General features: G+C 33.8%; 1 protein-coding gene across 2 annotated transcripts; it reads right to left on the reverse strand.

Moving 5' to 3' along the window:
* Nucleotides 1–505: 505 nt before the first annotated feature.
* LOC143044991 (NADPH oxidase 5-like) lies at nucleotides 506–20,318 on the reverse strand. Of its 2 annotated transcripts, none has more exons than XM_076217271.1 (14): nucleotides 20,153–20,318; nucleotides 14,510–14,615; nucleotides 13,984–14,134; nucleotides 12,838–13,048; nucleotides 11,136–11,524; nucleotides 9,584–9,756; nucleotides 8,556–8,747; nucleotides 7,809–7,941; nucleotides 6,743–6,916; nucleotides 6,158–6,219; nucleotides 5,303–5,359; nucleotides 2,418–2,627; nucleotides 1,572–1,841; nucleotides 506–1,027 (listed from the first exon to the last, which is right to left on the reverse strand). In XM_076217271.1, exons 1-14 carry the CDS (start codon nucleotides 20,242–20,244, stop codon nucleotides 896–898), a joined length of 2,352 nt encoding a protein of 783 aa, XP_076073386.1. In that variant the 5' UTR covers nucleotides 20,245–20,318; the 3' UTR covers nucleotides 506–895. The 2 variants fall into 2 exon arrangements, with proteins under 2 accessions (XP_076073386.1, XP_076073385.1); XM_076217270.1 differs by lacking the exon at nucleotides 20,153–20,318 and adding an exon at nucleotides 16,431–16,587.
* Nucleotides 20,319–72,089: the final 51,771 nt, after the last annotated feature.

Consider the following 72,089-nt stretch of genomic DNA (forward strand, 5'->3'; position numbering starts at 1 on the left):
AAACTCATAAATCTAAAACAAACTGACAAAGCCATGGCTAAATATGTAAAAGACAAACAAACAACAGCACACACGACACAACATAGAAAACTAAAGAATAAACAACACTTACAAACCAATTACTATTTAACTTGTAAACTTGTAAACTTACAAACCCATTACTATTTAACTTGTAAACTGTGATTTTTATTTAAATAAAACTCACAGTAGTACAAGTTACCGGATTTGTTATCACATTAACAACACGACGAGTGCCATATGTGGAGCAGGATCTGCTTACCCTTCCGGAGCACCTGAGATCACTTCTAGTTTTTGGTGGGGTTCGTTTTGTGTATTCTTTAGTTTTCTATGTTGTGTCATGTGTACTATTGTTTTTCTGTTTTTCTTTTTCATTTTTAGCCTTGGCGTTGTCAGTTTATTTTAGATTTATGAGTTTGACTGTCCCTTTGGTATCTTTCGTCCCTCTTTTAATGTGCAAAAGGAGTCCATAGATATATAAGATAAATAAATAAGAAAATATTTTATCATAATACAGTACATGCATACAATTAACATGCATGTAAAACAATGCAATACAGTCACAAAACATATACATAACGACTAATGTCAGTTATCTCCCTAAATCTTGTTGTCCATGCTTTCACCCAGTGGGACTCCCGTAAACAGTATGCAAAGCTATACACGAGTACCAAACCGATTGGTTAATCATTGTAAGTTGTTTTACACAATAGCCTTTTACACCTACATTGTAAATAAAATTACAATTTACAGTATTCCATTCTTAGATATAATCCAACTTTTTGTTCAACTACTTAGAAATTATAATGTCTGTTTGCTCTACATATTTCCCTTTCGTAGGAACACCGCTGTGAGTTATCGTTATACATGTATTTCATCAGAAATTTTCTTTTGCAAAAGCAAATGAATATTTTTCACAAACTTTCTTAAGAGTATCTGACATTAATTTTGGTCCACAGAAGAAAACCTTTTTCTTTCCTTTATTTTGTCCAGAAAACTTTCCAAAAAGCTGCAATAGAATGAACAGTTCAGTTAAACTCATTTATAACTTGAAAGAATACATGAATTTGTCTTGTATGTTATGTTTTTTATCATTTTTGTCGTGATAATAAGATTAATGTACATTCATAGTTTCAATGATTTACAACAATTTCGTTTAAAGTTAACTGTGTGTGCCTTTTGCTTTCAGTGTTTCATTTATATTTTGACTTCTGGTACAGATTTATAACTTAACCAATTTGTATTGGGGTAGAGGCCTGCATAGGGTCGTTTTTTTTCTTCAAATAAAAAGTATGTTTAACTTCAATCAAAAACATCTATCTCTACATACACAGAATATATTTTTAAACAATTTATTATTATAATTAAACATTTCCTAAATCATTTAGCTATACTATCTGTGAGGATCCAGGATCGTTTGGCAGAGGATAGTCCGTAAAACAGTTAGGACTATCGGCAGTATAAATCAGTCAAACAAACAAAAATATTTTTATTCAGCCGTAAGGGGGTCTGAATAATCTTGATCTGTCTCATAATATACTTCAAGTACTTGCCTTGTCCCAGTCAGGTCGCCCTGCCTGAGTTTTTGTTTTTAATCCCGTGAAAAAATCTTTTCGCTCCTTTTTATGTACCAAATCCAACGCCAGTTGTAAACCAACGCCTTCCATATGCGTCTTTTTTACTGCAGATGTCATATAAAGATGTAGGTCAACAAATTTGTCTTCTTCCCAGCCTGCTAAAGACTGTTCCACTTCTAAGTTGTTTAAAACACGTACAAACCATTCAAAACAACGTTGATCTCTATTTATCCAAATAAAATCTACCTATAAATAAAGGCAACAATTATAAGTTTACCGCTGTTCAATAGCCATACATAGATTACGCGAACACAAATCCGGGTCACAAACCAAAACCGAGGGAAACGCCATATACAAGAGGAAAACAATGCAACAACATAAACACTGAGCTGGAAACAAACGCCAATATACATACCATACATATAACAAATATGATAGTACATAACAACATGTTAACCACAGAATAACAAAGGAACCTATAAGGAAAAAATAACATCCATCAGACTTTACTTTTGGAATAGCTTGAAAAGCTTGAAAGACTTGAAATGTTATCTTGCAGTTTTATTAAACAATGTTAAACGCCATTTCAAACATTTTATAAACCTTATCGAACTTAAAAAAACTATATCCAATGAATATCTAGATATTAAAGAAATTTGTAGGCAAGTGTTCCCCTCTATCATATTCTCTTAACTATCATATCATTTGGACACTTCAGTGGGCTGAATATCCCCGCTCAACATGAAATTGTGTTTGTGCTCCTTTGAAGGAGGAGTAGGATTTTATGAAACATATATCATACATGCGCAATCTGAAGTTTACCTTTTTCATCTTTAACATATTTTCTTGATTATCGTCATACCAACAATGTGTACATTTGGGACACTTCCGTTTGTTTCGTTTAATCTGATGAATAATGCTTTGTAAAATGGAAGCCATTGGTGTGACGCCAATTCCTGCACCAATCAAAATGGCGTGTTCTGTAGTCAAGGCTTCACGTGATGCTGTTCCGAATGGTCCATCTAGGAAACACTAGTAATATAAATTGTATTGATAACAAGAAGTAATTGTAACAGGATGCTGTTACGAAGTCTCCCAAACAAAGCTCCCATAACTCGCCATTTATATGGTCCCATGTTCATTTGATTTGATTTTTTGTCCAATACAAGAATATATATGGCTTACGGGTGGGGATCTCCACCATTTACAAGTATTCAAACAGGAGGGGGTGGTGGTAACCCCCAGAGACTTTACCTACATTTCATTTGATTTGTTTTATTGTCCCATACAAGAATATATGTGGTTTAGGGGTGGGGATGTTGACCGTTTACAAGTTTTCAAACAAGAGGGGGTGGGGTGACCCCCTCGGGACTTCCCTTTTATTTCATTTCATTTGTTTTATTGTCCCTTACAAGAATAAATATGGTTTAGGGGTGGGGATCTGGACCATTTACAAGATAATAGCACATTCTCAAATTGAACGGGGTGGGGGCTATTTTAGCTGTTTCCATGGTAACGGCAGCCATTTTGAAAATTCCAAAGTCAAACTGGAAATCAACACATGCCGGTTAACATTCCTGTGGAGTTTGTTCCAGTTTGGACCACTTTGATTTTTTTCGCATTTGTGCTGTTTCCATGAAAACGGCGGCCATCTTTTACCATTCCATAGCAAGGTGCACAACTTCAAATGATAGAATGGACAAAAAAGTGTGGAAGAATAAATATTATTATAATAATATGAAAAAAAGAAACGAACAATAACAATATGTCACCCCAACTCCGTTGAGGGTGCCATAATAAGAAAAAAAAGAAACGTAGAATAACAATATGTCACCCCAACTCCGTTGAGGGTGCCATAATAAGAACTGACCAAAAACAATAAGTCTCCAAACTTTGTTTGGGAGACTTAATAAGAACATTTAAGAAGAATAAAAAGATGAGTTTTGATTGGTGAAATTTTTTCGATTGTTTTTGAGAGTTGTGCTTTTTAAGCCACGGATTCCAATAACTCACAAATTCAGATAATAATTGTTTTTTTATTTAAAAAAGAGTATTATTGGTGTTGAAGGATCACATATTTATTTTCTATAGCATATGGTGTGCAAAGTTTTTGGTGAAAGTATTTTCCGATACAATTTTTTTTTAATTAGGTCTTTCCACCTTTCCGTGGAAAGACCTATTGGATTTCTTCTTCTGATTATTATTATTATTTTTTTTTTATTCTTCCGCCTAATTCTTTTCTTGCGTAGTATTGATGTTTCAAAAGATGTCGCTTAGATATTTGGAATATGATATCGTAAAGCGTATGCACTTTTAAAACTAACCACTGCGTAACCAAATACTTTACGTTGTAAGAGTTATCTCCCCAAACACTGTTTTTCTTGTGGCCACTACTCCTTCGCAACCATAAAAGATTACGACAAATTTATTTTACCAAATTGCTCGTTACATCCTCAGGATGTTCTGTTTTATTTTGACCGAAGCCGTATAGAGACTCCATATGAGATTTAGTTCCCCTTTTGTATTTGAAATTTTGAAATGTATTTTAAACTGGAAAACTATAAGTGATAGAGACCTAGGGTCTTTTGTTTTGAGATCATTGGTCCAAAAAAATGAAAATTAGGTAAAGGTCAAAGGTCAAGTTCATATTCTAAATTTTGATTTTGGCCTATTTTCACTAACTTTCATTAACCTTATAAGATACCGACAAATTATTTTTACTAAATTGTTAGTTGCGACATGTCGTAACTTATATATTTTGGTTAAAAGGGTGTGTAGACATAAAATGGGAGTTTTTGCCCCTCCTATATTAAGAATTATACGTAAAGTGATATAACTCATTAACTATACATATTACAGACCTAGGGTCTTTTTATTTGGGGTCCCTGGTTTATGACCTTGAAATATAGGTCAAGGTCATCAGTAAATTTGACGTTCTAGATTTTGACCTTTGCTCAAAATTCATATTTATACATCATTAAGCCATAGGAACTGACATTTTCAACTGAATTTTAATATTTTCATATCAAAATAGATCCTTATTGGTGGAAAGACCTTCAATTGTTCTCTGAACAATTGGTTTTTAATTTTGTTTGCATTCATTTTTACAAATGATTCATATATATATATTCATTGTTCATGAAATTAATAAAGTGTGTGGTTCTAAAAACACACTAATGGTGTTATAAAGAGTGGATTAAAAGAGTCCTATAATTCAAACCAATTGGATTTCAGACAAAGACAAACTACATTCGTAAAGGATAACATGGTTGCATCGATATCTTATTGTGTTAAATTATTGCAATAGGATTCCAGTTAACATGGTACAAATGTACAAGTCCAGTAATTACGAATGAAATCCTTTAATTCTGGTTTTAAAAAAGATATTGTACTGAAAAAAGCATTATGTAAAAGTGTTTTGTTTGAAGTAAATTCAATGTGGTTTATGCATCTAACATACAATATGGAAGGGGGTTATCAATGTGAGAAAGCAATGATAAATATGTGACTGTCAAATAATGGGAATTAAAAGCCGTTCAATTGTATTTATATTACAATGTAATAGATGAACAGTAGTACAATATCCATATGCATATTTAATCAGTTTATCTAAAACTTCAGCAGAAAGAAAGAATAATGTCCTTTATAGTCAAGCGAACCTATTTAAAACAATGATATCCATTGATAGTCATACGTTATATACTTACTCTTATTTTGACGGATTTTATTTTCATTTTAATTCTCTTTAGCCTTGCTATTTCTTCCTACAAAATACTTCCAGATTGAATAAATGCTTCAAAAATGTAAATATGACAGAGAATTGCTGCGGGTATGGGTTTACTCATTGTTAAAGGCCTTACGGTGACCTATAATAGTTGATAATGTCTTTGTCATATGGTCTCTGTAGAGAGTTGTCTCATTGGCAATCATACCACATCTTCTTATTTTCACGTCGAATTGTTTTACATTTTGTCTTGTCGATTTCTTTTACAGCTTGCTATACAGTATGGGCTTTCGAAGTTGAAGATCGTACGATGACCTATAGTAACTAATACCTTTGCGTTTTGTCGCTAGTGAATGTATGGTTGTCTCCCCGACAATAATTGTATCGCTCACCTGGTAGCTAAGTACACACCTCATAGATTGTATGCTGTTAGACACATATAATTCATTTTGCATGATTTATTTCAAACCTTGTAGGTAGGGTAACTGAAAGCATCCATCTAAGCTTGTAAATAATAAATAAAATAACTTTAAAAAAATCTCTTCAAATCCATATGTTCCATTGGCGGAGATTACCATGTTAATATTGTTTTAATCGGTATTTATAAACGCATATATAGAGCAATATGTTTACATGCATATCCAAATGTTCGATTTTTAACGTTGTCTTTCCGTGAAATCTATCTTCTATGTAGTAAAAGTCAACGCTAAATCAAAAAAAAAAAAAAAAAATATCTTTAACGAAACACTTCAGTCGACCGCTATCTAGACGAAGTGCTAGTCTATAGTACACAATTTTAATCCTAGGACATATACCTACACTGAGTTTATATACGTACCCCGTCTAAACTCCCGATTGTTCCTCTTCTTCGTATGTTTGTCATTAGACCATTTAATCTATCTGAAACAGATAAAGGTTTGAAGGTCAAATGACGTTATTAAATATAATTCATGGGTAAGAACAAAATATAAGATATGATATGGAGCAACCATTTAACTTCAAATGGGGTGATGTATGTTTTTTTTTCCTTCGTCAGAACTTATTTATTTATAAGAAAAGAAGACGTGGTATGATTGCAAATGCGATAACTCTCCACAAGAGACCAAAATGACACAGATATTAACAACTATAGGTTACCGTGCGGCCTTCAACAATGAGCATAGCCCACACCGCATAGTCAGCTATAAATTCATCAAATTGCCTATACGAATATATTTTTTCAGCCCACGTGAACAATACATTTTGTACATTTATGTACATTATTTTGTGACGAAGCTGCCAAATTCTTGTAAAAAAACGATACAACAAAACAGTCCTTTGTAACAGCACACATTTATAATAAATCCCAGTATCTCATCAAAAACGATATATTTAAGAAATCTCTTTTTTCAAATTTTAATATAGACACATGTTTAATGCAGACCTATAATCGACTTTCGTCTATTAGGCTGCTGTTCTTTTCGTTTCATTTGCAATGTCGTCATCATAGGCGTCTCAGCCTCAACCTCACATTCCTCTCCTGGATCGTACCTAGATAGGTATTGGTACAGATCTTTCGTCCAATTTCCTGTTGTACGCACGTGTAACCATAGTCTGTCTGGAAATTTAAGAAAGACTCATTAATAAGCATGTTAGAATATTGTTATTTTCTGGTTTATTGTTTCTAAAGTCAAATACTGCCTCAGTGTAGATGTGTGTCATATTCTAAATAATTTAATGTTGAATGTGACGCGTCTTTTGGTTGCCTGAAAGTTTTTTTTGTCTATCAGCCCATAGATAAAATTGTGTCATGTGACCGTGTGACTTCGTTAACGTTTTATGATTTTTTTCTTCTGTTGCCATTAGTTCAGAATTAAATTATAAGGTTTGACTTTAATATTTGTTCTCTCTATTTTAAATAACCGCAATAATGTGGTTCACGCTTTTGGATAACACGCTACGAGGGTTATTCAGTATGCACCGCATATTTCTGTTATTTCTTCATATACACAGTCATTTCTTAAATGTCTTTTCTTACTTGAGGAATTGGTTGCAGTGAATTTTTCAAATTGTTAAATTATACAAAATTGCAATTTAGAGAGTACTTTATCTTACAGCGTGTAGAGAGTATTTTATAATAATTGAAACTGCAGAGTTTCAACTATTAAGTAATATTTCATATTAAGTCATGCGTTTGTCGTAAATGTTAATAAGATACGTGACAACCAGAAAAAGGCAATGCATTTTTTTAATAGTGTTCGTGTTTCCATCTTTCAAGAATAACAATGTTCAAAATTATCAATTATAACCATTAGAAAAAAAATATATTTCAATTCTCAGTCAACACTCAAAACTTTCAAATACAAATTTTTTGTTAAGATTTTTTTTAAATTCAATGAGACAAATCTAGTGTAGCCAAAGTGTTGAATACCTCACTAAGGATGGTCGCTCGTCCTTGTTTTTGACAGATATTTGGACTATTATTGATTCAAATTGAATTAAGGAAATACCTTTCATTTCTGGCGCACTGCTGATGGTGAAGGGGTGGAACTCATACGGTGAAATGTCAGGGATCTGTAAATACATGTAGTCACCAGGCTGGAAGTCGAATGTCTTAGGTCTCGATATCTCAAGATGTGTTACCTATAAAATATTTGCAATACGGTAATGGTTTAAAATACGTTCAGAGTAAGATACATATATAAAAAAAATAAAATCTGCATTTTTTGTCATATTAAAAAGTGATTTTAGATACATATGTAAGAATCTACTTATTAAGCGATAAAAGCATCAAAGTATCTAACAAAAACATACCGGACGTAGCAGAGAATTTATACATCCCACACGATAAATATTTTCGTTTCCCGGTTTGTTGTTAATATACCTCTTGAAAACTACCATAGTTATCAGAGCAGTGTTAAATGTAACTTTAAACCATTTCCACGACATCCGTTTAAGATGAGGTTACATCTACACTTTAAATTGCTGTAGCCATTGTTAGCTCCATCAATCAGCAATAAATTATTTGTTCGCATCTACATCTCCAGACAAACACGCATTTACTTTAACTTTCCTACCTAGGTAGTAACCCAAGTTTTTGAAATTTCCACCACGAAGCACTTTGCATTACTTTGTGATCTTACAATAAAAGGCAGTTACCAGGTTACGTTACCAAGGTTACTTTGTAAACATTATAATCAACACAAGGCAATAACTGTGTGTCTTAACTACACTTACAAGACATTTTATACACTTACCCCACAAGGCAGTAACGTAACTTTCTCTATATATGTTACACCGTAACGAAGCTGTTTTATCCACTTGACTCTATAGATCTGTTCTATTAGGAATATAGTACCTGGTACCAATATCCACATCCAAAAATGCTTACAGTGGATTATCAACAGAATCCAAAATGGTATACACAGAAAATGGAGGTAGAAAAATACCTGAAATATGATATATACAGTCTGTATTCTAGGAAAAGAAGTTTAATTATATGACCTTCAGCAACCGTAAACAAGCGTCTTTCCATCGGCAATATTTTACGTAAGAATGTATAGTTCGGAATATGTCAGTTTGAATTAGTTCTGATATGTATTACAAAAACTACGATTAACATACATCTGTACTTGAACATTAATGCTACAATGCGCGTATGTATGTTGTTCATTAACGTGCTCTAGATCTCTCCACCGACTTGTGTTCGCCTCGTCATGTGACACTCCTAAACTCGTCCTCCTTTTAAAAAATACCGAAAAATTCACTTTTTTTTTTAAATTGATGTGGAACATAATTTGCCCTCGAATTCAACTTTTTTAAGTAAAATAATCTGTCAGCTATATAATTTAATGTAGTACTCAATTGAGTTGCAAAGTTTTACTTTTATTTACGCAGATATTAATCATCATAATTTTTTCAACGTTTATTCAAAGTTGTTCATTCTTTGCACAATCAGCTAGATAATTGGATTTTAAATTGAGTGTTATATATTACAGGTTGTTCAAAAGAAGAAAGACAACTCATATTTCCTAACGTATACATTATATCTTTAGCAGTTAAACGTCTTATGCAGTACAATGGATAGAGTCATTCTGATTTTAACGAATACAATGTATATCGAAATGTCGCACGAGTATGTGTAATGTCTTTTATATTATAACGACAAAATCTGCAATACAGTTTTATTATATTTTTTTAAGAATGTATATATTCGCAACAAAGTGCACCTTTGAAGGAGTGATTTCCTAATACAGATAGATACATGTATATAATGGCGACTCACTTGATAAATCCTAGACCTGACAGATGGGTACGACAAAACACACATGATAAGGAGGATAACCAATAATATCCACCCAGTAATGAAGGCTGTTCCATTTATCAACCCAAACGTTGTGATATCTGTCAAAAGTATCCTCCATGCTAACAAGGCAACACCATCGTTTGATAATAAGACTACAAAAGGGACAACATCATTGACATTTTTCGATTACAGGGTACTTTCGTCATTTATATTATTTATAATAAATAAGAAGACAAGTCATTGTGACCGTAAATAACAATTATACAACTATCTACAGAGCACCATCTATTGAAAACTTTATTATTTTAGAGGTTATAGGTGGTCGAGTGGTCTAGAGCTTCGGACATAGTGCAAGGCGATTCGAGGCCACGATATCTCAGTAGCATGAGTTTGAATCCCGACCATGGAAGAACAAAAACATAACTTCCTCAAATTGACATATCTAACATTGTTGGACTGATATTATATAGACGAATTATATATACAGAATGTGTTTTCAGACTTGTATCACCATCACTGGTGATCGGATGGATAACATCTGTCGTAGAGTTGTCACTGGATCAGACGTACTTAAACATCGAATGACAAAAATATGGAACGTATATTATTTTCTGACGTCAGACACGCGATTCAATGAATGTGTTTGTAGATAAATTTTGTGTTCTGTTAAATTGTTCCTTTTAAAATTGTTAAACGATGATGACTGATGTACCCATATTTTGACTTTATTATTTATTATGTCTGTTTAGTTCACACATCATTGTAAAGATAACGGAATTTGATGAAACTGTCAACAAAGTTAGAGGTTTAGCGCTATAAAACCAGGTTTAATCCATCATTTTCTACATTTGAAAATGCCTGTACCAAGTCAGGAATATGACAGTTCTTGTCCATTCGTTTTTGATGTGTTTTGTCATTGGATTTTTAAATTACCATGAGATTATGGACTTCCCAATTGAATTTTCCTCCGAGTTCAGTATTTTTGTAGTTTTACTTTTTATATATACATATAGCTTAGGGTAGTTTTATTCCATTAATGGGAAAAGTTTTAAATTTTATCTATCTTGTTTTCCAATTTCGTATAAATAAAACTTCTCGTTTTTAAGCATTCGGTGACTTAAAAAATGGTAAATGGTTTGAATTATGACAGTTGTTTACTAGTCGTTTGACGTGTTTGAGCTTTTGATGTTGACATTTGATAAGGTACTTTCCGATTTGAACAATCTTTTTTAATTGAATTTTCTGTAGAGTTCGGTATTTTTTGTAGTTGTTTTACATGTACCTCTTCGGGTATCACTCAAATACTTGTGTTTCAATTTGCGAGATTTAGTAATGTTCCGAGAATTTAACTCGATCAGTAATCCTACATACAGGACCGTCGACTATTCTGGTTAAAGTTTTTCTCGTGAAGTGTCTAAGTTTTATTTTGTATTACTTTTCAGATAGTTTCATTGTAACTTAATGTTATTTGTTTGTTTGTTTGTTTGTTTTTTTAGTGGTTTGGAGGGATAGAGTGTTACACTTTACTCACTTGCATTCCCAATATGTCCTATTGTATGAAAAACTGCATACACACCAATCATAGCTCCCACGAACTGGTGAAATACTGAATGTTCATCTAATGGAAGATAACGTCCAATTCTCGTTGATCTCACGAGATTTATTGTCTGTCTCAACATTAGAACGAGAACAAGAGTACAGTTAAAATTTAAATTCATTCCACAGACTCTCGCTGTAATTAAAAACCCGTTTGATTTATTGTGATTCCAGCCAGCAAAAGCACCAAGTCCTAAATTTGCAATTACGTAGAGTATAATGAACACTATTTTCGAAGTATTGTGTTCCCAATAAACTTTAGAACAATACCGAGCACCTTGGGAACATGTGTTACTCTTTCGAATGTCGAACCAATGTGTAGCACTATATTAAAAGAAAAAATCAAAGTGAATGTTATAACATCGTTAAACTTTAACAAACAATTATCTTTATTATGAAAATGATATTAATTTAATCAAACTCGATTCATTAAATTAAAGAAGACTTGTTTTAAATTATTGTCCGCCATTTTTTTCATTTTTCGTTTAATGTCTAAGCAAAAATAAGGCCGGTGGTTTTATCTTTTAAATTGTTTCATATCTTGTTATGCAATGGCTAAAGGGTTTTCTCATTATTGACGGTGATACGTTACCCTATTGTTGTTTTTTTGTCTGTTTCCTTTCATATCTAACTTATGTCTAACATGAAATTTGAAATGTTTGTTTCAGTGTATATTTTCATTGCGAACATGACTTTGTATAGTTGAATAATGCATAAAAAGGAATATAAGATTATTTAAGGTGGTATGGGCGTATAAATTAAAATAATACAGTTTTTTCATACTTTACCAAAACGTGTTATTTATTGTGATATGTCAAAAATATAATAATTTTTTCAAGCTACAGGTTTTGACAAAATGACACATGTTCAATGTATGGATTATCCAGGAAAAAACATCACTATGTGATTAAAAGCTGAGCTAAATGATAGAATTGTAAAAAAAAAAAAAAAAAGAACGCGGTGAGTTAGCTTTTAGAATTTTGCTATGAAAATATCAAAAGAAAAAAGAGGGTCACCGAGCGTTTTTTCATCGAAAATGCACTATTTCAGAGTAACCTCCCCTTAAAATGCCAATTTAAAACATTAGAAAGCAAACAAAGATGATCTCAGCTTGTAGAAATATTAATATTTATCAGTTAAAATCTTACAAATGTGTTCTTTTAAATGAAAATTCACATAAGTTATCTGCATTCCTCATCAATTTGTGCTAAGTTGATTTAAAATCTAGACCTTAATATGTCTGTATTTTATTAATTGTGGCTACATATAACTGTAATATTTATTTATGTTTTGTTGTATAAATGAAGTTGAGAATGTTACTTATTTTGAAAAAAATATTGTTTTGCTCAGCAAAAGACACCATGTTTGCTATAATACAGTGTCTTGTTAATTCGCCGTTGAAGAATTTAAAGCATTCTGGGTAATATTCCCTAAAGCGTACACCAAAAACGTTGTGATTGGTTTAAAACGTAATACACAATAGAAATTCAACCAATGACGAGCATTTGTAATTTTATTTTCATTTTGGTGTAAGAACAATGAGATTAGTACCAATAATCCTTTAGATTCTGAAAAGGCGAATTGTAAGAATGCATATCGCAAGTCCAATCTATTTTCGACCTCAATTAATCATTTACCTCAACGTCATATCATCAATCAAACCCGGATGTTTTTCAAGGGACGATTGAAATTCATCAAAAGTTATTTCACCGCTGTTATCAACATCCGCGTCTTCAAACAAGACCGAGGTCAACTCATCTATATCTTCGTTGCACAAAGTCAAAGAGCTTTCTTCCGTACATGATTTCAAAACCATCCGCATTTCGTACTTGTCCACTGTACCACTTCCTAAATGTTTAAAATAATTGGTGACTATCGAAAAAAACAACAACAAACACAACGCAATTTATAACATGCATTTCGGATAAAGGAACGACAATTTTACTTCAAAGCGGAGGTTATGGTTAATTCCTAAACTATTCTGATCCCTAAATCATCATATACAAAGAATGAAGGATTAGTCTTCTATATCCTCTGAAATATTAAGCGTTTAAGAAGTAAACCGGATTGCTAAACTTGTGTCAGGCTTTCTGCGACAGAAGTCGCATGCTTGACAAAAATGACTGGATCCGCCCCTTAAAAGACAGATCATCTTCTCGCGTCCATTCAGCCACACACATGCACGTTACATCGTTCAAATACAATGTACTAGTACATCAACTTCAACCAGAAGCGTATTTTATCGATGAGAAGATAGCAACCCGCTATGAAATATTACCAAATAAAACATTTATATGAATCCAGATTTTCCCCATATCTTAAAGTGTAAAAAAATTAATTTGATTTATTATGTCAAAATTCTAAAAAGAAAAGAAGAAGAATCTGATGGAAGGGAAAGACAAAGCCACAGTGAATATGACAGACATGCTATATGCTACTTTAACAGGTGGCAGGTGCGATCAAGTCTGCAGTAAATCTGCACAGTTACCGTCTATTTCATTACAATAAAAAAAATGTGTATATACTTTGTGATTTAAAATTGAATATGAGTTAGTAATGAACGACTTGGTAAAGGTACGAGTAGGTTAAAGCGCGAGTTTGCATTTACAGGTACGAAATGACTTAGATTCAACCTTCGTCCTCGGGGTTATTTGCACATGTGACAAAATGAAATAAAAAGAAGTTTGGAATCATCAATAAAATGGTTTTATGTTGATTTTTTTTCTTCCCTAAAATATTTTCTTTAAATATATTTTAATTTTGCTTATTCAACAAATATTTACCGTCAGCGTCGAAAACATCAAAGAGAAATTTTAATTTTTGCGTGGGTGTTCCATTCTTGAGCATGCGTAGTCCGTTAATTAACTCTTCACACTCAATATCCCCGCTGCCATCAGTGTCAAACAGTGCAAAGAACCTCTCACCAAAAAATGACTACAGCAAAAAATACAAAAACATAAACACAAGTAATTAAACAAACACAAACAAATATAAAAACTAAAACAATTCAAACGAAACTATGATGGCAACAAAAAGAGACACAAGACACATTTTGCTATACATACTTTACACTGTATATTATATAGACGTGCTGTCATGCGAGTTATATATAAGGGTCTAGATGCTTTGGTCTTTTTTCTTTATACTCTTTATGGAGCAACAATTTAACTCCAAGGGGGAGGGGGTTATGGATTCTTGTCTGATTCTATTTTGTTTCGCGCACAGCGTTAACATAAATGTTTGGTTTTTTTTAGTTTTTCAACACCTTCAATCAAATACGATATAAAACAAATTGGTTCGTGCGTTTACCTTTTTAAGTCGTAATGCTTTCTTAAAATTTTCAGTACAGAGTCTTCCATTCTCTGCAAACTTTTGAAATTCCTTGTTGACCAATTTGACCCACCGTTCATCTTCGCTGAAAAATAAATTTTTTGGTTAATGTAAACAAAATATCTCCTCATTTACCAATTTGATAGAACAGCCGTCTTCGCTGAAATTTTGTTTTGATTGATTTTTTTTTTTCATTTTTAGTCTGTTAATTTTATTTTTTAAAGTACATTTATTCAGTCAAAAATAATATATAGATCATATATCATACATGTATCATGAAGCATATATAATCATATGGGACCCTATTGAGATACTCAATTTAATCAAAATATGCTCACACTTAACCGCTATTAGAGTACTGTAATTTTCTTGTAATGATCTGTATTGGATTTGTACTTCTACATGTATTGTGGGGTACATGTACATTTATACAAACTTGTATTGTGTGGTACAAACTTCTGTGTACCTGTCCAGTATATTTACGATGAAATTATTATAGTAAAACACAAAAGTGCTACATAATGTAGTGTTCCTTAATTCATATTACTAGCATACTTCGGAGGTACATGTTCTTTCAAGTTCTGTAAAATAATGGTACTGGAATAGTACAATAGTTTGTCAGAATATATATAAAAAACACCCAGAAACCTGTCCATCACCTCAAACGTGTCTGATGTCTCAATAAATAACGCGCCCATACATGGTCACTGAACTACAATACATAACCATGACTTGTCTAGTTGCTAAAGGGCGCTAAATCGTGTACTTTTAAAGAAAGCCCAAATATTTCCATTCCCCTGAACGTGTCAATATGAAGCCTAAACGTTTTTTGTATGAATGCTCAATATAGTCCTTATTTGTAAATGCCCATTTAATTAAGTTGAATTTAAGCCTTCAGATAAAAATTTATTGTCCACCAATATTGAGTGTGTAATGTATTGTTATTTAAAAACAAATTTGCTCTTTCGTTAACTCTTTCCCTTTTTACTGTTTCATTTATTGTCCTTCTCCAAAACATGAGAAAATAAATATGATCAAATAGAATGAAATTCAAAACAGTGTGACTGTGGCCATTGATTGACTCATTAAATTCATCCATTGACTGGGACAATTTACGTGAACGTTTGTCTGTAACGACCACTGTTAACGACGTACCTACGATAGACATTTAAACTGTGGGGTCACCAAAGGTTTCTTAACGCCTTTAATTATAAAATAATTCGAAAAATTAATCAGGAATAACCTTTATGTTTTGATTTATATAATTGATATAGATCAAAACATCGTGTTATTTCTGATTAATTTTTCGAATTACTTTATTAAGGTGTTGAGAACCTTTGGTGACCCCATAGTTTATGTGTCTTTTAAAAGTACATAGTGAGCAGTGATCGTTACATACAAACGTTCACCTAAATTGTCCCAGTCAATGGATGAATTTAATGTGTCAATCAATGGCCACAGCCACACTGTTTTGAATTTCATTCTAATAGGTCCTCAGTCCTCCGGTCGATTGTAAAAACCCTTTGCCAAATATAGCGTCTGTTTTGCTGTTCGTGATGTGAAAGTACGCAGCCTCGTCCGGTCAGAACTGGGATGTTAAATCCAAAAACTATTGTAAGATGACTGCCTTCAATATAGACCTACTTTATAATCTACTTTTACTACTGAATATGCATGAACTATTTGCCAATGGAAGTTAAGCACATATCAATCAATAAATATTTTTTGAAATGTCCATGAAAGACTTGCATTTACATCTTCGATTTTTCGCATGAGGTTTTGAGCATATTTAAACGGTACTTTAAGGCAATTAACGATTATAAATTTAAGGTTGGTTTTCCTAAAAATCTAATACTGGTTTCAGTTCGAACTTTGAATAACTGAAATTTAATTTGCCTACCTTTCATCAGAAGAATCATCGTTATCCTCATCTATGGGTTTATAATTAACGCTTTTCATTTTAGATATGAAATATTGGACACATAATTTCGGAACTTCTTTCATTTTTCTTTATGTAGATCGACTAAACGTGTCTCAAGTCTTTTCATACATGTACAGTACTGTATATACATTGTACCTTTAATTTATGTTTATATCGGATTTATTTTCTATCAATGTTTTCATTATTTTAAATTAAAAAAAATATATATATAAACGAATTTTGTTAATTAACTTTAACACCCGTTTGATTTAAAGTTTAAATCGTTTTACAGCTTTCAGTCTTTTATTTGTAATTGAAAATAAACATAATTATCATTAATACTACCGTTGATTTTTTTTTTATCGGACCGAGAGTATTACATGGTCAGAGAGACATTGAAGAGAGCAGAATTTATAACGACTTAAAAAGATACCTCACACTATACAGTGTCAGGAAGACACCGACCAGAACAGGTTTTATGACGACACAATAAAAATAAATACAAACTACAGAAGGTCTCTTAGACTACTTCTTCATATTCTTAGGCATGTTAAGTTGTCTTTTCTCTCTCCTTTTAACCTATTCTGTAAAGCCCATATATATACAGACCCTCATATAATGTACAAGTACAAAAGTCATATTTTATTTGAGACGTTTTTCTGTAATACGAGAGCCAATCAAATCTAAACATGGTTCCTCATTTAAATTAAACAAGAGAGTCTGGATGGAGTTTTACAGTTTTACAGAGTAGAGAATAATTATACACCAAAACTGCGGAATTGAGAAAATAATTAAACCGAGCTTTCAAACAGTGAAATGAAGGGACAATATAAACTGTTTTCCGAATATCATACTACTATTTCCCCCCAAGAAAATGCACCGATCGTACATGTAAGTTTGATTTTACACAATGATTAATTTTACTTGACCGATTTCTAGAATGTCCGTCCACACAGAAGGTAACGTGATGAAAAATTGTATACATGTACACCGTAGTCAAAACACGGTAAATCAAAAATATTCTGTAATAAACGTATTTTCTTTAAAAGGATCCCCGTTACAGCTAATTACAATTTACAATAATCTATCTATTATAGCGGATTACAATTTACATTAATTAAACCCTTTTGGCTAGTGAAATATGTTTGTAATTGGTTATTTGTACGCTGATTGGTGAAAAGGTGAACACATCTGGATAAATTGCCCTTTATTAGACTAATGAATCGAAGATTTGTAATGTTCAAATTGTTGCTGTAAAAACTTATGCTTGTCAAACAGAGTTATGAATGCATGCATTTTTGTGTATTTGGTTGATTGCTACTTGATTAATGTCCAGTTGCAAATACTTCATGCGCATTCATGACGAGAACAAATCCACAGAGCAGACAAACCGGGATAAGCGAGTTGGTCAAACTTATGTTATCGTTATGAAAATGTGTACTTTAAATTGATATTTTTTTTTAAAAAGTTGTATTTGTGAAATTCTTATCAAGCATTTTGTCCCCGACTTTCCAATATTCGGCTTCTGGTGTTCTTGATGTTAGTCATTCCAAAAATGCGTTTCAGATGCGTTATAAAGTGTTGTTTTAATTTTTTTTTTAGATAAAATGTCAATATCAGACAGACATATAAAAATAAGAAGATGTGGTTTGATTTTTTTTAATTAGACAACTCTCCACAAGAGAACAAACGACAAAATTCAACAACTATAATAGTTCACCGTATGGCCTTTAACAATGAATAAAACCAATTCTTCTATACTAGTTGTAGTTGTTTGTCTCATACAGTTCATTTTGCCTCCTACTTGTCAAAAAAATGATTCCTTAAATATTTGACATTCCACGGTTACCCTAAACATTTTTAATATAAGTTTATCATTTACTTTACAAATCATAGTTACATAGTTACAAGTATATATATTAAAATTAAAAGTTGATGATATATTTTGACCTCGTCACTGTTCAAAAGTCGAAGTTTTCAAAGTTAGCATTAACTCGAAAATTATATCGATTTGTGACTTTGGAACACCGGTATACTACTGTTGCCTTTATTTTTACATGCTGTAAAAGAATATACATTGAAGACAATGTAAAACAACTATTTCTACGTACATAAAAAAACAAGACGAAAAGCGAGACACCCGGCACTTTAAGGTTTAGTTGATGAAACTAAACTAGTTGTCTCTTGATTTAAAAACGTCACAACCTAAACGCGGACCACGAAGAGGACCTCACAATTAACCTTCACAGAAAAAGAGACATTCACATTACCGTTTGGTCAATATGGAAGCGGAGTAACATAAGACATTATTTGTACAATAGTTTTTTGAATGGAGGATACAATTCATATCAAACATTCTATAGTATATTCACATTTCAAACAACTATTTTTTTATCCAGAAATAAAATAGGTACACTGTACGTAAGACTTCATTATGAAAACAAGAAATTTTTGATTTTTATCAAACAAATTTATACTACTATATCAAGAAAACATGTTGCCTTTATATTCATATTTGCAACTGGACATTACGAAAGCAATAATCAATGCTTTTGCAATGATTATATTTTATTTTTTGTCTACTCTCATACTTTAAATGCTTAAAATAAAAAAAAAAAAAAAAAAAAAAAAAAAAAAAAAATGACTGATTATTGTCTTCGTAATGTCCAGTGGCAAATAACTAATGCACATTCAGGACCGAGAACAGACTAAGAATTTGTAACAGGAGAAAGGTAAATATCCAATGGCAAATGCATAATCAAAATCGAAGTAACAGAAGTAAACTACATGTATATAGTGGCAAATATTTCACGCATAATATAACTATGCGCTTTCTTTCAGATAAATAAAATTACTGCTTTCTAAATGTACAGTGGCAAATCTTTCATGCATTTTTAGGATCGAGAACAGATTGTCAACCAATAACATAATTCAGGTTTTTAGATTGAAACATTCATTAATATAATTGCTTTCTAAATGTTTAGTGGCAAATATTTCATGCATATTCATGACCAAGTCTTAGAACATATGAACAGTTAATTATCGTAACAGTATTACGTCGAGGTGTAAATATGTGGAATATGTATGTGTATACTTTAAGTGAAATAAAATCATAATTTTCTTAATGTCCAGTGGCAAATATGACATTCATTTTGTAGCATCAAAATAAAATTTCAATTGATTACAGAATAACGATATTTGAAAGTACATTACATAGAGGTACAAGTATCTCCAACATCTATATGTGTACTGCAAACTGAATAAAATCATTACTTTCTAAATGTCTAATGGCGAATTTTGCATACTTTACTTATCTAGGATCAAGAACATAAACATATAAACACTTAATTAGAATTAATAAAAAAAAAAAAAAAATAACCTAGAGTTATAAGTATCTCCAAACACTATGTGTGTACTTTAAGCGAAATCAAAATTAATTATATCTTTCTTAATGTCTAGTGGCAAATATGTCATGAATTTTAGCATCGAACACATATTTCAATTAAGTACAGAATTAAGACATTTAAAGGAAAACATTACATGCAGGCCGAAGAATCTCCAATCTCTATGTGTCAGTGCACTTTCAGTTTAATACAAATATTTATTTCTTATGTCCAGTAGCAAATATTTAATGCATATTCACGAACAATAGCAGATTAACAATTAATTACAAAAAGTAGATATTCAAATTTAAACATTACCTCGAAGTATGAGTATCGCCAATATCTATGCATGTACTTTCAGTTAATTCTGAGATCGTAAGCGGCCTAACACGTGTAATCCCGTTCATCATAATCTTACAAGATAATCTAATCACAAATGGAAGTTTTTAACGACCCTGACTGGCTATACAGCTCTTGCACGGTCGGAACTAATCTAATAACAAATGACCATACGTTTTTATATGAATGTTTATGCAAATGACTTCATTGTTATTAATATACATTGGAATTTTGACGTATATATTTGATGTAATTGATGCATATTTCGGTATCTATTTTGATTTTTCCACAACGAAATCATTACAACACGTAAGTGTCATATTTATACACCGAATGTGATTAATTGACCACATATACCAATACCCATAACCCGTCATATCATATATCTTTTCAAATTATCCGGGTCTTTGTGATAAATTATACCATTTAAATGGACAAATTGACGTTTGTTTCGCAATATTTACAGTATACTTTTAAAATTCATACCCACTCTACTGGTATGGATCCGCATTGGAACAATTTAACGGATAGCATGACGACACTCCTTGTATTCTATACTTTTTAATGTAAAAGAAGTCCGAATACAATCTTTTAAATTATATTACTGATACATGTACTCAAACCTTTTTTTATTTTCTATTTCGACTCAAAAAGAAAAATAGTATATAATTATTGCTTGAGAAAAACACATTTTTGTTGCTTTCTTTGCACCTCCGCACTAAAGAAACGGAATTAACACTTACATGTAACGATTGGGGATTACAAATTTATTGCATTTTAATATATTTCAAGTCCGGTACATGATTTTGTTTTTAGATAAATCAATAATACAAGTTATAGATAGCTCATATCTTTTGGATAGTTTTGTGATGTTTCGTAAATGATACCATAGTTTTTGTTGAAAACCTCACGAAACCCCGCAAAATTATCCAAAAATATGAAATATCTGTTTTGACCTATTGCATCTTTCGCTGTTAAAAATTGTGTATATCATATATTTTATTTTAATGCCTTAAAATTATTTCAATAAGAATCTGTAAAATAACACATTTTGGACCTTACAGTTAAAGTTCCGCCTACTTTTTTAAACTAGCACGGGCTTCAGAAACAGCGGGAAATCAATTTCAAAAGATTTTTTGACAGCGATGGATGCATATTGGTGAAAAAAAAATGTTGAAGGAATTAGATGTCCTGAATAAGGACAAAAGAAACATCTACTTCAAATTTCTGATATTTTGAAAGATTGCTGTAATCCCAGACTTACAGTTGAAATGCAAAGGGTATTTTTTTTTAATTTTTATTATTTGTTTTCAAAATGTTCGAAATGTTTTCAATTTTTGATTTTAATTTAAGATTTTGTGGACATTAGAGTTTTTATGAATTATTTCACGTTTTACTCTGAACCAGAAGCACATGGCATACATTAATTAAACAGGATTTCAAAATATTCACGATTAAATTCATATGTTGACGAAATAATTTATATAGCTCATTGATTTAGAACTTGGAACAATATATAACATATATGTTCCTGATAAGAGTAACCCGCCGCTATCCAATTTTAACGGTCAAACATAGAGTAGTCTCGTTAGTCTCGTTAAAGTCTAGATGTCAGCATTGTTTAATTAATCGGGTGTGGATCGAAGAATTTGAATGCGTGTTTGTGTATTTTCGGGTTTTTTTTTGCGGGGGGGAGGTGTAATGCAAGCCAACATTTGAAAACAATATGAAATAACTTATAACTTCTTTTAAAGGGGTGGACCACCACCTTAAAAACTAACCCGCCTTGGCAAATTTAAACCTAAACAGTTGGATTATTAACACATTTATATATATTTTTTTAAACTTAATTTGTTTGATCTTGGAGTGAATCTTGGTTCTTTTAAAATATAGGACAACGGAGATGGTGTATGTGGGTTCGATTCCCACTCTACACATTCATTTATATCAGCTGGTGCAAAGCGGGCATTTTAGCTTAGTCGCCCAACACTTTCGTTGTTGTTCCTATCAAAAAATTCAGACGGCCGCGACCAGGTCTTGATATTTTTTTTTCTATTGATCAATTTTATACAACAAAACCATGGTTTAATTGCGAAAATATACCTAGGATAGCTAGAGTATAATTTTCGATTATTGAGATTTATACTCGGGTTGTACTCCCATAGGTTCCATTTTACATCTATATGTTAATTTACGGTTATTGAGATTTACACTCTTGTTGTATTACCATAGGTTCCATTGTACAGCTAAAGGTTAAGACAGAATTACAATTTTTTTTTAAAGTAGACTTATTGGTAACGTATTATAAAAAAAAACCTCTATGGTGCACGAATGTTTACAATTTCAATAAAAGGGAATATCTTGTGCCCTCTCCCACATGTCCAAACCCAAGGATCTTCCTTTGCTTACTTTTGTATACAGACCAGTCTTATACCGCAGTCACACTAGGCCACGATCGCACTACGGTCTGTGAAAAAGATGCAAATTTTGACGATCGTAAAGGTCTTCAAGATCGTGATGAGCGTGGCCAACTTTGAATATGGTGCGGTCGTGGCGAAATCAGGTCGTAGTAGCGGGGTAGTGAGAGCGCACTAAGTCGTGGTAATATCGTAAAGGTCGCTGTACTATCGTAGCGAGAACGTAGCAAAAGCGGAATTCTATTCGGAGAGACTGTTATTGATACAAATCATAATAAAATAGTCATTACGATTTTTATTCATGATTGAAATATTTTGTTGAAAATTCCTAATGTGCGAAATACATTAAGCGGAAATCAACGTCCTACTAGATGAAATCACAAACCTGACAACTTTAAATTCATTTATTTTCGTGGATATTTGATTATAGATAATGTGTTTAACATCAAATTGGGGGTCAGATGAAACCACAAAATCAACTAAATTGGTATCCAACGAAAATGCTGAATTAAAAGGCTATAAAAAATGACGTTACAAGAAGAATGCATACAAATAAGTGCAAGTGCAGTTGAATTCAACAATAAAAAAATGTTGATCAAGAGATGACTGAAGAATCACAAATATGATGAATAAATGGTCCAACCAAAGAGAATAGGAAACAATAGGGGCTGATGTTATTATACAGAGTTTTTAAGCGTCTGACTCAGATAAAAAAAAATGTTATATAACCACTTTAATCATTAGAAAAATCCTTATAATAAAAATTAAAATTTAAGATATTTTAATGTTCAGTTGATATTTCTACAGTTCAGTGATTACTATGATTACACGTGAACTGATATTTACACACATTGCGCAATCGATTAATTAGCGTACACTTGTTACGTTTTAAAAATTAACAATGACTTAAGGATTGTCACAGTTAGCACCATTTATTTCATCTCATTTAATATTTTTTGTTCATACAAAATCTAAGAAATTGTTGAGCTAACTGAAAATAAAAAGGGTCAAGAATATCAAAAAAGCGATATGCAAATGAAAACAAAAAAGTTGGTTCTTCATACAGGTATATATTGCAAATTGTAAAATGTTTAAAGACCGGTGAAGTATGATATTTTCATTGCAATAATAAGCATAGATTTTCTTATTTAGTGTTGTACTCATACCTAATGAAGGTCAACTGAAGGGACGAGTACCAACCTTTCCCAGACAATGGTAGACAGTGGCGTCCACAGCCCTGAAGGAGTAGAACACATAAACTGTCATAGCCATTTTGAATCTGTGTTATATTGATATTTCTCATGTAGATGGGGAAACAGTAATATACAGAGCATTCCCTGGAGAGGAGTTAGGGTCATGTAAGGAGTAAGGATTGAGTGTCCTGCAGGCATGGGAAAATGCTGGGTGTAATATTGGTGTTAGGGATAGTTAGGGTTATGGCTTAGGTGGTAACGGGTAAGTATGGTTATGTGTAGGTATAGTAAGGGGTATATAGGTATAGGTATGCGAAGGGTTGAGAGGCTTAAGGTTATGATACTGAAGTAGGTTAAGGTCGGGTAGTATTCAGGGCGGGCCCAAAGTAAAGGGTTTGGCTAAAGTTAAAGGTTGGGCTAAAGTGAGAGTGTGTGTGAGGACAGAGAGTGTGTGAGAGGAGACAAAGAATGTATGAGAAGATACAGAGTGTGTGTGCAAAAGGAGAGAAGACTGTGAGAGGACAGAGTGTGTGGGAAGATGGAGGGAGTGTGTGTGAAAGGAGAACGTGGGTATGTGTGAGAGAAAAGAGAGGGTGTGAGAGGAGAGAGTGAGTATGTGTGAGAGGAAAGAGAGGGTGTGTGTAAGAGGAGACAGTGGGTATGTGTGAGAGGAAAGAGAGGGTGTGTGTGTGTGAGAGAGAAGAGTGTGTAAGAGGAGAGAGAGGGTATATGTGAGAGGTGAGAGTGGGTATGTGTGAGAGGAGAGGAGAGACAGTGTGTCAGAGGGGAGAGAGAGAGGGTGTTAGAGGGGAACAGAGTATGTGAGAGGAGACAGAGTGTGTGATGGAGAGATAGGATGAAAGGAGAGTGAGAGAGATAGTATGAGAGGGATGAGTGTGTATGAGTGGAGAGAGAGGGAGTGTATGAGAGAGAGATGCGGCCACTTTCGTCTAAAATTTAACTAAAATGCTAAAATTGTGAAGATTTCAGTAACTTACATGACTTAAGGATGCTTATACCCGATATATGTGCATTTTATTGTAAAAAAAAAAAAAAAAACAGCCCACATGTATGTAGCAGAAGTATTCTACCTTTCAATAAATAACTAAAAGCATTTTAACAATTTTGTATAACTGCCAAAAAGGGGGCCAAAAAGGGGTCTTACTGGACCTACTCCTTTACGAAAGTGAAGGACTGGTGTAAAAATGTAGCTTTGATGCAAAATAAGTACAAACATTGACATGGTTTAAGTTTATTCCCATTGATGTCAATGCATTTGTTATTATTCGACAGTTTACAAGTACTTCATTATTTGTTTTGGACAGCAATACATTTCTCAATATTTTAAATTAGTCAGTAGAAATGACTCCGTTTTTGTCTTTTTAACAATATAGCATTGTTACCCTCCCCCTCAAGAATTACCTATTGAAGTGGTTTTGTATTACGTACAAGGATATTTAAATATAATTTGAAAAAAATATTGTAAGAATTTCAATTAATTTTTTATGTTTTTAGCATAGAAAGTTGAAATCGCTTCTGAATCCTTGATTGTTTTTAGGACTGATAAGAGAACACGTAATTGTTTCAATCAAGAAATCACCGATTGTTGTGGGTTTTTTTCTGACAGCAATATATTTCTCAAGTTTCAGGAGTAGTAAGTAGAAATTTTAGCTTCCTTTATTTATTCAAAGGACCAATCAGAACGCGCCAGTATAATGTGCCAACGTAAGAATGTTTGAATATATATATACAATTTACTTTGAAAAAACACGTTGTACATATAGAATGTATAACTGACAGTTTTTTTTTTATGACAGTAATATATTTCTAAATGTTTTAAATAAGTATGTTGACATTATCGCTTCCTTCATTTATTTAAAGGACCAATAAGAGAACACCGATTGACGTGTTTTTAAATTACATAAGAATGTTTAAATAATCGTTGAAAAAAAACCACTTTATTAATATTATACATATAAGAATAACTGACAGTTTTTTTTATTACAGCTATAATACATTTATCAGGTATTTTTTACGGAGCTCCGCCAGGGACATGCAAAGAAAAAAAATATATTGTGCGCATAACTTAAATAAATTGTATGCACAAAATAATATAGTGTGCGCACAAAATAATATATTGTGCGCACAATTTAAATATATTGTGCGCACAACTTAAATATATTGTGCGCAAAACTTAATTATATTATGCGCACAATTAAATATATTGTGCGCACAACATAATATAATGTGCGTTAAATTCTTTGACCTTACATATGGTACGGGGCTTCAATGTCTCTTTTTTAAAGTGACAGAATGGAGAAATACATAAGGTTTTCTTTTGGAATGGGGCTAGATAACAAGGAAATACTCTAGCAAAAATTCATCAGTGCATTTGTATATACTGAATAAATTACGTTTATTTCGTCTGAAACTTGCTTTACCAACAGATGCGTCGGAAGCCTCCACTTTATATCAGATTTTATTGGAACGGGTTGAAACAGACTTGGCAATAGAGCGAGGACACTATCGAACCTATGTAGACTTTCTTGTAACAAATATACAACTACTATTTGCACTTTTGCATTATACTTCATTTCTGAAAATCTCAAGATTGACACAAGACTGACATGTTCCTCAATTCACGATTTTTGATTTTGTTTTGATTGACACAAGACTGACATTTTCCTCAATTCACGATTTTTGATTTTGTTATGCTCCGTCGACGATAGAGATGACCATTATATTTATAAATCTTTACGTCCGTTCATCCGTCCGTCTCTGTTTATGGTAAATGATTTGGTTATAGTTTATGATGAAGTTTTAGTGTCATCAACTTAAATGAATAATGTGGTTTCTCTAAATATATTGTAAAAGTGTAGAGTAAGTCAAATCCACTGAAAACTGAATACACGTACACAAGTTTTTTTTTATCACTAAAGATGACTATGTTTGTTCATGATTAAGTACGGTTTTGACCCAAAATATACTGTTCGTTATTAAAATGTGACGGTGTGTTCATTCAGTCTAAGAAATTCACCATGCAGTTGTGATCAAATAGAGATAAAACTGAGTACATATATAAATCAAAAGATGCAATATGAGTGCCAATGAGACAGCTCTCCACCCAAATCATAATTTATTAAAAGTTAACAATTATGTGTTATAGTACGGTCTTCATTACGGATCGTTCAACTTGGCTCACACCTAACAGCAAACTATAAAAGGCCCAAAATGACTGTAACAAAACGATAAACATATATGAACCACACCAATAAACGACTACCACTGAAAAACAAGACTTAGTTCAGTTAGAATTTTTTTAAGAGTTGTGTACAAATGTTTCAGGCAAAGTTATAGATTCATTCTGATTAAAAGAAGAGAGGGCAAGAGGTAACTGATAGTATCCATTTTTGATCGATTTCATTATACAATTTTACAGAATATTGTTCGTATTCATTATGAAACTGAAATGTTACGAAGCAATTTAGGAATAGTCAATGAAAAAGTATTCCTCAGTGGTATATTTTGAAAACAAACGAAACAATTATGAAACAATTTTTCCAAATTAATATGGTCCGTTTTGGGGCATCATTTATTCAAAAACTTGTGGCCCGATTACCAATGAGACAACATAATACATATACACCATAGCTCATACAAATACGGGTTATATTCTTCTCATATATTTTATGATGGTATGATACGAAACCCCTATTAACGGGAGGGATTTTGCTTGATATTCAAATAATTAAGACAGTCATAATCTTTCAATCAGTTTAATTGAGGTGTGGAGCTGGCATGTCAGTAAATGCAAGTAGTCCTTTGTTAATTTATGTATCATTGTCATTTTTTAAAGTTTCATTTGTTACCTATTCTGACATCGGACACGGACTTCTTTTAAACTGAGTTTTACTGTCGGTATTGCTGTTTTTTTTTTATCTACATTGGCTAGAGATACAAAAGGAGGGTTGAGATCTCACAAAACATGTTTAACTCCGCTGCATTTTTGTGTCCGTCCAAGGTCAGGAGCCTCTGGCCTTTGTGTTGGTCTTCTATGAATTTCAATTTTAGTTTCTTTTATATATTTTGGATAGATAAAGGAAGATGTGGTATGAGTGCCAATGAGACAACTCTCCACCCAAGTCACAATTTATAAAGTAAACCATTATAGGTCAAGGTACGGTCTTCAAAACGTAGCTTAGGCTCACAACAAACATCAAGCTATAAAGAGTCCCCAAAATTACTAGTGTAAACCCATTCAAACCGGAAAACCAACGGCCTAATCTATATAAAAAACGAGAAACGAGAAACACTTAAGAAGTTTAGTATGAAGTGCATTATCGCTGAACTAGTACATATTTTTGTTTATGGGCCAGCTGAAGCGCGCCTTTGGGAGATTTTCTTGCTGTATTGAAGAACCAAATGTATCTGAGAAACAAACCTTATAAAACATGCGCGCCTTATAATTATTTTGTACATTAAATACAGTTAACACATGACATGGGTAAAATCTCTTTGTTCTTGCTGTGCTATATAATCTGAATAATGCACAGCTAAGGTGTGCATTAAGTACCTCAAATATACTGCACAGTTCAAATCTATTTTTACCTTTAGGGGCGTTTCCTGGATTCTGAAAGGGGTGTGACATGTATTCTATAAAATTAAAAAATATCAACGATTGTAGCAAGACTTAAAACGTTTCGTTCTCCAATTCATGGATGAACAGCCTATTCGACCGCCACCCCCCCTCCCAAACCCGAAAAAACAACAAACAAACAAACAAACAAACGAATCCGCCATCTGACTTGAAGTTACAAAAAAGTTGATAAATTAAACACTTTGTACAAACATCGTAGTTCCATTAAGAAAAAAAATGATTGATTGATTGTTGATATTTTAACGTCGATTTTAAGCGCCACATTTCGGCTATTTCGTGGCGCCAAGTTTTTATTAGTAGAGGGAGAAAACCACACACATTTGACAGGAAAACTGACAGTCCTAATCAATTAATATTGGAGTCGAAAACCCCAGCAAGGGCGGAGTTTGCCCTGAAACCCTAGTGTTGACTGTCTAATGATTACTGTAGAAGAACTACTTAGACTTCTTGGCAAACGGGTCCCCTGATGAAAAAAGAAAGGTTTCTCCTTCCTTTTTTATTATCTAAACTTGGACATGGAATATTTTATTTTAATTTGTGTACACAGTGTAAACCTTAAATCAGTGTTTCAAAGTCAGAACCGATAATAACGATTTTTTGTGGTTTCTGCCAAAAAAGAAATCATGTACTTAAGAATATTCAAATAAATGAAATCTGATTTGAATTAATTTTAGACTCAATGAATTTCAATACGATTTTAGGCATATTTATTCCTATAAAGGGACTTTTTAGGTATCGAACTTAAATTTGGGGTCGGGGAAGGGGATTAAAGATTGGATAGCGAATCGTTGTTTCTGTTTATTTAACATTTTAAATTTATGTACTAAACTCTTCCTCGTTTCATCTTTCTCTAAGCATATCATTAAGGAAAGAAAAGCAATTTATCTTTACTCCATAACACCGATTTGAAAGTACAATATGTCAAAGTATAAATCGTCACTGATTGTAAGAATAAAAAAATACGAATAAATTTAACAGAAACGATAGAAAAAAATTACAATTAAATCGTAAATAATGTAAAAAAAACTCCTACGTCGTTCGAGTTAATCAGGGTCACCCAAGCTGTGCAGATGAAATCCAATATACCGACTTGCTTGGTCAAATACGTCGTTCGGGTTAATCAGGGTCACCCAAGCTGTGCAGATTAAATCCAATATACCGACTTGCTTGGTCAATAACTATAACTTAAACTATTATACCTTTATTATCGTATATAAAAAATAGACCAATTCTGAGATACTTAATATAAATAAATAAAGTCAAGGTCAAACAAATATATATATACATTACAATCATTCCATAAAACAAATAAAGTTCACTTATTCCTTATAGTATCTGAAAAAAAAAAAAAAAAAAACAGACCAAACAAGAATCAAATAACACGATCCATGAATAATAAATCAAGGTCAGATTAATATTGCTGCAAGATAGACAATTACACCATACAGACATTCCGTACATCAAATATAGCTAGCTAAATGCTTATAGTATCCGAGAAATACACCAAAACACAAAAAAAATACTTTGCCATACCACTTAACCCCGAAAATGAGGTCAAGGTCAGATGACACCTGTCAAGTTGACATTTAGACATTAAAATCGTTTCATACAACCAAATATAGAAGAACTATTGAACTATCTGAGATTTCGTCTAAACCACAAACATTTAACCTTGTTGAATGGTCAATAAAATGAGTTCATGGTCAAGTGAAAACTGTTTTCCTAATTTTGGGCGCATACCATATCATATTGTGCGCACAATATGTTTAAGTTGTGCGCACAATATATTTAAATTGTGCGGACAATATATTTAAATTGTGCGCGCAATATATTAATTCGTGCGCACAATATATTATTTTGTGCACACAATATAATTAAGTGGTGCGCACAATATATTTTTTTTCTTTGCATGTCCCTAGCGGGGCTCCGTAATTTTTGAAGTAGAAATTGTTGCTTTTTTTAACGATTGATGTGTTTTAAAATTACGTGAGAATGCTCAAGTTTTTATCAAAAGAAACTTTATAATCTTTTGTATAAAGAATATCTGACAGGTTTTTGTTTATGACATCAATATATTTCTCATGTTTGTAGATTAAAAAGTAGAAAATGCTTCCTTTTATTATTCAAAGAACCAATAAGAGGACGTTATATTGTTTCGACGAAAAAAAAAGAAAAAAACCGAATGGTAGTATGTTTTTAAATTACATAAGCTTATAAAGATATAATTGATAATAAATAGCACTTTATAAATACATCATTCCCTGATAAGGAATAAAGGACAGTTTTTATATATGACTGCAATACATTTTTCAAATGTTTCAGTGGCGGATCCAGGGGGGGGGGGTTCCGGGGGTGCGCACCCCCCTTTATTTTTGCCGATCAATGCATTTGTATCGGGACATATGTTTTGCACCCCCCCCCCCTTTGCCCTGGGTGCCCTGGGTTAGCACCCCCCTTTCGAAAATTCCTGCATCCGCCCCTGTGTTTAGAGTGGAAAGTAAAAATCGCTTCCTACATTTATTTGAAGGAATAATAAGAGAACATTGCTTTTTTTCTCTCATCAAACAATATATAACCGATTGATGTGTTTTTAAATTACGCAAGAATGTTTAAATATGTATACATTGAAAACACACTTTTAAATATAAATAATTGTTTATAAAGAAAAACTGACAGTCTTTTTTTTATTATGTACAGCAATAAATTTATCAGGTTTTGAAGTAGAAATGGTTGCTTTTTTTTTTTTTAAAGATTGCTGTTTTTTAATCACTTAAGAATGCTTAAATATACATCATTTTTTAAAAATAAATATCATGTATAAATAATAAGAAAGCTTTTCATCACAGCAATATATTTCCCAAGTTTTTAGAATAGAAAGTAGGAATCGCTTCCTTATATCATTCAAAGAACCAATAAGAGGACGTTATATGGTTTCAACGAAAAAATGAATATTAATAAAAAAAAAAAAAAAAAACACACACACTTTATAAGTCATACCCTGCTAAGAATAACGTACAGCTTTATTTATGACAGCAATACATTTATCAAATTTTTAGAGTAGAAAGTGAAAATCGCTTCCTTCATTTATTTAAAGGACCAATAAGAGTATAACGTTTCAACGAAAAAATAACCGTTTGATGTATTGTTTAAATAATGTAAGAATGTTTTAATATACATTGAAATGAATATTAGATAATAAAGACATGCGGTAAGAGTGTTATTAAGATACATATACTCCTGAGACCCAGCATGAGGTTGTTATCAAGTGGTTGTTATCACGTGTGTTTACTTTGCTATCAAACTGTAATTCATTGATTCTTCCTCATTCATGAAAAGTTTAGGTGCATAGTTTTTAAATTTTAAACAATATGATACATGTTTGATTCTTTTTTAGGGTCTTGATTTTGTTTTTTTTTCATTTCTGTACTCTTTTATTAGATATAAGAAGTTGTGGTATGAGTGCCTATTTGACAAATCTCCATCCAAGTCTCAAAACTTACCAGTATAAACAATGTATATGTTGAAACTAGATGGGAAAAATATCTGAAAGACGACGCAATCATAGACTCATTCATTTTCACATAATTTTGAATAATAAAACTCAAGAGTATTTAAGAGACTTATTGCCCGATTCAGTTGGAAGTAGGCATGATCATTTAATACAAGACAAAGAAATAATATTACACAAGTCAACACACTGACCCGTTTATATTTAGTCTCGATTACCCAGACTCATATTTAAATATAACGTCTGGTCCAAGGACACAGTTACCCAGACGCAGATTTACATATAGCGTCTGGTCCAAGGACACAGTTATCGTCCTGTTTTCGTTGTCTAGTCCCTATTGTAAACAGTGTATAACTTGCATGTTTTATTTAATACTTAATACTCTTTCCCAATTTATTTCTTGATATTAAATGCATGAAATATTAACTAGGGGGATGTTATTACATATTAAAAAAGTTTGGGTGATGAATCTTTATGGTAAGTAGTGATTTGGTCCAGTTTAGAAAGGTCAAATTTTATCACGTCTGAAGCTGTCAAACTGAATTTTACACCCCCTTAACACAGAATTGTCAATATTTTGAGTTAGAACTGGTAGAAGTTTCTATAATTGTGATATTTTTTGTCGCACTGGTAGTACACTACACTGTAAAATTATTTTTGAGAAAGAGCATGTGCGATTTTTTTAATTTGAATTTATCGTCTAAAAGAAATGCACTATGAAATAAGGGACGACATCAAAAGATCAATGTAAGATAAAAAAACTTAATTCAAATAGTTTGGGGATGGGGGGTTAAACGGCTGCAAGATTTGGTTATTCGACATTGATTTTTACATATATCTATATGGGTCAATCAATTTTTACCAAATTAAGTTAAGAGGGGGGTGGGGGGATCAGTGAAAAAACTATGTGAATTAAGTTTTTTATCCTTCATTGAACTTTTGATGTCGTCCCTAACTGTGTTCTCGGGCCGTCTGGGATGATTAACCGGACTAGTCAGATATTTATAGGGGGCGTAACAATAATTAAATATAGAACAATATATAAATAGCACTTCCGTTATCCCCAGTTTAATTTAAAAAAAAAAACAAGTTAACAGTGTCGTAGTATATGTACATGACATTTTTGTAGCGCACCTTATGTTGGAAAATTAGTCACTCGTTTTTGAGGGGATATCATATCAAGTTAAAAGTTTAAAGTTATGATATAAGTTATCTTAAGTTAACACGGTGGTCAGTGGATTCTTGAAAAATAATCCACTGTTAGAACAATAGACTGACGTCAGAGAAATGGGTTAAAAACTGATAAAGAAAGGTCGAACTAGCAATCATATAGACAATAACTAGGATTCACTCTGTGGGCTTTATTTATAAAAGTGTTATTGAACATTTGTGTTATCTTTAAATGAAGTGTTGATCGCACACACTTGTCCGGGCTCCTGCCTTTTCTACGTTCAGACATGAACCTCTTAAATGTATACATATTTTATGGAACACGATTGTAGGCAAGTATCTGTCAGCCTGCTAAAAAAAGATAGCCATATGCAGTTTTTCGTTACAAACACTGTACATATGATACCGCTCTGAAGTACGTCCATTATTCATGTTCATTATTCGATATTGAATAATGAATAATGAACTATGAATAATAGACGTACTACAGCGCGGTAAAATCAAAATCACCACGCTGAAGTACGTCCATTATTCATAGTTCATTATTCATTATTCAATAATGAATAATGAAATAGTTCACTATTCACTATTCAATATTAAAAAAAATGAATAATGAGTAATGAAATAGTTTATGTTTCATTATTCAAATTGAAGCGGTGAATAATGAAGTAAATATAAAAAAAATTGACTGTGACACTAGAGCTATATCCTGATTCGCAATCACCATAAGAGGGTTTACGGAGTATCTTAATGCCACAATATGCGTAAAAATGAGGAAATACATGTAGCTAATTTTGAATAATGAAATGGAAATTTTGAATAATGGAATGGACTGACAGGACCCTTCAGCTCCTAATTACAGATATATATTATACCTCGGTCGAAAGCTTATTAATAGAGGAACAAAATGTATATAGTCAATATGTTCCGCAACGCATATTACAGGAATAACAAAGGACTAAAATATCGACATACGCGTCAACATTGAGAAATAGCCAATTTTGAATAATGAAATCGAAATTTTGAATAATGAAATGGACTGCTATGACCCTTCAGCCCCTAATTACAGATATATATTATACCTCAATCGAAAGCTTATCAAAAAAGGAACAAAATGTATCAAGTCAACATGTTCCGCAACGAATATTACAGGAGTAACAAAGGACTTAAATATAGGAATACGCTTCAACATTAAGAAATAGCCAATTTTGAATAATGAAATGGAACTTTTGAATAATGGAATGGACTGGCAAGACCCTTCAGCTCCTAATTACAGATATATATTATACCTCGGTCGAAAGCTTATTAATAGAGGAACAAAATGTATATAGTCAATATGTTCCGCAACGCATATTACAGGAATAACAAAGGACTTAAATATCGAAATACGCGTCAACATTGAGAAATAGCCAATTTTGAATAATGAAATGGAAATTTTGAATAATGGAATGGACTGCTATGACCCTTCAGCCCCTAATTACAGATATATATTATACCTCAATCGAAAGCTTATCAAAAAAGGAACAAAATGTATCAGGTCAACATGTTCCGCAACGCATATTACAGGAGTAACGAAGGACTTAAATATTGAAATACGCGTCAACATTGAGAAATAGCCAATTTTGAATAATGGAATGGAAATTTTCAATAATGGAATGGACTGGCAGGACCCTTCAGCCCTAATTACAAATATATATTATACCTCGATCGAAAGCTAAATAATAGAGAAACATTGTGTAAATAGTCAATATGTTCCGCAACGCATATTAAAGGAGTAACGAAGGACTTAAATATCGAAATACGCGTCAACATTGAGAAACAGCCAATTTTGAATAATGAAATGGAAATTTTGAATAATGAAATGTACTGGCAGGACCCTTCAGCCCTAATTACAAATATATATTATACCTCGATCGAAAGCTAAATAATAGAGAAACAAAATGTATATAGTCAATATGTTCCGCAACGCATATTAAAGGAGTAACGAAGGACTTAAATATCAAAATACGCGTCAACATTGAGAAACAGCCAATTTTGAATAATGAAATGGAAATTTTGAATAATGGAATGGATTGGCAGGACCCTTCAGCCCCTAATTACAAATATATATTATACCTCGATCGAAAGCTTATAAATAGAGGAACAAAATGTATATAGTGAATATGTTCCGCAACGTATATTAGAGGAGTAACAAAGGACTAAAATATCGAAATACGCGTCAACATTGAGAAACAGACAATTTTGAATAATGAAATGGAAATTTTGAATAATGGAATGGACTGCTCTGACCCTTCAGCCCCTAATAACAGATATATATTATACCTCAATCAAAAACTTATCAAGAGAGGAACAAAAGGTATGTAGTCAATATGTTCCGCAACGCATATTACAGGAGTAACGAAAGACTTAAATATTGAAATACGCGTCAACATTGAGAAATAGCCAATTTTGAATATTGAAATGGAAATTTTCCATAATTGAATGGACTGGCAGGACTCATCAGCCCCTAATTACAGATATATATTATACCTCAATCGAAAGCTTATCAAGAGAGGAACAAAATGTATCAAGTCAATATGTTCCGCAACGCATATTAGAGGAGTAAGGATGGATTTAATTATCGAAATACGCGTGAACATTGAGAAATAGCCAAATTTGAATAATGAAATGGAAATTTTGAATAATGGAATGGACTGGCAGAACCCTTCAGCCCCTAATTACAAATATATATTGTACCTCGATCGAAAGCTAAATAATATAGGAACAAAATGTAAATAGTCAATATGTTCCGCAACACATATTACAGGAGTAGCGAAGGACTTAAATATCGAAATACGCGTCAACATTGAGAAACAGCCAATTTTAAATAATGAAATGGAAATTTTGAATGATGGAATGGACTGCTCTGACCCTTCAGCCCCTAAAAACAGATATATATTATACCTCAATCGAAAACTTATTAAGAGAGGAACAAAAGGTATATAGTCAATATGTTCCGTAACGCATATTACAGGAGTAACGAAGGACTTAAATATCGAAATACGCGTCAACATTGAGAAAAAGCCCATTTTGAATATTGAAATGGAAATTTTGAATTATGGAATGGACTGGCAGAACCCTTCAGCCCCTAATTACTGATATATATTATACCTCAATTCCAAACTTATCAAGAGAGGAACAAAATGTATCAAGTCAATATATTCCACAACGCATATTAGAGGAGTAACAAAGGACTTAAATATCGAAATACGCGTGAACATTGAGACATAGCCAATTTCGAATAATGAAATGGAAATTTTGAATAATGGAATGGACTGGCAGGACCCTTCAGCCCCTAATTACAAATATATATTATATCTCGATCGAAAGCTTATTAATAGAGGAACAAAATGTATCAAGTTAATATGTTCCGCAACGCATATTAGAGGAGTAACGATGGATTTAAATATCGAAACACGCGTAAATATTGAGAAATAGCCAATTTTGAATAATGAAATAGAAATTTTGAATAATGGAATGGACTGGCAGGACCCTTCAGCCCCTAATTACAGATATATATATTATACCTCGATCGAAAGCTTATCAATAGAGGAACAAAATGTATATAGTCAATATGTTCCGCAACGCATATTAGAGGAGTAACGAAGGACTGAAATATCGAAATACGCGTCAACATTGAGAAACAGCCAATTTTGAATAATGAAATAGAAATTTTGAATAATGGAATGGACTGCTATGACCCTTCAGCCCCTAAAAACAGATATATGTTATACCTCAATCCAAAGCTTATCAATAGAGGAACAAAATGTATGTAGTCAATATGTTCTGCAACGCATATTAGAGGAGTAACGAAGGACTAAAATATCGAAATAGGCGTCAAGATTGCGAAACAGCCAATTTTGAATAATGAAAAGGAAATTTTGAATAATGGAATGGACTGCTCTGACCCTTCAGCCCCTAATAACAGATATATATTATACCTCAATCAAAAACTTATCAAGAGAGGAACAAAAGGTCTATAGTCAATATGTTCCGCAACGCATATTACAGGAGTAACGAAGGACTTAAATATCGAAATACGCGTCAACATTGAGAAATAGCCAATTTTAAATATTGAAATGGATATTTTTAATAATGGAATGGACTGGCAGGACTAATCAGCCCCTAATAACAGATATATATTATACCTCAATCAAAAACTTATCAAGATAGGAACAAAATGTATCAAGTCAATATGTTCCGCAACGCATATTAGAGGAGTAAGGATGGATTTAAATATCGAAAAACGCGTGAACATTGAGAAATAGCCAAATTTGAATAATGAAATGGACATTTTGAATAATGGAATGGACTGGCAGGACCCTTCAGCCCCTAATTACAGAAATATTATACCTCGATCGATAGCTTATTAATAGAGGAACGAAATTTATATAGTCAGTATGTTCCGCAACGCATATTACAGGAGTGATGAAGGACTTAAATGTTGAAATACACGTGAACATTGAGAAAAAGACAATTTTGAATAATGAAATGGAAATGTTGAATAATGGAATTGACTGGCAGGACCCTTCAGCCCCTAATAACAAATATATATTATACCTCGATCGAAAGATTATTAAAAGAGGAACAAAATGTATATAGTCAATGTGTTCCGCAATGCATATTAGAGGAGTAACGAAGGACTTTAATATCGAAATACGCGTAAACATTGAGAAACAGCCAATTTCGAATAATGAAATAGAAATTTTGAATAATGGAATGGACTGCTATGACCCTTCAGCCCCTAAAAACAGATATATATTATACCTCAATCGAAAGCTTATTAAAAGAGGAACAAAAGGTAGATAGTCAATATGTTCCGCAACACATATCAGAGGAGTACTGAAGGACTTAAATATCGAAATACGCGTAAACATTGAGAAACAGCCAATTTTGAATAATGAAATGGAAATTTTGAATAATGGAATGGACTGCTATGACCCTTCAGCCCCTAAAAACAGATATATGTTATACCTCAATCCAAAGCTTATTAAAAGAGGAACAAAAGGTATATAGTCAATATGTTCCGCAACGCATATTAGAGGAGTAACGAAGGACTTAAATATCAAAATACCCGTAAACATTGAGAAATAGCCAATTTTGAATAATGAAATGGAAATTTTGAATAATGGAATGGACTGCTATGACCCTTCAGCCCCTAAAAACATATATATATTATACCTCAATCGAAAGCTTATTAAGAGAGGAACGAAAGGTATCTAGTCAATATGTTCCGCAACGCATATTAAAGGAGTAAGAAAGGACGTAAATATCGAAATACACGTGAACATTGAGAAATAGCCAATTTCGAATAATAAAATGGAAATTTTGAATAATGGAATGGACTGGCAGGACCCTTCAGCCCATAATTACAACTATATATTATACTCGATCGAAAGCTTATTAGTAGAGGAACAGAATGTATATAGTAAATATGTTCTGCAACGCATATTACAGGAGTAACAAAGGACTCAAATGTCGAAATACGCGTGAACATTGAGAAACAGCCAATTTTAAATAATGAAATGGAAATTTTGAATAATGGAATGGACTGCTCTGACCCTTCAGCCCCTAATGACAGATATATATTATACCTCAATCGAAAGCTTATCAAGAGAGGAACAAAAGGTATATAGTCAATATGTTCCGCAATGCATATTTCAGGAGTAACGATAGACTTAAATATCAAAATACCCGTAAACATTGAGAAATAGCCAATTTTGAATAATGAAATGGAAATTTTGAATAATGGAATGGACTGCTATGACCCTTCAGCACCTAAAAACATATATATATTATACCTCAATCAAAAGCTTATTAAGAGAGGACCAAAAGGTATATAGTCAATATGTTTCGCAACGCATATTAAAGGAGTAAGAAAGGACGTAAATATCGAAATACACGTGAACATTGAGAAATAGCCAATTTTGAATAATGAAATGGAAATTTTGAATAATGGAATGGACTGGCAGGACCCTTCAACCCCTAAATACAAATATATATTATACCTCGATCGAAAGCTTATCAATAGAGGAACAAAATGTATATAGTCAATATGTTCTGCAACGTATATTAGAGGAGTAACGAAGGACTAAAATATCAAAATACGCGTCAACATTGAGAAACAGCCAATTTTAAATAATGAAATGGAAATTTTGAATAATGGAATGGACTGCTCTGACCCTTCAGCCCCTAATGACAGATATATATGATACCTCAATCGAAAGCTTATCAAGAGAGGAACAAAAGGTATATAGTCAATATGTTCCGCGATGCATATTTCAGGAGTAACGAAAGACTTAAATATCGAAATACGCGTCAACATTGAGAAATAGCCAATTTTGAATAATGAAATGGACATTTTGAATGATGAAATGGACTGGCAGGACCCTTCAGCACCTGATTACAAATATATATTATACCTCGATCGAAAGCTAAATAAAAGACGAACAAAATGTATATAGTTAATATGATCTGCAATGCATATTTCAGGAGTAACGAAAGACTTAAATATCGAAATACGCGTCAACATTATTAATATTGAGAAACAGCCAATTTTGAATAATGAAATGGAAATTTTGAATAATGGAATGGACTGCTATGACCCTTCAGCCCCTAATAACATATATTATACCTCAATCAAAAGCTTATCAAGAGAGGAATAAAAGGTATATAGTGAATAAGTTCCGCAACGCATATTACAGGAGTAACGGAAGACTTAAATATTGAAATACGCGTCAACATTGAGAAATAGCCAATTTTGAAAAATGAAATGGAAATTTTGAATAATGGAATGGACTGGCAAGACCCTTCAGCTCCTAATTACAAATATATATTATACCTCGATCGAAAGCTTATCAATAGAGGAACAAAATGTATATAGTCAATATGTTCCGCAACGTATATTAGAGGAGTAACGAAGGACTAAAATATCGAAATACGCGTCAACATTGAGAAACAGCCAATTTTAAATAATGAAATGGAAATTTTGAATAATGGAATGGACTGCTCTGACCCTTCAGCCCCTAATGACAGATATATATCATACCTCAATCGAAAGCTTATCAAGAGAGGAACAAAAGGTATATAGTCAATATGTTCCGCAATGCATATTTCAGGAGTAACGAAAGACTTAAATATCGAAATACGCGTCAACATTGAGAAATAGCCAATTTTGAATAATGAAATGGAAATTTTGAATAATGGAATGGACTGCTATGACCCTTCAGCCCCTAAAAACAGATATATGTTATACCTCAATCCAAAGCTTATTAAAAGAGGAACAAAAGGTATATAGTCAATATGTTCCGCAACGCATATTAGAGGAGTAACGAAGGACTTAAATATCAAAATACCCGTAAACATTGAGAAATAGCCAATTTTGAATAATGAAATGGAAATTTTGAATAATGGAATGGACTGCTATGACCCTTCAGCCCCTAAAAACATATATATATTATACCTCAATCGGAAGCTTATTAAGAGAGGAACGAAAGGTATCTAGTCAATATGTTCCGCAACGCATATTAAAGGAGTAAGAAAGGACGTAAATATCGAAATACACGTGAACATTGAGAAATAGCCAATTTCGAATAATAAAATGGAAATTTTGAATAATGGAATGGACTGGCAGGACCCTTCAGCCCATAATGACAACTATATATTATACTCGATCTAAAGCTTATTAGTAGAGGAACAGAATGTATATAGTAAATATGTTCTGCAACGCATATTACAGGAGTAACAAAGGACTCAAATATCGAAATACGCGTGAACATTGAGAAACAGCCAATTTTAAATAATGAAATGGAAATTTTGAATAATGGAATGGACTGCTCTGACCCTTCAGCCCCTAATGACAGATATATATTATACCTCAATCGAAAGCTTATCAAGAGAGGAACAAAAGGTATATAGTCAATATGTTCCGCAATGCATATTTCAGGAGTAACGATAGACTTAAATATCAAAATACCCGTAAACATTGAGAAATAGCCAATTTTGAATAATGAAATGGAAATTTTGAATAATGGAATGGACTGCTATGACCCTTCAGCACCTAAAAACAGATATATATTATACCTCAATCGAAAGCTTATTAAGAGAGGAACAAAAGGTATATAGTCAATATGTTCCGCAACGCATATTAAAGGAGTAAGAAAGGACGTAAATATCGAAATACACGTGAACATTGAGAAATAGCCAATTTTGAATAATGAAATGGAAATTTTGAATAATGGAATGGACTGGCAGGACCCTTCAACCCCTAAATACAAATATATATTATACCTCGATCGAAAGCTTATCAATAGAGGAACAAAATGTATATAGTCAATATGTTCCGCAACGTATATTAGAGGAGTAACGAAGGACTAAAATATCGAAATACGCGTCAACATTGAGAAACAGCCAATTTTACATAATGAAATGGAAATTTTGAATAATGGAATGGACTGCTCTGACCCTTCAGCCCCTAATGACAGATATATATGATACCTCAATCGAAAGCTTATCAAGAGAGGAACAAAAGGTATATAGTCAATATGTTCCGCGATGCATATTTCAGGAGTAACGAAAGACTTAAATATCGAAATACGCGTCAACATTGAGAAATAGCCAATTTTGAATAATGAAATGGACATTTTGAATGATGAAATGGACTGGCAGGACCCTTCAGCACCTGATTACAAATATATATTATACCTCGATCGAAAGCTAAATAAAAGACGAACAAAATGTATATAGTTAATATGATCTGCAATGCATATTTCAGGAGTAACGAAAGACTTAAATATCGAAATACGCGTCAACATTATTAATATTGAGAAACAGCCAATTTTGAATAATGAAATGGAAATTTTGAATAATGGAATGGACTGCTATGACCCTTCAGCCCCTAATAACATATATTATACCTCAATCAAAAGCTTATCAAGAGAGGAACAAAATGTATATAGTGAATATGTTCCGCAACGCATATTACAGGAGTAACGAAAGACTTAAATATTGAAATACGCGTCAACATTGAGAAATAGCCAATTTTGAATAATGAAATGAAAATTTTGAATAATGGAATGGACTGGCAAGACCCTTCAGCTCCTAATTACAAATATATATTATACCTCGATCGAAAGCTTATCAATAGAGGAACAAAATGTATATAGTCAATATGTTCCGCAACGTATATTAGAGGAGTAACGAAGGACTAAAATATCGAAATACGCGTCAACATTGAGAAACAGCCAATTTTAAATAATGAAATGGAAATTTTGAATAATGGAATGGACTGCTCTGACCCTTCAGCCCCTAATGACAGATATATATCATACCTCAATCGAAAGCTTATCAAGAGAGGAACAAAAGGTATATAGTCAATATGTTCCGCAATGCATATTTCAGGAGTAACGAAAGACTTAAATATCGAAATACGCGTCAACATTGAGAAATAGCCAATTTTGAATAATGAAATGGACATTTTGAATGATGAAATGGACTGGCAGGACCCTTCAGCACCTGATTACAAATATATATTATACCTCGATCGAAAGCTAAATAAAAGACGAACAAAATGTATATAGTCAATATGATCCGCAATGCATATTTCAGGAGTAACGAAAGACTTAAATATCGAAATACGCGTCAACATTGAGAAACAGCCAATTTTGAATAATGAAATGGAAATTTTGAATAATGGAATGGACTGCTATGACCCTTCAGCCCCTAATAACAGATATATATATTATACCTCAATCAAAAGCTTATCAAGAGAGGAACAAAAGATATATAGTCAATATGTTCCGCAACGCATATTACAGGAGTAACGAAAGACTTAAATAATGAAATACGCGTCAACATTGAGAAATAGCCAATTTTGAATAATGAAATGGAAATTTTGAATAATGGAAAATTGAAATAAAAGTTGCAGGCTCGACAATAAAAATTCACAAATAGAATAAACACAATGGATTTTACGATTACAAATATGTCTGATCAGAGATAGAATACGGCGCAAGAGGTAGAAATTCTGACAAAAGTGGACGCTGTTAAGGCCAATCGAGAACAGCGCTGCAATGATGAGGAAATTCTCAAATGGCAAAGAGTAGTGCAGGAATCAACCTGGATTGTCAAAGACATTAAAGATGTTGACACGAAGTAAAGGTCTGCAAAATTACAACCTTGTGCTCGAAAGGGGAAACTATTCGCACATGGGAATGTGAAAGATTAAACAAGCAGCTTACTACCGTCTTGGCAAAGAGAGAGACTGATGGAGTTGTGCAATTTGTGAGCTATGGGATTAAAAAATCCAGACGCACCGGGTAGTTTCACGACTTTCTTATTTTTTATAAGGATTGTAGGATCGAGGGTGTAAGGATATGTTTTGTAGGCCCGAAATATGGGTCTGAAATCAGTGAATTGGGGATGGTGGTTTTGGGGTGACCTAAATTGATTTTCTTTATTGTTAGGATAAAGACATGGTTCCAATATTGAACACGGAGTTAGTAGTTGAAAACGTCAAAGCCCTGAGAGGTATAACCAAAATGAACCACCTTCGAGGGTATTCCCGGTTGAGGAAAGATCAGTTTGTTAAGAGGTGATAGAAACGAAGACAAATCTTAGATTTCATCGTCGTCCCAAACCCCACACGAGGAAGGAGATTATCACCCAGACAAAACAACTTGGGTTGAAAGGGGTTAGCAGGCTTCGATAGATCGATTGCCAAAGAAGGTGCAGGAAAAGATTTGGGAAGATAGGAAATCCATTGGGGATAAAATTGAGGTACATTCGCCGAAAAAAGCCTTTAAAGATGTATTTACTACCTGGAATATGACCCCCATCATGGCATGGATGTGCAGACCTCCTTGAGGTCTCTCGGGTGTCACGAATGGAACTTATAGAAGATTGGGCATTGTAAGGGGCAAACCAATGTGATCATGCACTGTACATTTGAAAAGATTAATCCAACAGGTAAGGATGATGATGAGAACGAGAGATACTTTCACTCTGGAAACTAGATTTTCACCGCGGCCACGGACTTGGTTGAACCCTTGAGGAGATAGATGAAAGATTGCCCGGTGGACCTCTGACAAAACTAGGGAAATGGGGAATACTTCTTCGGTCCAGCGGGGTGTATCTCTTCTCGAATGTAACTTTCTTCTTGATGATTCGGAAAATCGAGGTGGTTTAATGGGAGGTATGCTGCCGTTAAGGTTCCAATACAACTTGTTTTTATGCTCATCAGGACTTGCGGCAACAGGGGCTGTCTTGATAGTGGTGCTTGGTGGTATTGCACTGGCGAACAAGATCGTCTATGACATCGATATAGGTGCATGTGGAGTTTGCTGAAAAGTATTTGAACATTTTCTCTTTTATGGTGCGGTTCCAACGTTAGACAATACTCGATTCCTCTTCGGAGTAGATATCGATACTATGCTTTTGAAGCAGCTGATTTACATGTTTGTTGTAAAACTCAGTGCCTTTGTCTGTACATAGCTTCTTGGGTACACCGCTTGGAAGGCATCCCGCACCGTCACCCCCTTCTTGTTCTTGAGTGGTATCAGCCAGCCATATTTCGAGAAGACATCGATAATGCTCAGGGTAAATTTGTTTCCCTTGTTGTCCCTGGAGAAGTCACTCATATCAACGAGGTCGCCCGCCCAGGTCTCATCAACACCACCCACCGCTACACAGCGTTTATGAAACAAACTATCGTCGAACTGGTTTGTGCAACTCCTCAGCTAGCTCATCGGTCCAGCGAACAGTTTTTTAACACCCAGACTTTGGTACCGATAATGGGTCCGACGATGCTGCAGTCCAAGCGTTCGTGTGTGGTAGAGTTGGGAATGGTGTTAAGCGAGGCTAGCATAGCTTCGTCACAGATGGTGTTGCGTGCGGTTGCATCCTTGTGCTGGGAATAACAAAGATCGTGGTGATATGCTGCCTGGTCAACTTGATTAATGGGTTTTGACCAAGCCATCGGGTACCATCGGGAAGTAGTCGCTTGCTAAGTCTAGTCCCTCGCCCGGTGACGTTGTGTCCGGGTAGATGCATTTCCATGGGTAATCGGTTGATTACTTTGTTCATGAACCCTGGACCGGTTGTAGCAACAAACTGAGACTTCTTTGCATGCACACCTTGCAGTTGCCAACCTTTCTCCGTCGCCCGTTGCTGGTCATTACCTCGCTTGTGTTAACTGTGTCCGTCTTTCTATGACTTTCACGCAGAAAATCATCTCTATTTTATTTTAATAAATGAACGTTGAAGACATTTCCTACAGTGCCAACGCCCCCACGAGGAGTAATCACTACCGCCTACTTCATCGATCGATAAGACGGTTGATCATTGGGAAGTCGGACTGTGGTAAGATGACGCTGCTGAACAACCTATTCCTGCGCGATGGATGGCTCCGACTACAATCGATTGTACGTCTACGGATAATCGCTTCACCAACCTATCCACTAGCTGTTAGAGCTAGCGCTGGAAAAAAGCTTCCCTAAAGAAGATATCCGAGACCCCCTACAGTGCAAGGGCAAGTCACCCTAATCGTTGATCGATGTGGTCAACACCTTACCACCACCACGACACCCGAGTGGTATCGAGACTTTTTTTCGAGCAAGGGAGCGATGTACCAAACCCCCGAGAACTTGATCCCAGCCGCAAGAACCTCATGGTGAACCTCGTGGTGTTCGACGACTTGATGCTGAGAAAACAAAACACGTGTGAAGACAACGTCGATTGTTTCTACCTGTGCCAGAACTACTTCACACTGCCCCGCCAGTCGATCCGGGAGAATGCCAACTTCCCCTGCTTCTTCCAGCAGAATGCTAAGAATATCGACAACATCCGACGCGATCCCTGCAACTATCTCCCCAAGGAACAGTACAGTTTGACGCTCTGTGTAAATATTGAGGGTCCAAGCCCTATGGATTTGTAACCATCGATTTTACAAGCACCTAGGCAAATGGAAAATATGCAAATTAAATGAATTCTTTAAGATATAAGATAAAGAATGGATCAGCCCGAAGATTTCTTTATGGAACTGAAGTATGAAGAATATCTAGACACAGAGGAACCCCAGCCCTGCAAGTTCGAATGGCCCTACAAATGCAATGTTGAGTGGGTTCCATGTTGAAAATGCAGTTGCGTGATCCTTCGACCGATCTAAAGCGATGGAGGTGATTTCAACGCATGGAACTCCACCATTATGGTAAGGTGGAGCGATTTTCTCAACTCCAATGCCCTGCCAAGACGATTTGAGGCCACCAGTGCACATACCCATAACACTTGAATCTTTCGAAGAAAAAAGATCCGTATCAGCTGTGTAATACCTTCATGAGGAACTCATTGATTAGGGGCGTTCACACCAACGCTTAAGGGCGTTCAACAGCATTCGATCCTATTAGATAAATGACGTTTATCCAGATTATCGACCCTAAGCAGCGTGAGGCACTTGTCAGGGAGTTACAAGACACCGAACGGAAGATTCAAGTCAGTTATATGCAGCATCGCCTCAACAACATTGATCTTAGCCGGGATCTTTACACGAGTTGGTTGACCGTTATGAAATAACCGTTTTACAAATGATATCGGATATGTTTCTTACATCGTAACTAAAATCTCCTTCCCTTTCATGAATGTGACCTACCGAATTAGACTATTTACCGGATTTGTTATCACATAAGCAACACGACGGGTGCCACATATGGAGCAGGATCTGCTTACCCTTCCGGAGCACCTGAGATCACCCCTAGTTTTTTGGTGGGGTTCGTGTTGTTTATTCTTTAGTTTTCTATGTTGTGTCATGTGTGCTGTTGTTTGTTTGTCTTTTTCATTTTTAGCCATGGCGTCGTCAGTTTGTTTTAGATTTATGAGTTTGACTGTCCCATTGGTATCTTTCGTCCCTCTTTTACAAGGTGTACAAGCCTGTGGTTGAGGTTTAGCGAGAGGCAGCTTCACAGATCACCAAAAGGATCGCAGACCTTCCTGCAACAGTGCCAGCCCTCCCTCCTACACTGCCCAAGTTTGCCGACCCACTACTCATTGCACCACCTACAGAAACCGTCCTCGGAGCTCGAGCACAGCAGAATTTGCAGCTCAGTAAGACTACATCCGCCGACCACACCTTTGGATTGAAAACGATGGTATCTTCATCGGAAGCACACCAGTTACTTTTGACGGCGATAATTTGTTCATGGATAGTATGAAGTACAAAGGAACCCTTGGCCTCTGGGAAGTCATGGTGAAAAAGAAACCAAAATCGTTCGAGCACGACGACCTGGACCACTATGCAGAGATCCTGAAAAGTTCCGGTGCTATGTATAAAGGCAATTCCATCTTTCAATTCAAGAACCCCGAAGTCGAATAAGAATTACAAGTGGAAGGGAATCGTGTCCCACATCTACCAGAAGTTTGGCAATAAGCTGCAAACCGTGTTTTTTTCAACTTCAAGCAGCTTCTCGATCGCTTGGAACTGTGTGCTGCAGCATATCGAGCAGGAACTAATGGTGTGCGCAACGAAATTGTGTCGATTATCCATGCTATGAAAAAGGGTAGATATATCAGCATCGAAGAATATATGGCGCTTCATCATGGTACCCTATAAGTAAATGTTGCAAATCAAGAAAGGTTACACCTGTAAGTACGCATACGGTGGTAAAGGGTTGTTTGACACAATCGCCAGTTTGGCTGGACGCATGTTTACTTCCTCTGCCACCAAAACCATAGGAAGTAAGGCCGTGAGTGCAAACACCAATGCAGCCTTGAGAGGTGTTGAAAAAGGGGCCCCAAAGCAGTCGACCATGTGGTTCATAAAGTGACCCGCCCCCGAAAACGCAGCATGTCCACTCAACAGTGGAAGGTTCAAAGCAGCAAACCTCGGCAAACCCAGTTGAACAACCTGATCTCCGGTTCTGGTATTGCTACCATCCACGACTTTGTTCAGCGCTATAAATAAATACATAATGTCCAACATCCTTATAATCACCGAAGGGTTGATCTGCGAAAAAAGTCTCCAAGAATATAAGGTTCACGAATACGAAACTGAAGTTGGTGTCAGCCTGAATAATCCAGGTGAGATCCGAATCAACATCGAAACCCAAGACTTGTTCCTCCATCCCGCTGAAAGTTATCTCTTGGTAGAGGAACGATTGTAAAAGAACCACGGTAGTGCATATTCTTATGCAGATCTAGTGTCTCTCATTCACAATGGAATCATGTATCTCTTCAAGACTATCAGTTACAATTAATGCAAGCTCTCAGGCCAGCTGATCGAACATATCAACGACCCAGTCGTTGCCATCACTATGCTGGGAATGATGTTTTATCCCAACAATTTCTCCAAATCCCAAGGTCTCAACAAAGATTCATCTACCGAAGCCAAGGCCGAAAACACAGGGTTTGCAGCACGTCATGAGTATATTATCACCAAGCCCGCCAATAAAAGGATCGTTTTCATTCCATACCCCTGAGACATATTTTCGGCTTTTACAACAAGATTATGTATGGATTCAATGCAAGCACGAATTGTCACTCGTGCACGACTCGGACGACAATGCCTTCCTGCTGCTGCTGTCAACGACGTGGCGAAAATCAACCTGAGGACTCGGTGAAAATCAACCTGAGTAAGATATCTTGGTTTGTTCCTCACGTCCTTCCTTCTTTCCGATGAAAACAAAAACTGCGATTGTAAAAGACCATCCAAAGCAAGAGTAAGATCGATTGTGATTTCCGAATACGACAGTGTGATTCTACAAGTGTTACCTAAACCTTACAGTTCCAATGGCGTTTATCTGCCAAGAGCGGTCGGGAAAAACAGAGATAAATCATCGTAGCCTTTCAGACCGGTAAAAGTACGATCGGACTCAAAATGAAGCCGTGTTCAACCACTGCCGGTTGCGAACTATCTATGTCACTCTCAACGCAGAACGCTATCCAGCGGTAGACTTCAATGCCAGTTTCACACAAACCAAGATCGTTAGAGTGTACAAGAATGTCGCAGAGTTCTAACTACGTCAACATGGACTGTTTTATCAGCAACTGCAACATTAACCCCTCGGCCGATTTCGTCGATCTGTTTGTCATTGATGTGAGTCACCTGTCCAAGCGGTTGAAAGAATCGACAGTTGACCTTCAGATCCTGATCGAGTTCAAGTCCAAAGTACCTGCAAACACCGAGGCATTTGCACTTGTGATTTCCGACAGAATCCTGCAGTTTTCATCTTCTTGCGTTTGCAAAGTGAATCCAAGTGGCAACGATCTCTACCTCAAATCCTCAAACGCCCGGATTACCTATGGGTATGAACTCTACTTTCTACTTGGAGAGTGGTCAGCAATTCCACGACGGAGCCGTTCTGATCTTATATTTAGATGCTTACAGTCCCTTCAAAAACATTCATCTCCTCGGTATGCTCCTATAAAATAAATGAACGATTTAGATTATTGGTACCGACAGACTATAGTCAGTGTGTGTCGAATCAACTCGATGCAGAAATTTGAAGGTATCAAACTACCTTGAATGCCTATAAACGTCTGGACAAAGCTGTATCTGTAGCACTGGGTGCTTGTTCTGTGGTTAGCTTGGTGTTAACCAGCAGTACCCTGGGTTCAGCTTTGACCGGTACAGGTGTTATAGCCACCCTTCCTCTGCGGTTTCTAGCTTGCTTGAATGCTACCTCCGTAATGGATCTCACACTAATTTCTAGGCATGTAACCAAAAAAAAAAAAGAAACACCACGATACCTTGCGATTGCCCCAGTCCAAAAAGTCCTTGGTTGAACATATCTATGATGCCGAGTTTGGAAAAGTCGTCACCTGCCTATGACCATAAAGATCAGCTGCAGCCACCAGTGTCCAATTTCAGCAAGGATCTGTCAAAATGTTCCTTTATGGTTTTTCCCACCATCCCCAATTCAATGGTTTTAGACCCCATTTTCAGGCTTAAACAACATATCCTAACACTTCCAATCATACCGTCCTTATCAAAAATATAAAAGTCGTGGTAATCATAGCCGGTGCGCCTGGTTTTTTTTCATCCCATAGCTCACGATTTGCACAGCTCCATCGGTCTCTCTCTTTGCCCCGACGGTGGTCAGCTGTTTGTTTAGTCTGTCACATCCCCAAGTGCGGATATTTCCCTTTCCAGCACAAGGTTATAATTTTTGCGAACCCACACTTCGTGTATACATCTTTAATGTCTTTGACAATCCAGGGTAAGTCCTGACCTACTTCTCACCATTTGAGAGTTTCCTCATCAGTATTTTCCAAAATGTCTACCTCTTGCGCCATATTCTCTCTCTGATCAGACATATTTGTAATCTTACAATCCATTGTGTACTATCTGTGGATTTTTCTTGGTGTGTTTTCTTTCTCCCCACAAAGATACATTTTCCCACGACCCCAACCCCCACTTTGTTCCCTTCAGTCCCAACCAACCACGTTTTCCCCTCTTAACCTCGTCAACGAGCGTGCAAGATTTTCGGATTTCTCGGTCCTGTCCCAGCAGAAATTCCCCTCAAAATGTTCATGCGTATTTCGATATTTAAGTCCTTCGTTACTCCGCGGAATAAATTGACTATTTACCATTTGTTCCTCTCTTTATAACTTCCGAATGAGGTATAAGGTAGTAAAGGGCTGAAGGGTCACACCATTCCATTCCATTATTCAAAATATCCATTTCATTATTCAAAATTGACTGTTTCTTATTTTTCACAGGAATTTTGGCATTTAGGTCCCTCGTAACCCCTCAAATGGTCATTGCGGCACATATTGTTTTTTCTCAATTTATTCATCTATTATTTCGACATTTAAGTCCGTCGTTACTCCTCTAATGTGCTTTGCCAAACATATTGACTATATACCTTTTGTTTCTCTCGTAATAAGCATTCGAATGAGGTATAAGGTATATCTATAATTAGGGGATAAAGGGTCGCAGCATTCCATTCCATTATTCAAAATATCCATTTCATTATTCAAAATTGACTGTTTCTTATTTTTCACACAAATTTTGGCATTTAGGTCCCTCGTAACCCCTCAAATGGTCATTGAGGCACCTTTTATTTTTTCTCAATGTATTCATCTATTATTTCAACAAGTAAGTCCGTCATTACTCCTCTAATATGCGTTGCCAAACATATTGACTATGTACCTTTTGTTTCTCTCGTAATAAGCTTTCGAATGAGGTATAAGGTATATCTATAATTAGGGACTAAAGGGTCGCAGCATTCCATTCCATTATTCAAAATATCTAATCATTATTCAAAATTTGCTATTTCTAAATTTTCAAGCGTAATTTGGCATTTAGGTGCTCCGTAACCCCTGTAATGGTCATTGGTCATAATGTTTATTCTCAAGTTATTCTTCTATTAATCAGCTTTAATTTGGTGTAAAAAAAATCCTGAATTATGAGCTCTTGATAAGTTTTAGATCGAGGTACAATATATATCTGTAATTACGGGCTGAAGGGTCATAGCAGTCCATTTCATTATTCAAAATTGGCTATTTCTCAATGTTAAAGCGTATTTCGAAATTTATGTCCTTCGTTTCTCCTCTAATATGCGTTGCGGAACATATTGACTATGTTCATTTTGTTCTTCTCTTAATAAGCTTTCGAACGAGGTATAATATATATCTGTAATTAGGGGCTGAAGGGTCCTGCCAGTCCATTCCATTATTGAAAATTTCCATTTCAATATTCAAAATTGGCTATTTCTCAATGTTGACGCGTATTTCGATATTTAAGTCCTTCGTTACTCCTGTAATATGCGTTGCGGAACATATTGACTATATACCTTTTGTTCCTCTCCTAATAAGTTTTTGATTGAGGTATAATATATATCTGTTATTAGGGGATGAAGGGTCATAGCAATCCGTGCCATTACTCAAAATTTCCATTTCATTATTCAAAATTGGCTGTTTCTCAATGTTGACGCGTATTTCGATATTTAAGTCCTTAGTTACTCCTTTAATATGCGTTGCGGAACATATTGACTATAAACATTTTGTTCATCTATTAATAAGCTTTCGATCGACGTATAATATATATCTGTAATTAGGGGCTGAAGGGTCCTGCCAGTCCATTCCATTATTCAAAATTTCTATTTCATTATTCAAAATTGGCTATTTCTCAATATTGACGCGTATTTTGATATTTAAGTCCTTTGTTACTCCTCTAATATGCGTTGTTGAACATATTGACTTGATACATTTTGTTCCTCTCTTGATAAGCTTGGAATTGAGGTATAATATATATTTGTAATTAGGGGCTGAAGGGTCCTTCCAGTCCATTCCATTATTTAAAATTTCCATTTCATTATTCAAAATTGGCTATTTCTCAATGTTGACGCGTATTTCGATATTTAAGTCCTTCGTTACTCCTGTAATATGCGTTGCGGAACATATTGACTATATACATTTTGTTCCTCTATTAATAAGCTTTCGATCGAGGAATAATATATATCTGTAATTAGGGGCTGAAGGGTCCTGCCAGTCCATTCCATTATTCAAAATTTCTATTTCATTATTCAAAATTGGCTATTTCTCAATGTTCACGCGTATTTCGATATTTAAGTCCTTTGTTACTCCTCTAATATGCGTTGTTGAACATATTGACTTGATACATTTTGTTCCTCTCTTGATAAGCTTGGAATTGAGGTATAATATATATCTGTAATTAGGGGCTGAAGGGTTCGGCCAGTCCATTCCATAATTCAAAATTTCCATTTCAATATTCAAAATTGGCTTTTTCTCAATGTTGACGCGTATTTCGATATTTAAGTCCTTCGTTACTCCTGTAATATGTGTTACGGAACATATTGACTATATACCTTGTTTTCCTCTCTTAATAAGCTTTCGATTGAGGTATAATATATATCTGTTTTTAGGGGCTGAAGGGTCATATCAGTCCATTCCATTATTCAAAATTTCCATTTCATTATTCAAAATTGGCTGTTTCTCAATGTTTACGCGTATTTAGATATTTAAGTCCTTGGTTACTCCCGTAATATGCGTTGCGGAACATATTGACTATATACATTTTGTTCTTTTATTAATAAGCTTTCGATCGAGGTATAATATATATTTGTAATTAGGGGCTGAAGGGTCCTGCCAGCCAATTCCATTATTCAAAATTTCCATTTCATTATTCAAAATTGGCTATTTCTCAATGTTGACGCGTATTTCGATATTTAAGTCCTTTGTTACTCCTGTAGTATGCGTTGCTGAACATATTGACTGTATACCTTTTGTTGCTCTTTCGATAAGCTTTCGATTGAGGTATAATATATATCTGTTATTAGGGGCTGAAAGGTCCTGCCAGTCCATTCCATTATTCAAAATTTCCATTTCATTATTCAAAATTGGCTGTTTCTCAATGTTGACGCGGATTTCGATATTTAAGTCCTTCGTTACTCCTCTAATATGCGTTGCGGAACATATTGACCATATACCTTTTTGTTCCTCTATTAATAAGCTTTCGATCGAGGTATAATATATATCTATAATTAGGGGCTGAAGAGTCCTGTCAGTCCATTCCATTATTAAAATTTTCCATTTCATTATTCAAAATAGGCTATTTCTCAATGTTTACGCGATTTTCGATGTTTAAGTCCTTCGTTTCTCCTCTGATATGCGTTGCAGAACATATTGACTATAAACATTTTGTTCCTCTATTAATAAGCTTTTGATCGAGGTATAATATATATTTGTAATTAGGGACTGAAGGCTCCTGCCAGTCCATGCCATTATTCAAAATTTCCATTTCATTATTCAAAATTGGCTATTTCTCAATGTTGACGCGTATTTCGATATTTAAGTCCTTTGTTACTCCTCTAATATGCGTTGCGGAACATGTTGACTTGATACATTTTGTTCCTCTTTTGAGAAGCTTTCGATTGAGGTATAATATATATCTGTAATTAGGAGCTGAAGGGTCATAGCAGTCCATTCAAATATTCAAAATTTCCATTTCATTATTCAAAATTGGCTGTTTCTCAATGTTGACGCGTATTTCGATATTTAAGTCCTTCGTTACTCTTCTAATATGCGTTGCGGAACATATTGACTATATACATTTTGTTCCTCTATTAATAAGCTTTCGATCGAGGTATAATATATATCTGTAATTAGGAGCTGAAGGGTCCTGCCAGTCCATTCCATTATTCAAAATTTCCATTTCATTATTCAAAATTAGTTACATGTATTTCCTACATTTTTACGCATATTGTGGCATTAAGATCCTCCATAAACCCTCTTATGGTGATTGCGAATCAGGATATTGCTATAGTGTCACAGTCAATTTGAATAATGAAACATAAACTATTTTATTATTCATTATTCATTTTTTAATATTGAATAGTGAACTATTTCATTATCCATTATTGAATAATGAATAATGAACTATGAATAATGGACGTACTTCAGCGCGGTCAAAAAACCAATTAATTCTTACACTTTTTAAATTAAAAAGAATTCAAAAAATAAAAATACACGAAAGCGAAATCAATATTGTTCACGCAGTAATGACAATCTGTTACACAGAATAACACATGTAATAGTGGTGTATTTCTTTCCAGTGGGTCTCAATCAACATATACAGAAATCTTGGTAAGAATTAAGTCTAGGATGCATGTTTTTTTTATTAGTTATTAGTGGCTTTGAACTAGCTGTCGGTAACTGCAAATACTCTCAGATCTTTATTTAATACCTTGTGTTGTTAGGATATATAATTATCCGGCCACGGCCACTCTGTTTTTGTTAGATGTATTTCTATTTGTATTCATCTGATGAGTTAAGCCTTTTTCAACTGATTTGTATAATTCGTTCTTATGTTGTTAAATTATACACCACTGTCACAGATAAGAGGGATGGGGATCCCGTTAACTTGTTTAACCCCGCCATTTTCTTTATGTATGTGCGTGTCCCAAGTCAGGAGCCTGTAATTCAGTGGTTGTTGTTGTTTGTTGATGCGTTACATATTTGTTTTTCATTAATTTTTCTGGTAAATAAATTAGACCGGTATTTTTTTCGTTTGAAATATATAGCACACATTTGGTTTACAGGTCAGCTGAATCCTGCCTTCAGGTACGGAATTTGCTGTATTGAAGATCCATTGGTGGCCTTCGGCTGTGTTCTGCTATTTTGTCGGGTTATTGTCACTTTGACACATTCCTCATTTCCATTCTCAATTTTTGACTTGGTAAAGGACATATTTGAAGAAAATAAAATGGTGGGTTAAACCTGGTTTTGTGGCTTGCGTCTGTTTATCTTTTTTCTTTTTTACAATGGCATTGTCAGTTTGTTTTCGATATATGAGCTTGACTGTCCTTGTGATATCTCCCCCCCCCCCCCCTTTTTAAGAAAATTAAATAAATACAGAATTTTGTTGGTAATAAAATAATGAGTTGTATATTCTAGCTACACTGCATGTCGGTATTTCTTCTTAAATCAAACTATAAAACACATAAATCGTGTACATATATTTGCTTTGAAATACATCATATACATTCTGTGATTAATTATCTTTACTTTTATAAACGAATAGAAAATAAAAAAAATAATAAATAGAATTAAAACTTCAAACGATCAGAAATTTAACAATATTTGGTCAGATTTACAAATACAACTTTTAATTGAATACATGAATGTTGGATAAATAAATACTGTGATATAGAGAAACACACAAATAATAGCTGGCAAAAGTTACCAGGTTTATAAGTTGATACACCAGACGGTGTTTTATCTACATAAGACCCATCAGTGACGCTCAGGTAAAAAAAGTTCGAAAGCCAACACACATACAAAGTTGAAGAGCATTGAGGACCAAACGTTTCAAAAAGTAGTGCCAAATACGGCTATAAGGTTATTTGCCTGGGATAAGAACATCCTTAGTATTTAGATTAATTCATAATTTTGCAAACAGTAAATTTATGAAAAAAGATTATATAATATATATACATGCTTACACCGAAGTGGTGACTAACTACAGAATAAAAACGAAAACATAAGCACATAAAAAGGGCACAGCGGGCGAATTAGCCGAATAGATCGACGCACAAAGTACTTTATTAAGTGTATGCTCAACTTCAAATGACTGTAATAATGTCGATCTATACTTTTATTTTGTAGTTTAATTCCTGTCTTCAGCAACTACTGAATCTGTGTAAAATGTTTTTTGGAGAAATACTATTGCGTAATTCTGCGATTGCATCGCTAATTTACATTCTATCACTTATTCTTCCGCAACGAGAAGTAAATGCACCTGGAATATTTGACAAGCCTATAATGAAAGTTTACGATTACATAGTTGGTAAGGTTTTATAATTGTTCTCTTTTTTTTAGTATAAAAAGAACTCTTTTCAGAAGTTAGTCTTGCATGAAACATGATAATGTAGGTCTGACATTATCAAATATTAGTAACATTTACGTTCATGATTAATGGCATAATGATGTTGTTTATACCATACATATATTTCAAACAGTTCTATTGGGTAACACTTTATCACGTGACATGAAATAATACAGTTAGTTTGCATTTAATTGCAAGGAAGGACGAATAACCCTTAAAATTTAACACCAGCGGAGAATAAACCTATTATTCCCCGGCGAATAATCTTTAGAGTTTCTAGATTTGCACTTGAGTTATCTCCCATGAAAATAACGTCACAGACGTAAATTTACAAAATGGCAGCGTTTACCTTACACTGGAAGCCCATCGTGAGACTAGGAAAAAGGCTTTGAACATTAATAGATATCTGAATAGAGTAACAGAAGCCGATGATATCTCTTATTAACTGTCCTTTTCAGGGCCATCGATATTTTACAAAAAGATTCTAGAACAAATGTATTTTCAAAGGTCAGCTTGTGTTTGTTATAGTAAGCGTGCAAAAGGCCCTTCCACTGTTCGGTATAATAAGACAATTGTGGCCCTTAGAATCGAGGAATATCCAAAATTGTCAGCCCTTAAAAGTTGTTTCACTTCCTGCTGCGCCCTCATTAAAATAACCTTCTCGTGTTAACAATTTTGGATATTCATCTTTTCAAGGGGTCATATTTGCATTTTGTCATGTATGCATGTAAATGACTGTTAATAATATATGATCATCATGTTCAAAACATGAACTATTGTTTGTCTTTGAAATGTAATATGGAAATAACATATTAGTTAAAGTCAATGTTTATTTTTAATGTCAGTATAATTATTGTTCTCACTAAACACTATTTGTAAGAATCAACAATTTATCGAATAAACTTAAATATTCCGAGTAAATCTGAAAAGATAAATAGCTGTAAAAAATCATTTATAAAATGTAATATCAGTTGGAAGTGGATCGGCTGTAGGTATAGTGGCGTCACGGTTGTCTGAAGATTCCAAAGCGTCAGTCCTTTTACTAGAAGCCGGAAAATCTGATTTAGAACCTGATGACTCAACACAAATACCGTTCATATGGACTTCTAATCTCGGCTCGGAAAAAGATTGGAGCTACAGCACAATACCACAAAAGTTTTCACTTTTTGCTTATAAAATCCGGTATGTATGCTTTTTTACAGACTATCATGCTGTCCAATTGCATGGATGTCAATGATTTCTTATTTCTTATATATAATTATGTTTAGATGGTAAACGATTTAGTTATATAATATCAGTGGCAGATTCAGGCGGCATATATATTAATCGCCATCGCTCCCCACCTCTGATGGCTTAACAAATATTATATAACGTGTTTCATGATTTTTTTAAAGCAAAAATCGTTCAAAAAAAGGATTTTGATTAGCTGCACTCGGCGGTATATTATCTGTTGGAATACGCTTATTTTTAAAAATCCTGAATCCTATGCATTGTCAATAATAAATTGACCAACGTCAATGTACGATAATCATACAGAATGGAAAAATTAACGAAATGTTTTATCTATAAATCTATTAAAGGGGCGTTGTAAGTGCCCATGTGCATACTACTACTTGCGGAAACATTGTATTGCCGAAACGTTCATATATGTTGACCAGGAGAAAATTGAAAGCTTCAATCTTATCTTCACATTTCCAGTTAGTTTATTCAGCACACTTTTCTTTTTCGTTACAGAAAAAGGCTTTAAAAAAGTTACAGAAAATACATTCGCAATGAGATTTTTTAAAATACCATTTCAGACCAGTTCTCTGTAACCACCAACATTTCATGTCTACAACCTGGCAGGCATGGTACTGAAACTTCATGAAACTGTGTATACTTTATGTAAACATCATGCTAACTCAAAAAAAAAAAAAAATATTCAAAATTTTGATCATCAACATGGTTGCCATGGCAACCACTCAACACCCTTTGGGGAGATATTTTACACTGAAAATATTGAATTTTTCAAGGTTTTATGATGTTGACAGAATTTTTCTAGCTTCACAGGCAATACAATGACAACAAACTAATGAAAGAATAACATTTATTGAACAAAATTGAATGGTAGCTATATCAGTTCTGATTATAAAGATTTTTTTATCAAACTTCAAAAAGCATGTAAGGCCACACCAATTTAATTTCTTGTTCTACGGATTTTTGGACTCCAAAAATTGAGGCGAGCGAGCGATTTGAAAATTTTAATAAAAAAATATTTAATTTGCAAATTTTTGAGGCGAAGCTTGAAAAGTAAAGGCGAGCGATTATATTGTTTTTTTTGTAAACATAAAATAGTAGGTTTTGAAAATATTAAAACTTGATTTATCACTTGTACTTTGACATTTCTTTAATTTATGAAGTATTTTTACCTTGTTCACCAAGAAATAATTGTATAATTAAATCTGGTCTATGTATGTGTGACTGACAATGAGACAATTCTCCATCTAAGTCATAATCAGGTTGGGAACAATCCTTTAATGTTATAGATATCCCTTTTATGAGGGGTCAATATAAGTTATAATATATTTCTTTGTAAAAAACACTTTTTAGTACAAAAGGGCTCATATTTTCCCAAAGAACTATATCTCTATCTTGTATTAAATGGTCAAAACATGCACAGGAATTTTGTAATATTTCTGGACTTAAACCATGTTAACACATTAACTTTAACACATTTTCATATTATTCAAAATAAGTGGACCCCTCTTTTAGAAAAGTTTTTAAAAATATGATGTATTTCTCCTCTTTTTGAGTAAAAAATTCTTAGTTTTCAAAGGTTTTGTATAGTAGCACTATACAAATCCTTTGTATTTCTATTTCCTTTTCTACAACAGTAAAATGACCCTTGTCTGAGGGAGGGTTGTTCCCAACCTGATTATAACCAACACAGGTCAAAGTACGACCTTTTACACAGGGCTTTGATCTAGACCAAACAGCAAGACAAAATTATAAGTGTACACAATTCGAATAGGAAAACCAACTATCTAATTTATATATATCCAAACGGGAAAATACCAATGACCCACATCAACAAACGACAAATGCTGAACGACAGGACCCTGAATCAATCAGGACAGGTGCATAAACATGCAGCGGCTATGGATAGTTTTGTTTCACCAGCATACAATATAATTGCAGTTGAAGGCAAATCATTCAGTAGTTCTTTGTACTTTATTCTAACAACGAACATTTTTTGATAGGGAATATAAGTAAGGGGGAAAGAAACCAATGTTTAATTGTTCTGTACAGGTATTTCCGCTGTTATCAATCGAAGCACTCCCACGTGGGATAAATCGCTTTCATGCTGAAATAAATATTCACACAGATATTTACACAGTATGATGGGGTGCTTATGGGTTTAAAATCGTTATATACAGGTTAGACTGTGATTTTAAAAAACAAATGTTGATATCTTTTTATGATATTTACAAAAAACGGTGCGGGATATAGTAACTAAGACATGATTACATTTTCGGATGCGGGAAGCGGGAATATAAAAAAAATAAAAAAAAAATCTGTTTTGAAAAAAATAGGTGCGGGCGGGCCCGTCGAACAAGGAATTAAATTGGTGTGGCCTAATTAAGGATATTTTGATACCCATTTTTGAGCATTTTTGTTAATGCATGATATACTTAAAGCAGAGGGCGTGTGTCAAAAATACTATTATTCATGAGACAATATTGTTTACGCTATCCAAAATGTAAATAAGTCAACGGGATCTGACTAAACAAAGTTTTCAGACTTTTTCAAAAATTGCCTTTTTCAAAGGGAGATAATTACAAAAATCCATAAAAAAAATGATTTTTTCATAGATTAAAATAATAAATATATATATATCTTAGATAGTTGATACATTGCTGCATAGCCAGTTAACTAGCTAATGTGATTTAATATTATAACCTTGAATGACCTTGACCTTTGACCTTAATTTCAAGGTGAAATCTTGTTTTTTGCCATTTAGTTTCTTGGGTCATACAATTAAAATAATTGGTCAGTCTTGTGGTAATTTTTAATTACTTCATGTTTTGGTAATGAAAATGTCTCAAAAGGATATACTATTCCTATTGTCATTTAAGCTTGGGGAGAGTAGAACCTTGGTGCTAAGTAAAATTCAAAATCACATAAACATTATATTTGAAGAAAATGAATTTATCAATGAAATACCTTATCAACTCAAATAGCTAACCACTGGGCTGGCTATATATTCGGAGACCAATCTTTCTTTGAGTCTTCCGAAACTGCTTAATATTTTGGGAATGTAGTAGCTTCGTATATAACTAGATAATGACTTTGTAAATGACAATTCTTGTCAACACAAAGTGCTGACTACTGGTTATACTTCCGGAAACGAAACACCCTCCAGACTTCTTTCAATGATATAATACTGATCAAAACATATAGATAATTAGAATGATACTTTTCCTTCTCTTAATTGAATTTGAGTTTCTTTTTTGGTTATAAAAACAGTATCATATCGTTCAAAGAATCATTATTAATGATACATTTATAGTTCTGTACTAAAGCTTTGTACATATGTATTTGATGTTCTATGAAACCTGTTATCATTTAGAATAACCTAGTCAACACTCTAAATATCTAAAAGGTTAATATTGAGATCATTTATAAGGAGAGAACAGGCGTACTAAACAAAGTAAAATGTTATTAAAAACAAGACAACATTGTTAATGCAGTTCAAGGAGTTAACACAAACCTCAATGTATGTTGAAGGTGACCGGCCTTAGCGCAGGAAAGGTTTTATGAGGGTCTTCGTCAACCAATGCTTTAACTTTTACAAGAGGAAGTCCTGAATCCTTTGAAAATTGGGAAAACGAAGGGGCAACTGGTTGGAGTTATGATGGTGTTTAGCCATACTTTAAGAAGTTAGAAGATGCCACAAGAACAACGTATAGAGATTCAAGTATGTGAGATTTCTTTTTATATATTATTTCATTTATCTACACATGCTATTAATTACAGGCCTAAATTATGACGCTCGAAAAAAGCATTTGCAAAACAGTTAAAACCCCAGATCATTATTTAGATCAAGTCTTGTTCTAATAGAGTTGTCAAAATCTAAGTTGAATAAATGCAGGAATGATTAAGAAGTTAAATTATGTAGCTGATCTGTCTTAAATTAACTTATTCGGCTGTCTTTAAAAATGGCCTAGAACTAACTTTGTGTCAAGGTTCTTTGAGTGTGGTCCCAGAACCGATAGGAACAGTCCTCAATCCTGTCGGAGATCACTTTGAACAGTCACAATGACTGGTTACCAAGTCAATTTGCTGAACAGGTCAAGACTACACAAATCTGTACTTCCATTATATACTATTTCACTCCATACCAATTTATCTTAATATGAAAAAAATATCTCAAGAACAGTATTTTTTTTCTCGGATATTTGATTGCTTTAGAGCTTTAAACAAATATTGATTATTGAATGCTCTGCAATCTCGTACTTTATTGGTGTTTTTAATTTGATTTAAGCTTCACTGATGTGTCTTTTACATACACTGTAAAGTGTAATTCTGATTTTACGATTTGTTTATCTGGATTTAGTCATATTTAATATGTTTAAACCTTTTTAAATTCGTGTTCACCTTCACCCACGAAATCAACATAAAATGATTTCCCACGAATACTCATTTATCCACAGTATTGGGGTTTTTATAGATACAAAAAAAAAAAAAAAAAACCAAAAAAAAAAAAACCCACAATATAACAAATGTAAACATAGAAAACTGTAGACAGAATTACATGTACCACTATATGATATTAAATTCTCCAAAGAAGTAGGTCTGGTGATGACCGATTTTGGCCTCAAATTTTGAGTTTATCTGATGACAGATTTTGGACATTTTTGAAACACTTACATTTTTACGTGTCTTCTTCAATCGATTCAATTAGTTTGTGTGAAAGATTTGAACTGTTTAGTCATCAAAGACGCTCAAATTCAAGCTTAAATATGAAAAAAATTACAAAATATGTCAAAATATGTCACTTTTCAGATGGTTAGTGTCAAAGAAGAAAGTTGCTGCATCCATGTTCACTATCAACCTTTACATATATTATGTATTATCATCAAAACAACTTATATGATAAAACGAACACGAATACGGCCACTTCCATTTAAGACGGAAAGCGTCAAAAATTTAACTCAAGTGCTATAATTGTATGATTTCAGTAATTAAGCATGACTTAATGATGATTGTACCCAATAAATGTGCATTGTGTTGTCTTAAACAGCGCATATTCGTGTAACAGAAGTATTCTATTTTGTAAAACTGCTATATTTTGGGGCCAATAAGGGGTCCTACTGGACCTACTACTTTAACTGAGCTAGGACATATAGAGGTCGTCGGTTACAATTTTTGACCTGCAATCAAAAATAAATACCCAATCATTGTGCACAAATATCACAGGAACTTAAACATGTTAAAGCCAATATCTTAAGTCCGAAAAAACAAAATACAAGCAAGGACATTATATTTGATCTTAAAAAAAAAAAATGTTTTAGATTTAAGAGGACAAAATGGGCCTATAGTATTAAACTACAACTGTGTCACAGAAATTCACAGCTAGGCTTCTTTAATCGAGTAGCAGCCAAAGAACTTGGACTTCCATTTGTAGACTGTAACGGGTATAACCAAATAGGTGGGTGAATATTCAGCGAAATTCATTTGACTGAGTTCCACATTATGTCTATTTATAATTAGTCTATTTGAAAACATAATCACGAGTAAGGTATTAAGCTCTTAATAAATAAAAAAAAAAACATAAGTGTGAATAGTTATTGTTATAGAATATTAACAATAGGGTCTGGATAGTGTGTACTTAAGAGAGAGTAGTGGACCATATCTGCAGAAAAAATTGGACAAAGACAAATAGAAAAAAATTGAATGCAGAAAGAAAAGATCTTCATCTAGAGCATATTACAAATTAACTTATCTTCTGAATTGGTTCATATTCCAGAAGATAAATCAAATTCCTTTACATCGCATGAAAACCGGTCTATTTATGCGAAATGAACACACATTGTTGCGCGAACAAACAATTGTCTTTCAAATCTTACCAGAGAAACACATGGAAATTAAAAAACGGAAAATCAATTAACAAATGACAAAATCAAAAGCTCAAAAACATCAAAGTCATAGATAACAACTGTCATATTCCGGACTTTGTACAAACATTGGTGGATTAATAGCAAAACGTGTTCTTCATTAAAACAAATTCATGAAATTCTTCACCTCTACCTCCCTTCACCAAAGCAAATTGTTTCATAGAACTTTTATACTTTAAGTTTTTTTAAACTTGCGTTTGAATACAAACTTTTATAATGTTTAATTGTCACACTTTTTAGGCTACTGTCTGACTCAAATAAATACACATGACGGAAAAAGATGCAGTACATCAAACAAGTATATACGAAAAGCCTTGCCGAGAAACAACTTACAAGTTAATTAACGACCACATGTAACAAAGGTAATATAAACATAATGTCTAAAATGCTGACTCAGTAATTAACATTTCCCATTCACACTTGAACTATGTTTCAAGTCTACTGATTTAGAAACTTGTTTTTATCTTAAAACGCATCTAATTTAATGAATGAAAATGTACAATACTATTATTCATAGTTATAGCTTTTCGAAATATTTGATGTGGTATATTGAACTAGCGATTTCAACAATATGTTGATTAAAACAAGATACACTAAAAAATCTCCAATTTTGTTGTAATATTCAATTTTTGATTCAACTACGCTTTATATAACCATTATATATGCTTAATTGAAAATTTGACTTAATCGTCACGGTTATATGAAATAAGGATGCTAGCTTGGCTTGTAAATATTTGAGAGATCCAAAAACACAAGCGTGTTGTACGCATTTAATATATAACATGCTGTTTTTATTTTGTTGCTAGATTTTGATACGCAACAAGAAAGCTGTTGGAGTAAAATTTGTTCGGGACGGACAGAAACAAACGGTTCTTGCAAGGCGTGAAGTAATACTCTCAGCAGGTACAATTGGGTCGGCACACATACTAATGCTTTCTGGAATTGGACCTCGTGAACAGCTAAAAAACATGAAGGTATTTTTTAAATTTCATATTAGGTTTGTAATACACCTCTCTAACTCAAATGAAAAAAAAAAAAAACTAGTTAGTTGCAAATTTTCTCAGGGCTCCCTGAACGACTTATTTTGTCAAACATTTGCAATGATTTTATCGATTTTGTAATAATAATCCCCAATGCTCTTAAACACTATACTTGTTTGGCGTATAATGTAACTATTCTGATATAAGCGTCAATGACGAACCATATGTAGATGAAACGCGCGTCTGGCGTACTGAATTATAATCCTGGTATCTGTGATAACTATTTACATCACTCGGTCGATACTACTGATGGTGGATGTTTCGGCACCGAGGGTATCACCAGCCAAGTCGTCAGCACTTCAGTGTTAACGTGAATATCAATTATGTGGTCATTTTAATAAATTTCCCGTTAACAAAACATTGAATTTTTCGAAAAACTAAGTATTTTCTTATCCCAGGCATAGATTACCTTAGCCGTATTTGGTACATTTATTTTAATTTTGAATCCTCAATGCTTTTCAATTGCAAATTTGTACTTGTTTGGCTATATTAGTATTTTGATATTAGCGTCACTGATGAATCTTATGCCGGCGTCACACATTTATGTATAGACCAGCGTGCACCAAACGTACAGAGAAAATGAACAAAGTCGGTGTACGTTAGTTGCACGCCAAAGGAACGCTGAGCAATCGTTTAACGCGCATTGCATACGTTTGAAGTACGTCGAAATACAAAGTTTTACGCTTGGTGAATGCTACAACTCGGGGAAATTGAAATGCAAATAAGAAATTTTCATCAGCTCAAGCGTGTGTCTAGCGTATGCCTGAACGCTACACGGGCGAATTACACATGCTACAAGCGCGTTGAAAACGCTACAGATAAGTTTGTGACACGTTTTTGGCACGTTGTATACACTTAGGGATCGTTCGACTTTAACTAAAATGTATGCGGGTGTGTATATAACAGACATCTCATAATAGAAAGACAAAGGTACGACCGGGACGAGTCCAAAAGATGTTCAAAAGACTTTTTTCCTTGGTAGCGTTCGTTCCATCTACGTAAGACAAACGCCAGGCATACGCCAACATACGTCACTTGAACGCTCAATACACACTTATGTACGCTTCTCGTACGCCAAATACATGCTAAAATCTTTTTGTGCACATTATACAAATATGCTTGACAGGTTGAATGCATCCCAACTTACTAGCGAATTGTCAGCAGACATGACTTGTTAACACGCCCGGCGTACGTTGGAGCTATACGCTGATGTGTGACACCGGTATTATGAAGACAAAACGCGCATCTGGCGTACTAAATTATAATCTTTGTACCTTTGATAACTAATTATAAATGTGCTATGCATCTGAGGACATATTAAATTATCAAAGCATCATTAACTTTACTCTTTTTATTAAAGATATACATTATAAAAATTACATTTAGCAAGATTATATTATTTATTATGTGGTAGTAAGAAGAAAATCGGATAAGCCAGTGCTTCTGTTCTGTCATTATATTGATACTCAGCAATCAAAGATAGAAAATACATGCTATGCAATGGTAATGGTTCCATTGCACTGGCTACCTTTTATAAATACGAAGTTTTGGTAAGATTACCAATGAGACAACTCTCCGGTTGAAACCAAATGAACAGAAGGTAAACAGCTACACCGTGTCTTGTCATGTACAAGTTTCAGCATGAACAAAACCCATACCGCATAAAATGCTATACAATTTTTCATCATGACAAATTGATTACAATTTAAACAAGAAACCAAACGGTTTGAATAATGTAAAATGACATTAACCAAAATCAAAAATGATATGTAGCAGCAAGCCACAAAGTCTGAACTGCTGACTTTGGACAGGCATATTCAGAACATGCCTGTGTTTAACATGTTTTATTTACGTTTTTCGATTTAGTTAAGCCGTCCAATTGATATTTCATCGTGTCTTTTTCTATGTTGTGCTGTTATACTATTTTTTCAGTACAAGGGAGAATGTTTGGTACCATTTAAACGTTTTATCCTGCTGCAAATGTTTGTACCTGTCCTAAGTCAGGAATCTAGTATTTTTAAGGCCCTTCATAGCTGGTTGTTCGGTGTGAGACAAGGATTCGTGTTGAAGGCCGTACATTGACCTATAACGATTTACCTTTATAAATTGTTATTTGGATGGAGAGTTGTCTCATTGGCACTCACACCACATCTTTCTATATCTATTTACATGTCTGCCGGTGCGACAGCTTATTTGCACGAAATTTTGGTTGCAAGCAGTAAATGCAAAGAACATGGTACTCGACAAAAATTCAAACTTTTATAATGTATGTGTTTGTTGATATGTTTTGTTTTCTCTTCTGCTTTTTTTTTTAAAATTATTCCCCCCCCCCCCACCCCCGATTTTATGATGGGGGTGGTTTGTGTTTTAATAAATTATATTTTTTGTTGAAATAATATTATAACAGAATGCTTATATGTGTGTCTATAGGTACCAGTGATAGCTGATCTTCCAGTTGGTCAGAATTTAAAAGACCATAAGTTTGCGACCTTTCAATATAACATAAACATACCTATAAATATTAACAGAATGAAAGTGACTGACCCGCTACAAATCCTTAATTATATTTTAAATAAGCAAGGTGAGTAGGGTTAAACATATCTATACTACAGATTAAATGTCCACATACGTCAGCATTACCCTAAAACATACAATGGATTAATAGCACAATGGCGGGATGCAAACGTTCCAAGCCATGCCAAAATGATATACCACAAATGAACTAAATAGTAAGTGTTAATGATTTACAAAGAAAAATGAAAGAACGCTATAAAACGTGTTAAAGGTGGCTCGGATGTCTTCCTCAATCTCCGATTTTGTCGAAGCAGAAAACAATTGATTTAGATCTTCAATGAAATGCCCAAATTTTCAAAGAAGTATACCAAAATGCTCATGTGTAAAACTTATATAATTGTAAATATAGAAATTTATGTGTTTTATCATATTTACGACAGTATTTGTCTTTCATTCATTTGTTTTAACTTTAAAATGGTGTTTTGTGTTTGATTCATTTTTGATATCATCTTTCCATGGGATACAACTTAGATAGAAGAGACAATAACTCTGATAAAGTTAATTTATGACATAAAGTGTTGTGAATTTACCTATTTTAAGATGTAGCCAGAAATCAAGTTTGGTGACCCCATTTTTTCTTTCTCTTGTCTTAAAAGCATGTTATAAGAGCTCTCTTCTCAGATTTAATCTTAAATTCTATGGAATATATTTCTTTTTTTCATACAAAATTTTTCATGCATAATCTATACAAAATCTGACAATTTTGCACATCCCGTAGCATTAAAAAAAGACCGGTGACTAATACTTTTTGTTATTTTTTTTTAAAAAAGGATGATAAAAACTTCATTTTGATAAATAATTAAAAAAATCTATGGTTTTAATTAAGACACCCCAGCCACCTTAAGATGATAAAACACGCCGGTACCTAAATCTAAATATACTTCAAGACCGACATGTATTATTTTTGAAGTTGGTAATTTATATTTATCAACAAGGTCTTGATATCTCCCGATTGACCTATTTCGAAAAAAGGATGAGACCTTCTTTGAATTCACCCTGGTTTGTCAACTTTGTGTGCAGATATTGGTGACGTTTTAAAATGTCGGAATAGCAGCTGTAAGTTCTCAAATACCGAATGAGTTGGGAAATGTATATCTCATAGGCTTATTTTTTTTTTTATATCTATGTGTCACATTTTTACCTTTCTCGTTTACTATTAACGAAGTATGCCGAATGGCATCCCAAAGTAATAAATGTATAGCCTATGCTACCGTTTTTATATTGAAAAAAGTTTTGTAGATTGTTTCTTTAAGATGATCAAAGTTCACTTGAATAAAATGCAAATACTTTTAAAGAATATAGACTAAAGATATCTTGATTAAAATTGAGAATCGAAATATGGAATGTGCCAAAGAGACAAAACTCCACCGAAGAGGCCACCACTGGTCTAAAATACACGAGAAAATCCCGAACCCAGTGGCGGCGATGCCTGACCTCTTAATAAAAACATGTATTTGTAAAGTAAAAATTGACGCCAAACTTAACTCAAAAACATAAACATGAACTTAAATTAAAAATATAACCCTTACCAATGCCAGAGACTCCAGACCTAGCACAGTCAAAATGCAGCGGTGTTAAACATATTTAGTGAGATTTCAACCCAAACTCATATATCTAGTCAATGTAGAAAAATTATAATTGACATAAAAAGAACAAATATTCAGTTTCCTAATAACAACAACTTAACGCCAAAGTAAACACGCGTTTCTTTTCAAGCACAGCCAATGTTTCGCCAAATGACTTATGTGTTAACCAACCTACAGAGTTTACAAACGCAAGTTACATATGATTAAAGTATCGAGTAAACAAACGATGATGTGAACGCGGCGTTAACTTGGCTTTGAAGACTTTTTTAATGTCGTTTTGAGTTCATTTCCCTTAAAGTCACATGATAGCCGCTGTAGTTGAACGTTGCTGCAACGGTTGTAAATGATTATGTACTAGTATGCATTTATGATATTTTATGATTCTTTGCAGGGATATATTCATCAACAGGGACCGCTGGGCAGATATTTGAAAGTTTCTATCGTCCAAAAAGGAATATGCCTGATGTAGAGCTTACGTTTCTAGAGATTGCATTTGAAAGTGGGTCTGCGAGCAACCCAGCGATAAAAGATGCGGTAGGGAAATTACATGCTTTTACGTATACACAGTTATACAGTTTTGTCAATATAATGGAATTATATGCGACTTTTATACCATTATTATTAACAAGTTTAGGTAACCAATAAATCAGGTTTAATCATCCTTATTGTAAATTAGAAAATGACTGTACCCAGTCTTGAAAATGAAAGAGTATGCTACTAGTGTAGCTTCTTTAAAAAAAAAGAAAACAAGACAAAACTTAATAATTTGCTTGAAATAGAAATTTGAAAATAATAGGTATAGCCATTACTTTGTCTTGAGTTTGAAATACAAAGTTAATAAGCTTCACATTATTTTAAATGCAAAATTCAAAATCCTTTAGGACTAAAATTGATTTTTGAGTTATATAAATTTATACACCAACAGTTTATCAAACTTAAGACTACAGTTACACATAACTGCGTACATTCTCGTTTTGGTCTCTGTTGCGTTCTTGTTTCATTGGCAATTAAACCACATTTCATTTGTTTTCATATTGTTAATTTTATCTCCCATTTTCTATTTTTGTTGCTTGCAACTAAACATACACTTGCTTTGAAATATTTTATATACATGAAAGTTTAAACATTCTTAAGTTTTAGGCTTAAGGCGTAATAATGTTTAATAAGTAGAACTATTTTTTCAGATTCGCGCAGAACTTATTAGACGCGCCAACTCAACTAGCTTCCAAGTTTTATTGTATCCGCGATCACCAAAAAGTACTGGGGAAATTAGACTGGCTAGTAAAGACCCATTTGAATATCCTGTAATAGATCCGAGATACCTGTCCCATGCAGACGACATAGAAATATTTGTAAAAGGTATTCCTTGCTGAAAAAAATAGACGTATTATTATTAATTAGAGGTCTAAATTATTGAATTGCTTTCCCAGGAATTTCGGATGGGATTAATATAAAACAGAGGTGGTCTTGACTTTCTGACAAAGCAGCTGAAATGAATAATGTTTGTCCTACTTATTTATTTGCCATCAACATTAAACTCTTCACTTTTTCTGACAAAGGGACACTATACTCGCTGAAAGACAATACTACTAATGAGGAGTCGAGTACACGACTTTAATCTATGTTAACTAAATGAGGTCTTGATATTTATTTTAGCATGTACATATCTTTTCGTTCTAGATTTAAAAAAAGTAGTATATAAATACTGTTCATATTGGCCATACCGTCTTATTTTTTTAATATTGTTTGTTATATTTTATAGCTTAAAATAAATAAGGTCGTTTTGTTTTTCAAATACAATTGCATCTTTTTTTTTTTTTTTTTTTTTATGTCGGAGCGCTTTATAACCGATTATATGGTACAGGAGGGTTTTCTCATTATTGAAAGCCGTAACGTTGCATATAATTGCTTACATCCTATTCATTTGAACTTTGGTGGATATGTGTGTCATTGACAATCATACCACATCTCCTTTTTATACCGATAAAATGGGTCCTTCGACATTTCATGGTGATTAATTGGTGTTAGAAGTCGACTGAGGATTTTGTAATGATAACTAATTCGTAGAATCGGTGTCCTCTTATTTCCAGAGTTATAAGAGCGATTAATAGTAAGTCGACTGTGTTTCTAAGTTATGTTGAATTGTTAGTTGGTTTTGATCTACTTGCCATTTTTGGCTCAAATTGCCCGAAGATTTCAGCACTGTGATGATTAAAAAAGAAATAAAAGTTTTCTCAAATAGGCTTCCTAAAATCCAAACATCACAATACATAATAATTCTAATACGGATCAAGGAATCTCAGGCGACTGTTATACAAGTGTGAGGGGTATCTAGCTACAAAACCAGGTTTAATCTACCATTTTCTACATAAGGAAACGTCTGAGCTAAGTCACAAATATAAAAGTTGTCTTCCATTCTTTTCTATGTTTTTGATTTTGCCATTTGCTCAGAGATTTTCTTTTTTCATTTGTTTAGGTGTTAGATTTATGCAGTCGTTAGAACGAACTGAGGCCTGGAAATCTATTGGTGCTTCTTTTGTAAGAAAAGATGCACCTGGACATTGCGATGACATTATCTTTGATTCTGATAACTACTGGAAGTGTATTGGTAGACATTTCTTAATCTCAGCAGCTAATATTGTTGGAACATGCAGAATAGGATCAGCACATGACATATCTGCTGTTGTTGATCCACGGTTGAGGTATCTCTTATTAATACGTATTACACCCCAAAATACCCAAAGAGCAATATGAAATTAATGTATTAGATAATAATCAAATAAAAGTAAGTTAACTTTGCCTGAAATAAGAACCTTTAACATGTATAAAATGCATAAAATCGTTGTTTATTAATCAGGATCCTTTGTGCCAATTTGAAAATCCAGTGAAATATACTTAAATAAGCTAAACTAAATCAAGATTTGACATCTACATTCTAACAAATACAATATAGTTATTTCATAATTAAATTATCCAGGGTGATTGGAATCGAGAATTTACGAGTAGCTGATGCATCTGTCATGAGAAACATACCATCTGGTCAAACAAATGCTCCAACCATGATTATCGGAGAGAAAGCAGCAGACATTATCAAACAAGACAACGGTGGACACTACAGTCATAATTATAAGGGTAAACTTGCCAGAAATAATCAACGAAGATGTGTTAAATATACAAAACAACTTATAAGATATTACTGATTTATATTTAAGCAATTAGAATCCTAATCTTAAGATTTGA

This window comes from Mytilus galloprovincialis, chromosome 9, assembly GCF_965363235.1.
Source record: "Mytilus galloprovincialis chromosome 9, xbMytGall1.hap1.1, whole genome shotgun sequence".
In the NCBI taxonomy this organism is placed as follows: domain Eukaryota; kingdom Metazoa; phylum Mollusca; class Bivalvia; order Mytilida; family Mytilidae; genus Mytilus; species Mytilus galloprovincialis.

Coding starts and splice junctions, on each gene's coding strand:
- LOC143044991 (XM_076217270.1), bottom strand. CDS start 16,534: ATGAAAGAAGTTCCGAAATTATGTGTCCAATATTTCATATCTAAAATG. Junction 9,757..11,135: donor AGGACATATTGGGAATGCAA/GTGAGTAAAGTG, acceptor TCCCTTTTGTAG/TCTTATTATCAAACGATGGT. Junction 1,028..1,571: donor GGCGACCTGACTGGGACAAG/GCAAGTACTTGA, acceptor ATTCTATTGCAG/CTTTTTGGAAAGTTTTCTGG.